This window comes from Atractosteus spatula, chromosome 15 (genome assembly GCF_055471065.1).
Source record: "Atractosteus spatula isolate fAtrSpa1 chromosome 15, fAtrSpa1.hap1, whole genome shotgun sequence".
NCBI lineage: Eukaryota > Metazoa > Chordata > Actinopteri > Semionotiformes > Lepisosteidae > Atractosteus > Atractosteus spatula.
The window spans coordinates 4,333,417-4,405,505 of record NC_142720.1 but is presented as its reverse complement, the minus strand read 5'-3'; the positions used below and the strand labels follow the sequence as shown (position 1 = coordinate 4,405,505).

Here is a 72,089-nt window from a genome sequence, read left to right as displayed (position 1 = left end):
CATTGTGATCTGCATGCAGAGTTAACAAGTAAGAAGTATTTGTCGGCAAAACCGTCTTGAAATTGAGAGCAGTATTTCTGTTGGATTAAACTTCCCAAGCCTGCTTTTTTTACAGTGTAACTGGGTCCCTTCACATCACCGGAAGTTTCGTTGCCTTGTCCCGAGTCACAGAACATGGTGCTGCACACGCCTGGAAATTAGATTTCATAATAGATTATATATCTATTTCTATATCTAGAAAAATAGATTATTTTGTGGTGTAAATTGGAGGTTTTACAAGTTAGTGTGTTCAGTACATTTTACTTTTATTGTGGTTTGAAATGCGCTCATCAATGCTGATTTTTTCTAACCCTGAAATATAAAAATGGCATTGCAGTTCCCCTTTAAAGATCAACTCTGTTCTGCTGCAAAATAGGGTAAGTTTCCCAGTCTCTGTCCTGGAGACCTACTGTACAGTACATGCTTTCTGGTTTATGTTTCAGCTGTTCATCATGTTCACAACAGAGATCAGTTCTCAAATTAAGAATTGCAGAGAAAGCAGCAACCCAGAAGTGTAGTATTAGGGATGTTAAACATACCGTATTTAAACAGTACTGTATCTAACTCATAACTGTCATCAATATGAGTTTAAACCTTTTTTTTTTTTGCTTTTTGAACCAAAGTATCTGAAAGAAATGAGGATTTCCAGATGGAACTTTCTCAGGCTGAGTCATTTTTAGAGCTGATTGTTCAAAAGATGACAAGGTGATTAGAAACTAATATTATAGCTAATATAGTGGGGCCAGCAGGGGGCGCTCACCCTGTGGTCCATGATGGGGCACTATACTGTAAAAAGGTGCCGTCCTTCTGATGAGACGTAAAACTGAAGTCCTGACTCTCTGTGGTCATTAAAAAATCCCATGGAGTTTCTTGAAAAGAGTAGGGGTGTAACCCATTATTCCTTACCAATCATGGCCTCCTAATAATTCCCATCTCTGAACTGGCTTCATCACTCTGTTCTCCTCCCCACTGAGAGCTGGTGTGTGGGGAGCGGACTGGCGCACTATGGCTGCTGTCGCATCATCCAGGTGGGGCTGCACACTGGTGGTGGTGGAGGGGAGACCCCATTACCTGTAAAGCGCTTTGAGTGGAGTGTCCAGAAAAGCGCTATATAAGTGTAAGCTATTATTATTAATAATATACGTTATATACAGTGGTTTGCAAAAGGTACTGTAATTACGTTTTTAATCTTTCAGATAGACGGCAGTGAGTGTCTACATGAGTACCAAACAATTTTAAGCAGTTAATTCTAAAGCTCCAGGTTGTGCCACTTAGGTGTTGCACAATAATTAGTTCTGTGGTGTGTTGAGTGTTTTGGAAAGTATTTAAAGGGTTTCTATTAAATGATTGGTCTGCTTACACCTACTGTATATTTAATTAGCCATAATGTTTTTAGGATAAATCATTTAACATTGTGTGTAGTGTTGGTTTGGAAGAGCTGCAAAATCGTATTGTAATACAGCTCTCCAATGTGGAATCCACACATTTGGGTGCAAACTGCTCCATTGCAGGCTGGACCAGTAGTACACTCTGTGGAATATTGATACCATTTCTGCAGCGAGTATGCTGTAATGGGCGACTCCCCTTCAGAACTGACATTTAGTTGCCTTTCTAGATGCTGTAGTGTTGAGTCATTGCTTTTTCAGCTGTAAGTCTGCATTGCTGGATTCTGCATCTTAGCATCTGATTTTCTGAATGGCCTTGGGAAAACAACAAAATGTATTAATTGAAATATTTGTTCTTTTCCTGCAATATGAACACGGAATGTGTTATTTTTATCTCTTGGCTGTTGTCTTTCATCCCTCTGTGCTTCCTTGGCATGACTGCTGACAGTGAAATGCTTCATCTTTCTAATATCTGACCCTATCCTTTAACATGGTCATTTTAGTTGGATTAAGCTGTCCAGTCATTTTTCAGTTTCATTAATTCATGTTCGGATACCCACAGAACAAGTTAAAAGCCCCTTTTCAGCATCAGGGCATCTGCTGGTCTAATTAGTGATTCTTGTTTTTTGCAGTTTGCTTTCTTCCCCAAATGGAACAATGCTGGATATGTGCTCACTACACAGCAGTTTGTGGCATTGTAGTTTTTACAAGCTGGAAGCTCTTGTCGAAATTGTATTAATAAAGTTCGAAAGAATGATGATGATTATTAGTAGCAGTAGTAGTAATAGTATGTACTGATACCGATAGAAAAGGGCAATAAACCTTAAATCTATAGATCTAACATCCTGTGTTAGCTTATTCAAGAGCCTACAGTTAATAAGATTTGGAGCTGATGAAACTGCTATGCTGAAAGTTGTTTTTTGCTTCCTGTAATTGTAACCTTGTGAAATAAGGGTGAATGAATTGCATATCAGCCTCATATATAAGCCATGGGCTAGGAAAACAGTAATGGGTTTGGTGTCACACCTTATGTCTACTGTAGCTATACTAGCCTGGTGTCTCAACATAGTATTGACAAGTAACTCCCTACGGCATCCTTTAATGCATCTGCTTTGATATTAATTATCAGAGAATCACCCTGTTATTGACTGTACTTTTCCTTAAAAATTAATTATTTTGCTTTCTGTGTTAATAAGAACAGGTCGATCCGTGCATTAAAAAACAATTATTACTAAGAAAATAGGGGTCTTGATTAATGGATTTAATTAAATGTGAGCTTGTGAAAAAACATATTTGATGAGGTGATATTATTGTGTCAATCAGTCAGTTAATCATGCTCTGCAGCCACTGAGTCAGCTCAGTGCCACTTAACTATCTGTGCAAATAGATTACCTTCATCTGCGACTTGCTGTGACTACAAAAAACATGTCATAAATCTCTTTTGTTCTCCTGTGTGCTGATACATGTTTTCTTTCGATTGAAAAGTCTTGTCATGACCTAAAGCAAGGATGCATTTATTTGCAATAATATCATTTTATCAGTGATTTTGAAAGCCCACGCCTCTGTGCTATTAATTATAAAACTGTTAAACTGTCAAATAACAATACATAATTCGCAATTTAGAAGATGGAATATAACCAGAACAATTTGTAAAAATAGTAGGTATACTAGCAATAAACTGTTGCTGCATTTACGTACAATAGGGCTTCGTCTGGAGACGTTCAGTGGCTTGCTCAGTGAGTGTACCAATGCGGGTGCGGTGGCTCTGTGGCTCAGGATCTGCGCCTGTGGCTGGAAGGTTGCTGGTTCGTATCCCACAGCCAGCAGAGGAATCCTACTCCGTTGGGCCCCTGAGCAAGGCCCTTCACCCCAACTGCTCCAGGGGCGCTGTATAAATGGCTGAGCCTGCGCTCTGACCCCCAGCTTCTCCCCCTGTCTGTGTGTCTCATGGAGAGCAAGCTGGGGTATGCGAAAAGACAAATTCCCAATGCAAGAAATTGTATACGGCTAATAAAGTGATCTTATCTTATAAGATCTTACCTTATCTTACTGGTCACTGGTCAGTCAGTGGCAGAGTTGGGGCCTGATCAAGTAACCTCTAGGTGATAAAACCTTTTCCTTGCCCGGTGTCCCAGGGGCCCAGCCTGCTGCACCCACTCTGGCAAGGCATCTGCCTTGCTCAGGAGGAGTTTCAGGCACATCACTCACATTACTCCCTCAACAACCAGGGCCTCCAGCATGGGCACCGTCATCACCAGATCGCACACGCCAGTCCACAGCAATGTGGGTCGATTGTCCTTGAGGAAAGCCCCGAGTGTCCTGTGGGCATCACCTACAACAGCAGAGCAGCATGCAGCTGTGTGGGAGACCCTCAGTGCTAAGCATTCACTCTGTGTACGATTGGCACAGAATGGTCGATTGCCATTGTTTCCTTCGTTTATAGACCGTAGACTTTTGTCAGAACATTACGGGAGAATTGTGGCATCAAAGAAACAAGAATCAGTAGGATATTTTTACATACAAGGGATTTCTGAGGTTACTATCAGGGAGGCAGTTTATGTCAGCCAGTATGGGCCTGTGAAAAGAGCCCATTCAAGTTGTTGAACGTTTTGGCAGTATCTTCTATATCCAGAAGCCTGCATGTCGAGCTTTTCTTTCAGATGTACAACCACCCCACCAGAGAAACTCATCAGCGCAGTAAAGCTCTACTCCAGAGCTAGTGCTTTATATACAAACAGATATGTTTCTTTTATTTATTAAAAAAAACAGTACTGTAGTCCACCTCCCTCTAACACACCATAGGACAATCTGAGACTTTACCTGTTGGTTGAGGTGTAGAGGTGTAACGATTAATTAAGGAGCTTTCGCCAAGATAATAACACTTGAATTTGCTCCTGTGAAGCACCTGTCTCCTTCTGCTTATGAGCTCATTTCTGAAGCTTGAGGGATTCTTGTCGACACAGTCTAGCAGGATGGTCGTTGTTTTTGTCCGATTGTTTTTGTCAAGTTTTGCAAACTTCCTCTTTAATTGCTACTCTCTAAGCATTTGGTTTAGACCACTGGTACTTTGTGCTCGTCTTGGCAGCACATATTCTAACATTGCAATGACAGGGAGAAGATTAGCATTGTCCCTGCACAAAAGATGGGGAGCAATCTTGTAGTCAGGGAGGGAAGGGGGAAGAGGCAGGAGGAGCAAGAGAAGGATGACTGTTTTTTGAAAGTGCAGGTACTGTATGTGCGAGATGTTAGTGCTCTACTGAAGTGGTTTTGGACAAGAGTCACAGCACGCTAAAAGGATGAAGTTCTTGGTCCCTAGCAGTCCACTGACATTTTTTGTCCTAGAAAAGGAATTGTGCATTATCAATTCTCCTTATATATCATAGAAGTGGATAATGTTTATTGTAGTTCAGGTGAGTAGCTGCGTCAGCATGTGTAGTCTGCAGAGGAACAGGTAGTAGGTTTATTCCATGCTGAAAAGAGAAGAGAGAAAACACAACGTTTCGGCTGTGAAGCCTTCTTCAGTTGAATCTTTATCTTCTTAATGTTTATTGTGTTTACAGACAGACAGTGACAGCTGTTTATAACCTTCACCTACAGTGGAGGTGGATGGAGGTGCACTAACTTCATTGGAATCATCTTATTTACAATTTTAAGAATTACATCGTCTGCAAACTTCATGAATATTTGAGGGATTTACCTGCTGTCTGGGACAAAATGCTCTCATTTGCACCTGCTTCAAGTGCACAGAATGTTCTCAGTCTAAGGGGGCATCAATTAACATATGCAAGGTCTATGTATGCTCATATACATGTTCTGTATATAATAGCTATCATTTTTTTTTCATCAGAAACCTAACAACGTGCTTTTGTTCTGCATACCTCCCCATTCAGATGGTACAGTATACCTTCTTAATTGTATACACAGAGACAGACTAGGGGACGTCTGTGTGTGATGGAGCTGTTTTCTTGCAGTAATAGCCAGTTTCAAGTACCTCAAGATTTTTATTTGCAGACATGACAGCTGGATTAATAACAAATCTTTGAAGCACTTAAGATAGAAGTTGATTAATAGGTGTTAGAGGCTCAGTTTAGAATAAGTGTAGAAGAGGTTTGGTTTTACAATTGTAAAGTATGGCAAATTGCAAAGTATTACAATTGCTTTGGATGTATGCAAACCTATATAATCTGTGTGGAAAAAAAGTAAGTGCAAATAACATGGTATGGAGCTGATATACTGCATAATGGAGCTAGCTCTGAGAAATATTCAGGGCATTATGCTTGCAGTAGGAAGAGATATGTGCACATGATATGATAAACAACATTGCTTATACTGTACAAAAGGGTGAGGTGAATCTGTTTTTATTAATTTATTTGGGATGATGACATACTGTTTCCAGAAATCTACAGAAGCTATTTGCATTTCTTTGCTATTTTATGTACTGTTTCTAGCAAGAACAAAGGCTTTTGTCTTTGTGTTTTGCATCAATGTGCATGTTTTCCATTCGCTGGGTACTAGAAACTGTTGCTACTTAAGTGTCCTTATGGATCTCATCCATTTGAAGTTTTGCATAATTTGCAGGCTGGTTTGTGTGGTGTTTCAGAGGACAGTTTTAGTAGTATACTGGAAAACTACACTAGCTGTGAGTGTCAAGTCAGGCATGAAGTGTTGAAGTAAATTTAATAAATGTATCATTTCAGAAATGAAATGATGTCCATGCAGGTAAGGAGCTGTGTTTATTATTTATTTGATATTGTTCTAAAACGAGACATGACCTTTGAAAAGCGATCAAAGAGGAAATCATCACTTGACCAGGGAATCAGTTTGCTGTTTTTGGAGAGACACTTCTTGGATAAGGCATTTAGTGCGAGACTCTGTGGAAACGGTTACTCGGTATTTCAGAATGTTTATCTTGGGCAAAATCACCACCTCAGTGTCCTCCAGCTTGTTTTCTTGTTGAGACTGTAAGCTGCACTGCAGTGGGAAGAAAGCCAAGTTCTGAAAACTTATCTCTTCATTGTCTTTCTTTCTAACCAAATACAAACGCTCTAAAAAGAATATCACATTTGTAGGTAGGGTATTTGAAATGTGTTGTATTTTAAGCATTTAAATGTAACTTTAGTGCATGCTTTCTCATTAAAATAAAAGAACTGTACATTCCTACTTCATCAAGTACACTTTGCATCGTTGCAGTCTGACTCCACGAATATTCTTCTCTACTACAGTAAGCAGATACATATACAATATTTAGCATTCTGCAAACATTAATTCTAAGATTCCTGAAGTCTAAAATTAATAATTGGCACAAGCAAGTGGTATTTAGAGACCTGGTGTCAATGTATGATGTTTGCACACGTCAAGACTTTAGCAATTCAAAAGTGTACAGTCTTTGTACACTGACCACACTGACCTGTAGTGTTGCTTTTCTGGTTCTCAGTGAGTGTCTGGAAAAAATACCATGAGTCTCATTCAGCTGTGTTAATTATATAAAGGATTAATCTAAATACTAATACACAGATAGGCCAGTGCATAATGCAGCGTTCTTGCACTCCAATGGCTGTTGAACATTGAAAGTATTTAATGATAGTACTGTACAGTACTGTATGTGTCTCTAGTTCATACAGAAGGAAAAGAAACAAGAAACCAAACCAGAAACTTAAGGAAGCAACAAGACTTTCATTCAAGTTCCTAATAACATTTATGCATCATGCTGTTGCAATGGTATTTGTATTAATCTTTTCTATTTTATTTGAATGTTTTGAAAATATTTTTCCTTCAAAAGCAAATGAGGAAGACCAGAAGCTCTCTGTATCGCGTGCTTTTATTTCTTGTGAGTTAACAGCAACTCTGTACACATCTCTGCCTGAAAAACAACCTACCGTCACCCCTGTACTGTGCTTTTTTATTGTTAATGTAAATATGTGCATTTTAAGTCTAAAGCAAGCACTACCCATTAATAGATTTAAGTCCACAGACACAATTAGGCTGGTTCTAAAGTTGTGATAAGTTAAGCGGTAGTAAGGAATTTGTGCAAAGTTTATGAAGGTGTATTTTATTTTTTCTCACTTCCTGTTTGATGTCGTATTAAGATGCAGAGCATTTACTGTCAGTTCCAGAAACATGGCTAACCAACCATTACAGGTGGACAAGACGCTTGTGTAGAATGAGACTAATAGAACCGTGCCTGGTTTGGGAACATCTGCGCTGTTGAAAGAGAGCCTGCCCCTGCCATTCCTGAAAGAGAATTCTCTTCTCTTTTGATTGTATTGCGTCTTTATCTTATATGTGCAAAGGAAACAGATGAATGAAAAGACGTAAACGTCAGACAGTTTCCTAATCAGTTCCTCAAAAGCAACGACTTTGCTGTAAAGACGTTCTGGACACTCAGATACAGTAGGCTACATGAAGTCTGTGCTGTGTGAAAAGAAGAAGAAGGTTAGTGATTAATTCAGGAGGATGTGTGTGGAGGTTTGGAGAGGTAAGGTGAGCTTCATATTGCAAATTCATCCGGCGGTTTTGAAAACAGTAGCAATTCCAGCATGATTTATCCTGCAGATGAAGACATTCCCTGATGGATATTCCTGCGCTGGGCTGTGTGATCTGTTATTGGGAGACCAGAGCAGATGTGATTTGTATAGAACACTTAGTTCCAGATCACTGTCTTGAACTTGAACTTTATTGGCATATGTAACCGGTACTGGTACAATGGAATTCTTACTTACAGAAAGTCTCTCGATTGTAAAACAAGTGTAAAAAAACAAAACAAAGTGCAAACAGTGCATCAAGACAATATACAAACAAACTGTAGACAATGTGCAAGTAAACATGTAGACAGTTTGAATGTAAACAATACAGACGTGTAAACAATGACTGGAGATGTGCAATAGATAAGAAATCATAAAGAGGTAGATGGTGATGGTGTAGGTGAGGTCCGAGGGGGATGGCTAAATGTGTTCGCCAATCTCACTGCTTGTGGGTAGAAGCTATTGAAGAATCTAGTGGTAAGTGTCCGTATGCTCTTATATCTCTTGCCTGAGGGCAGTGGGGTGAAGAGCTCATGCCCGGGGTGGTGACTGTCCTCTGTGATGGCCAGAATTCTACCACGGCAGCGGTCCTCATAGAGCTGTTTAATCTCGGTGAGACCACGGCCGATGATCTTCTGGGCCATATTGATCATTCTCTGCAGTGCCTTTCTTTCTCGCAAAGAGGTGTTGCCGTACCACACGGTGATCCCGTTGGTGAGGACGCTCTCGATGGTGCAGCGGTAGAAGTTCACCAACACATGTATTGGCATCCCCCATCGCTTGAGGCACCTCAAGAAATAAAGGCGCTACTGAGCCTTCTTCATGATAGAGTCAGTGTTCACAGTCCAGGTTAGATCTTTAGAGATGTGAATTCCCAAAAACCTAAAGCTGGTGACCGTTTCCACTTCCGTTCCATCAATACTGAGTGGGCTGTGAGTGTGTGGCCTTTGTCTCCGAAAATCCACTATTAGCTCTTTTGTTTTCTTTACGTTCAAGTCCAGGTTATTGCTATGACACCACCTAAGCAGCTGTACGACTTCATCCCTGTAAGTGGACTCGTCATCATCACTGATCAGTCCTATTATAGTGGTGTCATCTGCAAACTTAATGATGCGGTTGTTGCTGTGTCTTGCTGTGCAGTCGTGAGTGAACAGGGAGTACAACCTTGGACTCAGACAGCAGCCTTGTGGGGTTCCAGTGCTCAGGGTGAGTGGTGTTGATGTTTTATTGCCTATCCGCACCACCTGTGGTCTCTCAATAAGAAAGTCCAGCAGCCAGTTGCAGACAGAGTTGCACAGACCTAATCCCCTGAGCTTTGTCACCAGTTGACTGGGTATGATGGAATTGAATGCTGAACTGTAGTCCATAAACAGCATTCTCACATACGAGTTCTTAGTGTCCAGGTGTTCCAAGGCTTTATGCAGAGCCAGGGAGACAGCATCATCCACTGATCTGTTGTTCTGGTAGGCGAACTGCAAGGGGTCCAGGGACTCTGTGATGGAGGAGTTGATGTGTGACAACACCAGCTTCTCCAGGCATTTCATCACCACAGATGTTAATGCTACTGGGTGGTAATCATTCAGGCATGTCACTTTTGCCTTTTTGGGGAGTGGAACAATAGTGTTTTTTTTAAAGCAGGTGGGTACCATGGACTGTGACAGGGAGGAGTTAAAGATGTCCGTAAACACTGTGGTCAGCTGGGCTGCACATGTCCTCAGGACGCGAGGTGGTATCCCATCAGGCCCTGCAGCCTTACGGATTTGCACCCTGCTCAGAGTCTTCTGCACGTCCTGCTCCGAGAGTTTCAGAACAAACTCGGCCTGCACACTTGGGGTCTTCTCAGCAGTGCCCGTGTTCAGAGCATCAAAGCGGGCATAGAAGTGGTTCAGCTCGTCAGGCAGAGATGCGTTGTTCGTGTCAATCTCCTGGCTGCAGCCTCTCGTCACTGATACTACTCAACCTGTAGTTCTCCAGGCAGATGAATGTGTTTGGATATTAATGTGTAATATTCATATAAATGATTAAATACGAATGTTTATAAACCATGTACAGTTATAGAAATACAGTATGACGTTGTGTTTATGGGTTAAAAGACATGATATTTTTAATATAGTGTTACTTAAGAGCTTCACACGTCCTTACAGCTCATTCTTACCATGAAGACGAACGTTAAACCCGAACTGCTTATTCAGAAGGGGAGAATTTTGTTAATCGTGACATGAGCAGGCTGCTCTCTACTTAAGAGTGAGCAAGATATTTACTTCTGCGGTGGTAGTTATTTCATCTGAATGATCTTCTACTGCCTGCTAGTCTTCATACATCTGAAAACATTTTTTCCATTTTTTTAGTCCTTTACGTGGGATTTTCACAGGGTTGTAGCTAACAATAAAATGTTAACATTATTCGCTTCAGTCCAGATAGAAGACTGCTTTTTTCTTATTGCACAAAATTATACTCTTCCTTGTTTTGTCCAGCAAATTTATGCGATCTGTGATTTTCTCAACAAGCTTTATTATACTCTTTCCGTATGCAGGAACTGTGTGGAGGCTTACACATAAACAGCAGCTGTTACACGTTTATACTGTATATGCATAATAACCACCATGAAACAAGAAACATAACCTACATTCTTACTTGTTCCAAACAATACTAAGGGTATTAAAGGAGGTAAGGCCTACTAATGTGAACATTAAATTAAAAGTGGACTATTTTCAGTAGAACTCTGAAGTGAAGAATTATGCTAATATATTCATTGGTATCCATTGTTCAGGGGCAATTATAATTCATTCTCAAGTTTTTTATCTGTGTTCTCTCCCCCGTTGTCTTCTGGTCTTCTGATCTGTATTGACAAAATGTATCATCAATTGCATTGTTAAGCACCTTGGGGTGAAAGGCGCTATAAACAAATAAATTGAATTGAATTAATGAAAAGGAGTATACATTTCTGTCATTTCTCCAAACGATGTACAGCAGTCCCTGCTGGTTCTTCAAAAGATTCCCTCACACTGCAAACAAATTCTGAATCAGAACAGGAGTGCAGGTGTTTATTTTTGAGGGCTGTACATTGATGTGCTGCTTGCTCATAGCTCTCGTGTCCTAGATTTGATTCTGATCTGGTGACCATTCTGTGTGGAGCCTGCATGTTCTCTCTGTGTTCAGGTGGGTGGGGCTGAGACTTTGCGTCCTGTGGGTTAGGCTCCAGAAGGATGGGACCATCTGTAGAATGAGGCTACACTGAATGATGGATGGCTGTGCATCTTTTAATTTGTCTGTTCTTTTCTACTTTCTGTTTTTACAGGTTAGAAGCCCCAAAGGAGTTGAAATGAGGAAAAGGCAGCATCCGCACAGCGAAGGCCCTCCTCAGGCACCTGACCAGCAGAGACCTCGCACCTGCTGTCTGTGCTGGTGTGGTTGCTGCAGATGCCCCTGGTATGTCATCCCATTCACTTTCCTGCAGGCCTTAGTCAGACTGAACTGGGGTTCTTGGACTGAGGACAGTTTATGCCATATGGTGTGGAAGCAGAAACAGATAATGTAAAAACCCAGCAGCAACACAAACATCACAGCTAGCCAGCACGACTTACAGATCCTTGATTATTCATGCTGAGTAATTTGCTAAACAAGCAAAAGCAAAAAAAAAAGTCATCTTTATTTTAATGTCATGTTATTTGAATCAGTGTTTTAAACAAGTTGTGCATTTTTAAGTGCATGTTATTATTCGGACTGGGGGGGTATGCTTGTGATTACCTGGCACACTTAAATCCACTGGGGTAGATTGGGGCTTTTGGACAAGGTTGAATGAACACCAAAGAGTAAGTGTACCCAGAGACTGAGACTCCTTGGATCCACTAACATCACGCTATCCTGATAGGTGCCTTCTTTACTGCGTCAGCAGCTCAACAGCACCAGGTCTGCCTGGCTGTTCTATGAACACAGGACAGCCCTGTCTTATTGCTAGGCAAGGTCATTGCATCAGATATGGACAAGATTCTGACTTGCCCAAAGACCAAGGAGCATCCAGAAGCCTTACAACTTTGTGGCACAAATCCTTGCAGAAACTGTGAGTGTCTCTGGTGGGTGCTATGACCCTTTCATCCCTGGGCACACCTAGCAGGAACACCTGCAGGACTAGTATGCAACAGCTCAAGACATGTGGTGGCGCTCTGATCCTGGATGCTGCTGTCTTGGGTGTCCTGTAGGTTCTGTGCTCTGAGCCTCTGCATGTGTGTGAGCGTTGTCCCACTTGTGGGTTGTGCACACTACCAGCTGGGGATGCATGCCAGAAACGAATCTGTCCTTCTCAGGATAATATGTTTGGGTTGGGAGCTCAAAAGCAAAACAATTGCGTGAACTTTTAGCACATTTTATTGCCACTGTGCAAATGTCCTTGGAATCAAAAGGTGTAGATAAAGAGTCTGAGGAAAAGGTGTGATTTTGGTCGTGCTCTCCAGAATCAGTTGGACTTTTTGGCCCTGCAGTCTTGTGGTCCACAAGAAGTTTCTTCAGATTCTGTGAGGATTGAGCTTACTCTTACTATGGCCTGCAGGTGGAAACTCCTGTCTAGGGACAGGAAAACACATTTTCGGTGTCCAAGAGCTGCCTTACACTTTCACATTTGCTCAGATGCCTTGGAAGTGAAAACTGATGTTGGTGCACTCAGCCTACGTGACACATCTTTCCCAAGGAGACACAAAGACTCTTTGCCTTTTCAGACCTTTTGGTCTGACATGCAGGACTGTCTCTGGCCCTGGCAGAAACAACTGCCTTCTTGGCTGAGCCTCTGGGGAGCTGATTGGCACCTTCACCAGGATGTGGGACAAAGTAATTCATCGTCCATTTGGAGACAGATGAAAATGTCATGTCCAACATCTGGCTTTTGGAGGTCAGAATCCTACAGCGACAGTGTCCTCGGACTCTTTTATCTACACCTTTTGATTCCAGAGAAGTTTGCACAGTGGCAATAAAATGTGTTAAAAATTCACACAATTGTTTTGGTTTTGAGCTCCCAGCACAAAACATATTCTTGCAACAAATACATTTGTTGAATGAAACAAAAGTATTTAATTTGTCAATCTTACCATTGTTTTCTGTTGCCCCTCTTTGAAAACAACTGTTTTTTGATGGGTTATTAGGTTGGTACTAACTACCATACAGGCTAGATTGGCCAAGTGGCCTCTCTTGTTCGTAATGTTCTTAGTACTGTAGAAAACCACTGTTTGCTTCCTATTGCATTTCGATTCTTCTGGAAAATGCAGAATGTTCCATTCATATGTTTACTTGACAATAATGTATCGTAAATATTGGGCAAGATGGTGTCATATTGGTTGGCACTGCAGCCACATTGCTTGAATCCCTGGTTTTGTTTGCAGACCAGAGCTTCTTCTGTATGGAGTCTGCATCCTCATGGGTTTCTTTCCACTTGTCAGAGATACTCTGGCTCGGCTGATTGCTGTCTCCAAGTTCAAGTTCTCCCTGTGTGTGCCTGTGTGGCCTGTGGTGGGCAGGTGTCCCACTGGGAGTGTGGTCCTTTGTACTCCGTGCTCCGTGATAGAGCCCGGCTCTCATGTCCTTCACCAGGAGTGAGCGTTTGTCTGGTAATAGACAGATTACAAAATCTATGGTAAATGCAAAAAACAAACACCCAGACCTGTATTACATCCATCCATTTTTTAACCACTTCTTCCAGTTCAGGCTAGCAGGGGAGCTGGAGCCTATCCCGACAAGCAGACTGTGAATTTCTAATAAAATGAATTAAACAGCACAAATTAACAGTAGTATTCAATAACATACTGTAACAGCCAATAACACAATACTGGGCGGCGAGTATTGTGCTTTTAGTCTGTGTCTAGAATATGAGAATATTTTGTGTTTTGTATTCTTTTTTCATTCATTTATTTATTCCTCAGCATTTTGATTCTGCTCACAATGTCACCTCATGAAAATGTTTAAAGACAAATGCAAATCACCGAGAGAACCCTTGCTGGCATTTGCATGTGGCTGTCTACATGGTCTGATAAACTCTTTGATCCATTTGCATTAAGCAAAGGAAGTTGTACTGTATGATGCTTTTGGGAAAAGAAATTCCCATTAAGAAGGAGAGATGTTGAGAGGAAGCCTGTTGCTGTGAAATAGTGTCAGCCCTCTCTGCCCTGTTTTCAAGAACGTTTGGTAAAGGTTTGTAGGTTTGCTCTGTAAGTCAATCCAACTGGTTAAATAATCCACATACAGGATCCTCTCCCACGGCCTCTGAATTGATCAAAATGTATTTTGCAGTATAATTGCGGCAAAGTGTAGGTAGTGTCAGTGTTGTACAAGAAGCCACGATGAAGGGAGAGTTCCAGGTAAATGAGGTGTTTAAACTGTAATCTACATTTACATAAAACAACTTCACATTTTTACAGAAATATTTATTTGATCCACACAACCTTTTGCTGCTTTCAGCAGTCACCACAATAAAACTCCTGATCTGTATCAATGATTTAGTGTCTGATCTACAGTAGCTCACAAACTACAGCTGATAGATTTGGTGCTCTGTGGTGTAGAATAGGGGGAGAGGCACACAGAAAAATCGACAAGGGAATTCCAGCACTTTCCTCTCAACGGGATGTTATCCACGCAGGAAGCAGGAACATACGATACTCTTATTGCAGGGTGATTCTGAGCTACAGGAAGTTCCACACAAAAGGGATAATGGTATTCTTACACTTATATAGTGGTTTTCTGGACAGTCCACTCAAAGCTTTTTACAGGTAATGGGCATCCTCTCCACCACCACCAGTGTGCAGCCCCACCTGGATGATGCGACGGCAGCCATAGTGCGCCAGTGCACTCACCACACATCATCAGGGGATTATTAGGAGGCCGTGATTGGTAAAGGCCAGGGGGAAATACGGCCAGGATGCCGGGGTTACACCCTTTTCGAGGAACATCCTGGGATTTTTAATGACCACAGAAGGTCAGGACCTCGGTTTTACATCCCATTTGAAGGATGGTGCTTTCTTACAGTGTAGTGTCCCCATCACTATACTGGGGCATTAGGACCCACACAGACTGCAGGGTGAGCGCCCCCTACTGGGCCCACTAAACCACTTCCAGCAGCAACCTCAGCTTTCCCAGGAGTCTCCCATCCAGGTACTGACCAGGCTCATGCCTGCTGGGCTTCAGAGGGCTGCCAGCTGTGAGTTGCAGGATGATAAAGGCGTTTATGTAGATTCTTCTATGTCCTCATCAGGACAATGTGGGGAAGCAATAAAAAAGTAAAAAAGAATGGCCTGGTGTTGAATAAAGCATGTGGTGTTTAAATCCAAGGAAGTTGTGTTTTAAAAATTGCTCACACAAAGGCCTCACTTGTGTTTGAAATTGTGTTTGGATTTGGTCACCACAGCACAAAAAGGACACCAGGGATAGCCTTGGAAAGAGTTCAGAGAAGAGCAATAGGAGTGACTCCCGGGGACAAGGAAGTGGATACAGTTGACAAAAATGACATTAAGTAATTTAAACTAGTCTGCTATGTTATTTGCCTTCGTATTTTCCTTCTCCTGAACGCAATTTGTAAAAGCAGAACCAGTTTTGTAACAGTGCAATCTTGTCACACTTCGTTGAGTCCATCTCTTGTTTCGCTGGGATTGAATATGTTTACTGAGCCTTTCTTAGTATAGTAACTAGGTCATTTTGCACTGCAACAAGTCAATCTTTTTGGGTGCAGTAATGTGCAATTGTTCTTCTGGTCTGTGACTACATTCAAAAACCTATTTCACTTGAACCCATAGATTTTGAATGGTTTTTATTTTAAGAAAAACGCAAAGTTTTAATGATTACAGGTTGAAAATTATTTTTTAAAAGAAGAAAACAAAAATTTAGAAATCCTTAAAGAAAAGCATGATTTGCATAAAAATTGTGATGCAGGAATTATTGAGTGGAAAGATGCTGGAAAGATGTAGTTGGGAAGAAATGTAAGCTGTAAAATTACATGACAAAACTTAACTGAAATATGCTCGATGAGAACTGAGATCACAGCTTGGATGAATTGAGATGGCCGTGAGAAGTTGTGCTGTTTGGAACTCATCGGTGTGACCATGTCTTGACATCTGGCCTGTCTCATATAGTCTCATTTATGTGTAAAATGTGTAAAAGACACATAGCTGTACAGGGTTTACAGTAGGTGTGTGTGCCATGTGACCCTTGCTGGGAAATCTTCTAAAGTGCTCAACAGGCTTCAGAACTTGCTCCTCAAGCACCTACTGTAACTCCTGTCCTGTGCACATTGCACTAGCTCCCAGTGGAGGGTAAAACATACTGAATCTTTAGTGATTAGTGCATGTTGTCTATTTAGAGCACTTTTCAGCAGGTGTGGCAAGCAGATTCATGATTGGCTGTGCCCACTTACTTAGAACACTTGGTTCTGTTGCTAGGTCTGATAAACAGGCGTAATATCAACAGAGGCACATTTGTGGGACTTTACCTTGCATTTCCGATATTGTAACTAACATTAGAGACCCTGAAGGCAAGTGTTTTTCATTGATGCCTTTACAATATTTCCTTGTCTTTGTACTTTTCGACTGGATATACAGTACGTGCCCCTAGCTGCTGTTACTTGTCTCCCTGTGGTCAGCATCAGAAAGGCAAAGGAAACAACAGTTTTCCCTGCTGTGTTGGCCACTGTAGTGGTCAGTGCTGGGGCCCCGTTCCTGTCTGCAGCCCATGCAGTCTGATTGTTCTTGTCAAATTTCTCAAGCGCGGGCATCGGTTGTTAATTAAATTTCAATGTCAGACCTGTGGAGGAGGGATAAAGTGGGACAAGGAAGGTTTAATTCAGCTGTCGATGATTCACAGACTGAGAAATCCTGCAGGTGGTGCCCTTTAAGACCAGGACTGGGGACAGTTAACTCATTGCCTCTGTTGTCTTGTCATGGGTTATTGAAACATACCGGATACAATATTTTGTGAAAGACAACGAAGGGCGGTACTGCAACTTTTAAGGTCCAAGGGAAGCTCTTAATGTTTTGGGGGGGATTTTGTTCTTGGATTTGTCAGGAATGAAGACCTGATGGAAGGGCGCGAGAGGCAGATCTGTACGAAAATGGAAAGTATTGAAACTGCGGAAGAACAGTAAGTAAAATGTTTCTGATGGTCCTTATTATTGATTTATTCATTTTATGTTAAGCAGCTTACATTTGTCCCTGGTTATACAGCTGTATTCCTGTTTCTTTGTGTATTCTACTGCTCAAAGTGGCCCATGGGTTTGTTATTTTCTGCAGGCCTGACAGGTGTGGGCATTTCTCAGCAAGGCGATTCCAGGAGCAGGGCTGTAACGTGCTGCGCTCAAGTTTTCCAAATAAGAGATTATATACTGTATATAAACTGATTTTCTATCATTTTGCACAGGCTAACTAATGTTTGATCTCTGCTTTAGCATACTGTGCATTTCTACATACAGTATAACAAATCCCACATTTCTTTAACACACTGGACAGTCAAGGGCCAATGTTTAGCCTGCTCCTCAATTTCTTGCTTTTAATTTCCAATTACCCGGCACATTCTCACTCACGTCCCGCTATTTCTCAAGGGCTAATTAACCAGATTGATCACTGACAAACCTCCACCAGATCACCAGCCTAAGAGACACAAAGACCAGCTCTGTGTTCCCTTTCTCTGTGTCAGACTGGAATGCGACCTGGTAGAGTTTGTGGCACTTTGCTCTCTTTGACAATGACATGCACCCATTGGTCCTGGTGCAGTTACAGAAGTGTCATGATTGTAGTCCTTCCCCCTTAAGGGCGCTCCGGCTCTTTCACTTTTGAGTTGATTTTGTGCACCTGCCCCCAGTTCCAGCCTCCTCCCAGCCCACCTTAAAAGCCAGACGCCCACTCTGTTCTGGGCTCTGCATTGGTTCCCGTACCAAGCGAGTCCGGGATCTGAGCGTCTGGTCCCGTTCCCCCTTTTTCCCCCCGACCCTCCACCGGATCCCACTCAGGTATTTAATCCTGTTTGTCCTCGTCTCGGATGGACCGCCCGGCTTTGGACCTTTTGCCTCCTTCTTGGATTTCCCTTTGGACCCTGTTTTGGATTGTTTGCCCCGGACTCACCCCCCCCGAATACCTGCGCACCTTGGACACGCCCCCAGTTTACATTCCCGACTCCTGCATGCTTTTTTCCCCGTGTTTTTCTCACTTATCCCTGGATTGTGTCATCTGCATAGGGTCCAGAAAGAACGCTTTCGTGACAAGAAGTGTGTGGCGAACTCTGAGTGGTCAGATCCAGCTGCCTCTGAGCTAAAGAGCCCATCATGAACTTCAATTCCCCTTAAGGATCCTCCAGTGAAGTGCATGAAGCCTGCTTGATCTTTACAGAGCTTTGACTACTCTGACAGGACCCGCTACTACTAAACAGGCTACATGAGCATAAAGGCCCCCTTTCGTTAGCAACAACTCCCAGCTTAGCTCATAGCTTTTTGCCTACAATAGATTTTGAAAGAATGATTTATGCTCTTCCTAGTTGTTGAGGCTACCCGCTAATTTGGGGCCACGATTGTGGTTCCTGCTTATGCTGGTTTCTTTTCATGACTTTGAGATTCATCGTTTTTGGAATGGATAGTGTTACTCTGTCACAAGCAAGTGATACATCTGAAATAAAAAACCTGAGATTCTTTTTTCTAATAAAAAAAAGATCATCTTGCCTTTAGCATTATAATCGGTGTGTCAGTGAGCAATTTTATTTTCTTTGGCAATTGCAAAGTTTCTCTGTGCTGTATTAGCCAATTAGAGCATAAGGTTGTTTGGATTGTTTATTCTAAAATAAAAAAGTCACGTGAGACAGCTGTTCACACACACAAAGGTTTTTAGAGTGTTTTACTCATGCAAATCTAATTTAGGAATGCCCCATAGGTTTAAGAGAAGCTTTTAGGTCCTGTGAGAACTACAGTGTGCTATCTCCAGCATGTTAAAGACTACATTGAGACAATATTAAAATGCCTACCTTGCTGTTCAGCCTGTTACTTGCATAATAAGGTGTCTCAGATGTTTGAAACACCTTGACTCGATGCCAGTGGGGCATATCATCAGTTTAGCTTCCAGATCCTTTTACTGTATCTCGCAGTGTACTGATGCCATCGGAGGCAAACTGACTCTTCCCAGTTGTATTGCACTTGATCTCACCCCAAGGTGTCGTGTGTAACCGTCTAGAAGACTTGTGAGGGTCTGAGTAGACAGCTCCCTTTCTACTCTGCGTGTCTTTTATAGGACTTGGGTGTCCACAGGGTCCACAGGTGCAGCCTGTGAGAATGCTGTGTTTGGACTGTCTCATCACTCTTGGCTGCCCTGTTAGAGTAATTTAGCAGTTTACTCTCCTATGCCTACAGAATATTATCACCCTCTAGTTATTTATGTACTGTACAATAGGCCCTTCCCCCCCTTGTGGTACTGCAGTGCCTTTTTTGCTGTGACACAGATAGTAAAGCCACACCTTGGAACAGACTGCAGAGCGCATCTCCCTGACCTGATAACAACGACAGCCGGCACATGGGATTGAGGGTGCAGTTAACTATGCAAATTATACCAACCAAAGGAAAGTTCAGTATTACAGCTATAACTAAAAGACTGCCTTTATTTTAGAATGACTAGCAGTTAGACCTTTAAAAATATCTACTTTAAAAAAATTTTAGAAGGGTTAAAACCTATAAGTCATTATGTGTGGCTGATGTCTGTGACTGTATGCATGTAGCAAAAAGTCTCACCAGATTTTCTCAGCTCCGGACATATTAATAAAGAGCATGTGCTAGATTGCAGGAATGGCCTTCGGATATGGAATGCTTGTGGATATTTAAAACAACATAATATTTAACTGGATCTTAAAGGTAGGTTTTCAACAATAAGAAAGGTTAGCCCATCTACTTTACCTCAGTTGGTTTCTAGCAGCAAAGAATGTAATGTGTCACATTCAACATAGTGTTTCGGTGTTGTGTATGTAGTACAGCTGCCCAGTGTGGCTCAAACTTTGAAAGCAGTTGAAGATTAAATACACCTGCCCAGTAAAAAAAGAGAGAGGAAGCAAAGCTGATACATAAATAACTTCAGATCTTTGTTCGAGTGATTTTCAAACACATAACAGAAGACTTCTCTGCTGTGCTTTGTAAATTATGCTTTTATGCTCAGAGGTGTGAAGCCCATTGACAGAAATTAAAAGCTAGAAGAAAAATTAAAAAATCTCCCAGAAGACATACAGTAAGAAAGTTATGTTTGTTTTTCGTGTCTGTTTTCAGATTAGAGCCCACCCTGGAGGAGATCTTGTCTTGGTCTCGTAGCTTTGAGAGAATGATGTATTCCCCATCAGGAAGGAATCTCTTCAGACAGTTTCTGCGTTCTGAGTACAGTGAAGAGAACTTATTGTTCTGGCTTGCTTGTGAAGACCTGAAACACGAAAAGAACACGAAAGCAGTAGATGAAAAGGCCAGGATAATTTATGAAGACTATGTCTCAATTCTTTCCCCTAAAGAGGTAAGATCTAAAGTAGCCTAAGACTTTGTTTCTCAGCAGCCAACCATAAAGTTGCCCACTCTATAGTGGGTGGCCTTTTGATCCATCTTCACTGATGCTTATACACAGGAAAGGTGGTTATAGATACCTGTACCAAACCAGCCTTCAGTAGAGGAATGAGTGAAATAACTGAATATGGAAGACTTTCATAACATACCTCTTACGGATCCAAGAAAGTCATTAAATTTACCATCATTGTCATGCATCTCAAATAGATTTCGGATCAAACATACCTGTATAGTACAGGGACAAGTACTGTGCAGTACTCTCTGTAATAATTAAGTGATTGGGCTGCTACTTTTAGATTAGTGACCAGAACCTACTGTATGTTTAACAGATAGGTGGTGACTTTTCTAATAAGTGAGGGGAATTACAGTAAATTCTGTCAGACTCTTACATGGTGTCTGCACTAGCTTGTGTGATGCTTCCACATTTTTCTTGCGTATCACTCTAGAGTGGCACATTAGAAATAGGAGGCTGCCATGTCAGTGACAGCCATCACATATAGCATCTGTGAAATGTCATAGCGGGGTGGGTTTGTAATTTGTAAACCACAGGTTACAGTTTTGGAACAGTAACCAAATGTTTTGGGAGTAAAAATCCCAAACAAACATGATATACTTATGGATCAAGTAAAGCTTTATTCCATGCTGAAAAGAGAAGAAAAGAAACACAATGTTTAGGCTGTGGAGCCTTCTTCAGGTGACTACTGATTTAATTATCTTTAGTCTTTTCTCAAAGCACGCTTTGCTTTCACTCTGCTAGAACCAGTTATGAGCTGAATCTCCTTTTTCTACTGAGGGGAAGAAGAGAAACATGCTTTTCTGTAAGCCTGGGAGACCTGGGGCTCTGTCACACTAGCAAGGTCATTTCCATTCCTGAAAAAGACAGCTCTGCCAGGTGTTGAGTTGAGAAGAAATCCATCATGGTAGCATAATACATGATGAATTCCAGAAACCGGATCTATATGAGAGAAAACCAGGAATGACCGGGAATGTAAGAGAAGAACAATCTTTGATAAGGCTTGACTTTATGGCTATTCCAAATATTAAAATATCAACTCTCTTGCTGAGATTTGAATGTGCTGTTTATGATAAGAGATGTGGCCATCCAGGTGCAATTGCAGTATTGTAAATATAGCCATTTTTAACCACTTTCTTCTATAAGAGATCATTATGAAAATCCTCTGAAGGCTTAGGGTGATCTGAATGACAGCTGACTGTAATCTAATGAGCAGAAGGCTGAATAAGACAGCATTGTGATGTGTGCTTTCCAGCTGATGTTATTTTGGTAAAAGTAAAGGCAGATGAATCTGCACGTAGTACATTGGACTTGTGTTGTAAGCAAGTGACCTTCATTAACCTACGTTGTCTGTATTTTCACAAGCAACCATTTAAATTTGATGATTCCGGAGACAGACGTTGCTACAAGAAATCTGCCTCTGTACAATTCACCTTTAAAGAGTGGGATACATTGAGGTCAACTGTAGTAGCAAGTCAAGCAGGTCAGATTTGAAAGTAATAATACTTAAACTTATATGGGGCATTTTCTGGACACTCTACTCAAAGCGCTTTATAGGTAATGGGGACTCTCCTCCACCACCACCAGTGTGCAGCCCCACCTGGATGACGCGACGGCAGCCATAGTGCGCCAAAACGCTCCCCACACACCAGCTCTCAGTGGGGAGGAGAGCAGATTGATGAAGCCAGTTCAGAGTTTGGGATTATTGGGAGGCCATGACTGGTAAAGTCCAATGGGAAATTTGGCCAGGACACCAGAGTAACACCCCTACTCTTTTCGAGAAACACCCTGGGGTTTTTAATGACCACAGAGAGTCAGGACCTCGGTTTTACATCTCATCCAAAGGACGGCACCTTTTTTTTTTACATTAGAGTATCCCTGTGACTGTACTGGAGCAATCGGACCCACACAGACAACAGGGTGAGCGCCCCCTACTGGTCCCACTAACACCTCTTCACTAACACATTACCTTTCCCAGGAGGTCTCCCATCCAGGTACTGGCCAGGCTCACACCTGCTGAGCTTCAGTGGGCTGTTGCAGGGTGATACACTGTAGCTTCTGGCTAAAGTGAAGTTGATCTTTTGTTTTTAGGTCAGCCTTGATTCCAGAGTTCGAGAAGGGATCAACAGGAACCTATTGGAGCCTAACAGCGACATGTACAATGAGGCCCAGCTTCAGATTTACACTCTGATGCACAGAGACTCTTTCCCAAGGTTTCTCAACTCCGCGTTTTACAAATCTCTCGTTGAGAGTGCAAGAGGCTCCTCTGCAGAAATCTGACTCTTCAGAAGTGGCACCGAGGGTTTGCTATTAACTTTTAAAGAAATGCAAAGCAATTAAAAAACACCCCCCCTTAGCTCAGCTCCTGGTGAACTGCAGCATAAAGAAACTCCTCAGGCAACTGTGAAACAAAACAAACACCAGAATGTGTACCCTTAGTCATTGTACTGTACTTTCAAAGCCTTTTCGCACTCACGCTTCACAACTGTGAACGCAGACAAAACATTTTTTATTTGGATTTTTTCACTGTTTTTAACAAGGTCTTAATGCTTGACTGTAATAAAAAAACTGTGTGTTCCTAAATCCAGTTTGCATGTAACAAGAATATGGAATTTTGAACTGAGTGCCATCGGGTCCAGAGCATTGTGGAGAATGTCTCCTGTCTGACCTGCTCTGCTACGCGGGCCCTGTGAGTTAAGGGAATTTACTTACGTTGTTCTAGGAGGTACAGTACGCTGCAGACGCTATCCTCATTGGGAACCTGTCTAAGCAATTTCCTTCTTTAGGATAATCAAATAGGGAAACGAAAGGGCTGAATTTATTCAAGCGTCTGGGCATATCCCATCATACCTTCAACAGCAAAGAGAACCACATAGCTCAAATGTCACAAAGGGGCATTTTTGTGAAACAAAAATAAAAACACAAGCACAGCTATGTGAAGGGATATTATAATTGTATTTGTTAGACTAATATTAAGCATTATGAGTCATGTTGTGACTTTTTTGAAGCTTTAGGGAGTATTAACAACTGTTTCTGGTTTTATGTAAGATTTTTACGCATTTAACAAAGATACTTTGTTTCGACCCCAGGTTTGAAACAGTTACCCGTCCAGGGATGTAGTAATGTTTTATAGTACTGGCTAAGAGAATTAAGAAGTAATCGGCTTCCAGTGGTGTTTTGATTTGTGGGTTGACAGTGCCCGGTTCTGGGTTCTGTTGCAGAACCACTATAAGCCTTGAGGTTCTGGACCGGTCGCAGGTGAAGCAAGCTTTGTTTAGCTTTTACTCACAAAAAGGCCTCGGTTCTCCTGTTGTCCAAAAACAAGGATTGAATTCTTCGAAACCCGAAAAGGGAGCAATGCGTGAAATGGTTTGTCAAGGAGCCACAACCTAACCCTCAGAAAGGCTTGATCTGATTCGTAGCTATGTAGCAAAGCAGCATGCATCAATTTTACACAAGATGTTTACATACTGTGCACGGTTCAAATTACGCAAAGAGATTGAAATTTTTAACATTTGTTTTTACATGATAATACCATGAAAATAGGTTTTAACATGATTTATGAGTTTATTCTTTCTCAGCTGCAACTTCTGTCTGCTGCCTCCTACAGAGTGATAAAACTAATGCTGTTTCAGATAGGAGTAACTCTCTATTTAAAAAAAAAAGGTTTGCACCACTGTGTTTTGTTCGGCATGACTGATGAGTTGCTCAACCCATTAAAACTAGTGCTGTTTGAAAAAAAAAAATCTTATCTTGATAATCCACAGAAGGATACAAAATGGGCGCCGTGCTCTTCCTTTCCCCTTTGCACTGCGGTGACCAGGCGTGGCGCGTAGCTGCCAGGATTTCACTGCAGGAAGTAAATTAGCTTCACGGCTGGGCAGAGCACATGGGGGAAGAGACGGGTGAGGGCCGGTTTCACAGTGCTGTGAATACTGCTTGTTCCAGAAAATAGCCACTCCGTTTTATATCCCAAACTGCTGAGAATAACGGAAAAATAATGGGATTGATGGTTTTAATACAACTCTCATCGTGAAACTCTTTGTCTTCTAATTCTGTAAAATATTTTACCTACACGTGGAAAGATTTCTCTGCAGTACCATTTTGCCACATTGAAGACGGTCTCTAAACATGAGACTGCTTAGCCTTCAGTCTTTTGAAATGCATGCTAGATGGTTACTGGATAATAGTAGTATTATAATATTTAATACTACCACCTAGTGGTATATCTAATATATTTCATGTCAGCTATTTTATGACAAATTTGAAATGAATTGTTTTAATTACTGTTTACTTAATCACCAGACTGCGGCTGAATACCTAAAATCCTTTAATTCACCTTGGACTGAGGACTTGAGACTAATTGAGGAATTACAACCCATTGGCTACAGGATGCTCAAAAACTACACCCAGTCGGACAAAATGGCATTAGAAGTCAATTGCTCGTTAAGAAATGCACTCGGCTACAAATGCGATAAGGAAGAATCTTGAAACTGATGGAGGTGAAGGGAGAGGGAGGACTGTTTGTAAAGTGCTGCACCTTTTTTTTTGTGTCTGTGCAGAAAAGAAGTCCGCCACTGCAGGGTTTTATAGTACTGAGCGTTTTGTACTGCTGGTGCATCACTGCTTTTATAGTGGCAAGGTGATGGGAGATGACTTGATTTTGGATTTACCTTTGTTCTTTGTACTCGTCTTTTCAAGAACAATCCGGAAAAGAAACTAGTCAAAACAAAGAAAAACGCCAAGGGGTAGTCAGATGTTGCCCAGCATCAAGTTTGTAGGAATACTGCCATGTAACCAGATATTGAAAATCGCCAGAGCAGGTTGTTGATGTAGTAGTTTCATATAGATCTAATGTATTATATTTATTTTAAAAACACTAGCCTTATTCGTGGTGTTTCTTCTTGGAAAGTCTCGTTAGGATTTGCCACTACCTCTCATAACAGTTATTTTGTTTCACGTTTAGTTGTTGATGTGCAATTGATATTTAGAGATTTACTTGAAGCCTAACACTGTAAGCGTAATGTGCATAGGAAAAAAAAAAACGTATTAAGAGTTCACAAAAAGTAGCTGGATTATTTTTGTTTAATTGTTTTCAGCTGAAATAGATTTTAAATATATAAAGAATTCAGGAAATAACTGTATAAGGGCTAATCTTATTTTGCCTATGCAAATATTTCACTGTTGTAACGAAACGCTGAAGAGGTCTGAAAGCTGTGTGGAAAAAAACAAGGTTTACATTGTTTTTTTTGCTGATACTCTTCTATCATATTCAGCAAAGTTTCTTATTTTTATTTATAAAATAAATATATAGTAAATACCTTCATGGTGGTAAAAGGATATTTATAAAGATTAACTTTTAATAAATTAATGTCTTGTCTGAATTGTTGCTGTGTTATGACATTCCTCTTGCTAGGAAAGCTGATTCACATTTAACGTAAAACACGTCTTTAGAGAAACCAATGAGTAATGTTTACTGGCTCCTTAGTTCATGGTTGGCTTTCATGTTTCTTTCTTCAGGACCATGAAAATTTATTTAAAACAAGGAGATGATGAATATTGTTGTTTTAGAATACAGGCAAGAAAACTTGATGAATTATGATCAATGTTCAGTGATGCATGTTTCTTTTCTCGAAAAAGTGGTGCACTTGTTGTCTTTCAAAAGGATAGTTTCTTAAGGGCTATGTGGGGTGCGTTACCAGAATTTACAATTGTAAAAACAGAAACATCTACCTCTGTTTTTTGCCTTTGTATTCAATTAAGTGCTCTGAAACAGCTTGGTGGCTATAGCAGAATGTGTCTGTGCATAGCTGCTTTTTTTCTGGAGTATTTAATGATACAAACATATCCATGGCTGAGGTCACATTTGATACAGAACAGTAACAACTGCTGAGAACAGTCACATTTTGGCTTAGACTTCAGTACTCTGTAGTGTGAAACTGGATATAAAGCATACCTTTTGCCAAGTTAATTATCTTATAATAATTTGCGAATTGCTTTTGTTTTTCATAGTATTACAAAAGGAAGATTCTATTGCCACAAGGAATGAGATGCAGAATTTAAACAAAACAGCTCATCTGTCTCCTGTAGGTTTTCTTAAGGAACTATTAAAATGGCAAAAGTTTTCACATACATTTCAGGCCACTCAAAAGCACACGTAACAAGCTGAATTTCCTTTTTGGGTTGCTGGTTGAATTTGGTGTATTTGCAAAGCTGGGTAAGACTGGCTTGGTATTGCCTGAGGCCCGACTTCAATGGCAAAGGTACAGCTTTTTGCTCTCCATAAACCCCCATCGTTATTCTATTAAGACATTGTCAAGTGCAGAACTCTGAAGAGGTGGTTGTTAATGCAACTGTCAATTAACCAGCAGATTCTGTCCGAAAAGCATCATTACAAGAAGCCTCAGTGCCTGGACATGACCTCTGTCATGCAAATATGGGAACAACTTGATAGTCATCTGCATGTAACACACCCCATCGTGATGTTTATGAAGGAATACTGATCTGTTCAAGCAAAATGTAATGTGTGTAGTCTGCATGTAACTAAACAGATAAGTAGAGATTATGGAAAAACGTCCAGTGAAATGTGATGTATTTATTGCACATTGAGGTGACTCTTAGTTGTATTTGACTTTGAATTGAAAAGCTAATGAAAATGAAAGTCTTTCGCATGAACCTGCTCTCCTTGGTCCTGCAATTTCATGATACTCTGTGAAGATGTGTTAAGCGATGCTGTTTCTTAGCTGGAAACAGTGACAGGACCTATGGTCACTTGCTGCTGCGAGCCCACTTCTGGGAGCTCTGCTAGTTTGTCCCTGGTTAGAAGCCCAGGATACAGGGTACCCTTTCCAGTTTCGGTTCCATGATGCTTTTCCCTCTCTGACCCAGGTACGTGTTGCCCCTTGCCCAAGCTGCAGTACAGGGCTCTAGAGATGTTCAGCAGGCAGAGCCCTTTGCTCAGATTGCAAGTGTGTTGCTTTGAATCTGGAGCTATGGCATCCCTTGTGTGTGTGACTGGAGGTTCTTTAACAGTGGTGAGCTCAGTTTGCATGGCACTTCTGTACATAACCACTAGGGCACACTTCTGTTGGCAGACACAGCTTTTGACTTCATTGTGTCACAATGGGAGCAGGCAGCTTTTGGCCTTTGACCTGTTGGCACTTTATTTGCTCCCACCAGCCCTGCCTACTCTTAAATGTGTTTCATGTTGACAAAAACAAACCGATCACAGGGACTAAGTTCAATAAACCTCTTCACAATCTGCAAACCTAGGGAGACTGCACTCTAATGCTGACAAATTCATTATTGATTGCAAACACATTACTCTGATTGTTGCCTAAATATGAAGCCTTAATAGTCCTCTCAGTATATCTATTTTCATTGCTATTTCTGAGGTTTTGCCAAGTGGAACAGTCAGATACTGTATGTATGTGCATCTATGTAACATCTAATCTTAGTTTACAGTGTTGATGGGCATAGTGCAGAACAGCTACAGTATGTGCAGATTTAGAGGTAGGAAGAGACAACAAAAATAACAGCATGAAAACTGGCAACAGATTATAAATATCAGAACCTTTTCTTCTTTTTAAAAACAACATTAATGATAATTACTGAGCTCTTATAGTCCTCTGGGCATGCTGTAAACATATAGTTAGTCCTACAATGTTAACCGAGAGTTAGAAAAATATACTGTGACCTTAGTGATACCAGGTAATTAAAGGTAGTTAAAGGCACTTGATTTTACATTCAAGCTTATGTGATTGACTACACATTTTAGTGCAATGTGGATATTTTTTCCTTTTTCCAATGAATGCTTAGACTAACTCCTTATACTTCAGAATTGTAAGAAGGTTTGCAAACAAGAGGAGGTACTCCTCTTGAAGAGCCACTCTGTCCTTTTAGTAGTTAGTAGCAAATTGATCCAAGTATCTTGTCCAGTCTTAAAAGCACGTCCTTTTGGTTTCCTTTAATGTTTCACAAACAATGGTGTAACTTCAAGCACAAAATACTAAGCTGATATTTTTGAAGCACATGGTCCCTCAGAAAATAAAAGTAAAAAACAAAGTAAAGTAAAAACAAAACTTTAGACAGAGCATCTAAATAAGAGGTGGCCTTCGGCTTATCATTTTCCTTTTTTCAGATTTGCAGATTTGATCAAATTTGCTTCAGATTTGATCCGGGCTTCTATCAGAACATCCTTTTCACACAGTCTTGAGTTTCTCAAGTCATGGCACCCTTTTTAAATATTGTCATCAGCTGGAACAGAAATAAATGAGAAATTCACAAAATTGTGTTCTTGATTTTACTGTAGCTGCCAGTGCAAAAATTGTATTTTTTGTGAAAGTCTTTACATCAAAATTTGAAAAGGATGGATATTTTTAAAGGATGCAATATAGAACTGTCCATCCAAACTGACATTTTATATTCAGCATGCATTTGCTAAATAAAATAATGATTCAGTTATTTATCATAAACGATACTGTATGAGTATGTATTAAAGTACTGCAATCTGCAGACAATAATTTTACAACTCCCTTAGAGAAGTGATTCTTTCTTTACTTTTCACTAAATTGGGGTTACTTTGTTGGCAGAATAATCCGTAGTGTTGTGATGTCAGTGGGACAACTTTTCCAAGGGATTTTTTAAATTGTCTGAATGACTTTAGTCCTCTTTATATTAATGAAATTATATTCTGATGAGCCAATTCAGAACCTATGAAAGAAATCATTTGTTGCATGAAACTGGGAGACTGTTTGCTGAATAGCACAATTATTAATCTGGTATTTCAATTACTTGGATATGATATCAAACCAATGCGATTTTTGACGACTGTAAATATATTAAATACATTAAATAACAAGGTGCTTTGGTCTTCTTCTTTTTAATTGCAGGAGCACTCTTAGCATGTCATAATCGTAGTTTACAGAGCATAGTTTCTGTGACACAGTAAGATACTGTACACAGCATGAACCTCCATCAGCAGGATGAGAAACAAAAGCAGGAGAAAGGAGTGTACATAGAGACATGGCAATGTTAAGCAAACCAGCATTTTGGAAAGTTGGGTATCTTGATAAAACTGCTTCTGGTTAGATGCTCTTAAATGAAAAGACATCTGGGAAGAGATTTAATGTCCTGTTGCTCCTCAAAATATATATCTGTGGGCAGAGATTAAATCCCCTCACCAGACTAAAAATTCCAGACGTGTGACTTGTTAACAGCTCTGTACGTGCCAGAGCCTGCTTGCCCCTTACTGATAGGAAGCAGCGAATCAAGAGTTGGGGCTGGACTTTGTGAATGTGGTTTGCAGTTCTCAGGTCTCTGGTGTCATTCAGTGTTTTGTGCATTTGGGTATTTAACAGAGAGACGTGGATCGTACATAACATCTGAGCCGAGATCACTTGGATGGTTGTATATTTCCACAGTGCCACTGTGGTATTAATACCACAGCAAGGAGCTGTCACTGCTGAGATGAAGACAACACTTGAACTACCTCTCAATTTTTACAGGAACTCAAAGGATCAGTCTTTAGCAAATCTGAGCCAAGATGCTAGTGTTTTTTCATTCACACTGTATCCTGGCATAGAGCCCTTTTGGTGTATGTGACTAATATGCTTTCGGATGTAACTAGTCTGACAGCGCTCAGTGATCATACTCAAATTTTTTAAGCATGATATCTTTTGTCTGGGGGGGGTCTACCTACAACCAAAAAAACTCCAATTATAACAGGTTGGTAATTCTCTTAAAGCCCACTTGGTTGCATTCATTTGCAGAAAATATCACAGTTAAATCACATTGAGCCAAATGCTTACAGTATGTACATCTTCACTCCATACAAAACAGTAGTGCTCTGTGTTTTGCCACACATCATGCATCATACAGTGGTCATCTTTCATAACAAAATTAAATGGACAAAAGACGTTACTGATCAATAAGTCTAAAAAGACCTTCTACAAAGAAGCGTATGCTTTCCTGTTTTTTTGAGGAATGAAAAAACAACAGCTTGAAACTCTACTGAGTTTATCATTTTAAGCTAATGCTCAATTACTTAGTTGATAGTTTCCTTTGTTCTATCCTCTGTTCTTTTTGAAACTGGTCCCCGATTTGTTACCAGGTTAATACCAGGAATAGTTTTTATCACAGGACTTTAAATTCCAATAAATTCATTACTGAAATCATCCTTAATTGCTTAATTGACCCAGTGGCTGAAGATTATTGAGGATGATTATTATTGATTATTGAGGATAAGCTGGAGCAAAGACTTGCAGTGGGATGGAATGGAAATGTCAACGCTGACACCCCCAATTCCAAGAGCTTGGCAAGCTGCTGTTCGACTGGCAAGGGGAAAGTGAAAACGCTGGACGGGACAGTGGTTCCAAACCCTGGTCCAGGAGGAACACTGTCTGGAAATCTCTGCTAAGACTTCATTGGTCCATTTGCTTTTTAGACTTCTGTTGAAATTGTTTCTTCAGTCAGTCCTACGTATCAAACATACCCAGCTTCAAGGGTAGTATCTAACAACTTTAGCACATGTAGTTCAAGCAGGGAGCTGCGTCAGCATGCATAGGGTGCAAAGAAACAGTAAAAGTTTATTCTGTGCTGAAAAGAGAAGAAAAGAAACACAACCTTTCGGCTGTGGAGCCTTCTTCACACCAGACACCCAGAGAAGGTTCCACAGCTGAAACGTTGTTTCTTTTCTTCTCTTTACAGCATGGAATAAACTTTTACTGTTTCTTTGCAACTTTAGCGCACACGTTACACAGGCTCTCCTCAATTTACTTGCTATTTCTGATATACACTTCATAATAGTTAATCAACTGGCAAAGAACAGACACTTTGGTGGGAAAGACAATAAGTGTTTTTTTTTTCTGCTGCAGAGTCAAATTAGTTCCTGCTCATTGCGGGCAGCACACATGAATGAAACTCAGAAACGGGCTCACTTGACTTTTAAAGAGCTGAAAGCTAATTAAGAGATAATATTTGGCCTGTGATTAAGAACAAGAGGATTGTTCCTCCAGGACCAGGTTTGGGAATTGCTGGATTAAAAGCAGGAGAAGAAAAGTTGATTTTTTTTTGGATACCAAGTCATTCAAGGAGAATGGTTTCAACAGAGATGCATGTTAACTGAAAAAAGCTCTCTGCCTGAGAATCGGCACAGACTTGTCACTGTACTTTATTTTCCTAAGTGTTCACTCACCTTTTTTTTATTTTTTATGTGTTGCAAGTGAGCTCCCAGGAAACATGGCCAATCAACATATGACAAATCATAAAGCTGTGTGCAAACATAATTTAATAGTTAACATCCATATTTCAAGCACCAGAAATCCTCAAACAATCCTGGGGTGGATTTAATGTTGAAGGCTAAAGAAGACATGTCATACAGTGAATCACTCTTTGGTCAGAGGTTAGCTGACCGTTACTGTAAAGCAATTGTCTCCATGCCTGCTCCTGGAAAGCCCCAATCTGTATAGTCCTGTAGGTCATCCTCACCATCCTGTCTTTTTAAGATTATGAACATTTTAAAAGTCACTGATAACTAAGCAAGTAATTTGTTCGCTTAAAGTAACTCTGGTCCTTATGACTTATTCTGAAAGCTGTATCAAATGATGTCTAAGACATTTACAACATGTATATATATATACTGTATATAAACACATTAGCTGTTTAATTGATGACAGTTCAGCTGTTTTGAAACTCCAGGTTCAGGCATAGAGACCCATGACATCAGTGGTCAAACATCATGCCAATCAGACAATCCCAATCCCTGGACATGCAGAGGACTTTTAACAGCCAGTTTTAACAGCCAGACCCCAGCTTTATTTCAAAATCTTACTGGAATTATCTTTTTTTTAATTCTATTGCAGTACTCGCCAGATGTACAGCAATTTGTCAATGCCATGTCAGTTGTGTACTAGATAGTATATTACATTCCATGTCATTTTTCTAGTTTTGTGGGGTATCGTTTTCACGAACATTTATTGTGTTGCTTGGTTAAAGGTTCCCAGCTTCTGCTCCAACAATATGATCTTCTTGCAGAACATGCTGAGGTTTGGAGCAGGTGTCAACATCTCTGAGAGGGGTGATGCTCTGGCACTTCTTGGAAAACTGGGGCAGATTCTTCTGCGCTCTTCTCCTCTCTTTCCGAAGAAGTGGCATTCTCCGTGGGGCCAGCTGGGCCTTGTGGTTGACCAGAGTTTGTGGCTTCTAGGCTTTCACAGGCTTCCGATGTCCACTAAAGGAAAAAAAAAAATGAGTTATTGATGCATAATAAATATTAGTTGTCTTTGCAATACATTTGATGCAGAGATACTGTTTGGGTCTCCTTAACAGCTGCTTACTGATGTTGTTTTACAAATAAGAGCCCTTTTGCTAGTCAGTAGCTAATTGACCAAGGTTTAGAAATGCAAGAAGTCACAGCGCAAGGTCTTAAAAACACCAAAGAAGATATACAGGAAGGGTATCCTAAATGTTCTGAATCGAAACAGTTTTTCTGGACGTCATGTACTGTAGACTTGAGTAGAGCTCTGGTCACCCTCTTTTATCAAGAATGAGGCTTTAGAAGTGACCGCTGGTATTAGAACTGTACAAAATATTTCCACACATGGCACAATGTTATTCCTGCCTTTCAGTTATTTCTGGAATGTCACAAAGGAGTGTCCGTTATTTCAAATGCACCCAGGCCAGGTCAGGAATAAACCCAGGTCAGGTCAGGTCCGGGATCTCATGTAGCTGTTTCTTGAAGACAGACAGAGTATTGGCTAGGTTATGTTTTTGATACCTTGAATTAACACTCTGCACTGATCTAAATTAAAGGTCTTCTGCCAGGTGCTTACCCAGTCTTGAATTTCATCCGTCTTTTTTAATTTCTTGTGCCACCTCTTCAGCTTTTAACACTTTCTTTCAAAATCATATGCTGCATCTGTGACAAATGTACACAAAGGCCTGGATTCCACCCACCTGAAATTTTCAATCGACACGTTTCCAGATGGTAAAAGCAAAGGGCTGCCAGCAAACAAGCCGCCATCGAGATTTGCTTGTAATTTGCAAGTAGTGGGTGGGTTGAAGCTGAGCCAGAGGCTGTTTCGCTTTATTCGTCTGGTCGTGAAAGACAAACCAGCGAACACAAGTGGAAACGCTGTGGAAGTGCATGTGAAACATGAGCAGGACAGACTTCTTTACACAGAGGGTTGTGGGAAACTGGAACAAGCTTCGTCCAGCTGCTTTCAGGGAAGGACTGATGATATCTATGGATTACTGATTAACTACCAAGCGGATAGTCTAAACAGGCCAAAGAGTCGCATCTGGTTAAAGACTGTCTCATTCTTTCCATTGTGTTTGTTATTTATTACATAATAAACTGGACATGCCTCAAAATTTGACAAGGTGATATATGTCCCAAACCCACATGACCTGAAATGACTGAACTAAAAAGGTTGCTGCCGCATTATTAATAGAAAGGAGTAGACAACAAAGGACCACATTAAAACCACTTATTCGTAATATAGTGTGCCTGCCATAATTGACATGCACAGTTGTAACCACTTAAAGAAAATCCTAAATACAAGGTTTGAGCCATTTTAGGTCTCAAGCCAAGGAGATGTGGTCTGTTAATGAGCCGGTAGCTCTGCCTCCAACAGAAAATTACAGTCTGTTCCCCCAATATCAGGGCACAGCCAACGCTCCAGTGTGCGAGAACCCATTGCAACAAAAACGCTCTGTGATTATTAACCCTAAACCAAAACATTAAACATGGTAAACACCAACTTACCACTGCTGTGCATTCATAGTAGTTGCAATAATTAGAAAAATGGAGATGATCTAAATAAAATTATAACCGTGACATAGAACTAACTTCTCTTGCACTTGTTGTGGTATGATCGCCCCCTTCGGTGTCCCTCTCTGCTGCTACCTGCGTGGCCCTGCTGGCGGATCTGCCGGACGGCCCGGCGGCGATGTTGACGCTGCTGGAAGACTGCGTGTCCGAGGTGTTCCCGCCCTCCGCTCCCGACAGCCCGGAGATGACCAGGCCGCTGGAGAAGCTGCGCTTGCCGAACAGCAGGCTGAGCGTGGAGCTGGAGGAGGAGCCCTGGCCGGGCCTGAGCTGGGCCGCGGCCGGCAGCTGGGAGCTGAGCGGGCCGGCCACGGAGAAGCGGAGCGCCTGGGAGAAGACGGAGGCAATGGAGGTGCTGTTGGACAGCCTCTGGACCACGCCGTGGGCAGAGGTGGACACCTGCTGGCTCTCCAGGATGGGCCCGGACTGGCTGGTGACGGGGGGCCTCGGGTTCTGTGGCTGGACAGAGCGGCTCCTGTACTCTCTTCTGGCTAAGAAGTAGAAACAGTGAGGCGTGTTGACAGACCGGCCCATTAACAGACTACTTGCCTTGAAAACCAATATGACTCAAACACTGTATTCATGTTTCCCTTTAAGTGGTCAAAATTGCGTGTTATTGCATGCAGGCTAAATTAATAATAATAATAATAATAATAATGTTGCTTTATTAACCCTATACAATTTCTTGCATTAGGAATTCGTCTTTTCACATACCCCAGCTTGCTCTCCATGAGACACACAGACACACAGACAGGGAGAGAAGCTGGGGGTCAGAGTGCAGGGTCAGCCATTGTACAGCACCCCTGGAGCAGTTGGGGTGAAGGGCCTTGCTCAGGGGCCCAATGGAGTAGGATTCCTCTGCCGGCTGCGGGATTTGAACCGGCAACCTTCCAGTCACAGGCACAGATCCTGAGCCACAGAGCCACCGCTCCGCCGATTACTAATTACTAATACAGGTAAGTGCTTATTAATGTGGTCTTCATTGTCTACACATTTTAATTAAGAACGAGGCAACAACAGTGTTTTTAAGTCAGTTATTTCAGGTCCTTTGATTGTAACACCCAGCAATGGCGAGCCACGCCTGCCCTATTTGCGGTTCGAAATCAACAGTGAAAAGTCAAGTCAATGGGTGCTGCAATGGGGTGCAAGTACCTGCTCCATGCTGCCTGCCTCTGGTTGCCTGCACAGTCCTGGTCCTGCCCACACTCAGGCTCTGAGAGGTGATGGAGCTGGGGTGGTTACTGAGAGAGGAGCCTCCACCCCCACAGTCCCCGTCCTCCATGGTCCCCCTGCTGTGGCAGCTCGTGACGGTGTCCTTCCTCACTCTGCAGGACACGCAGGACAAGAGGAACCCGCTATCGCACAGCTGGAGACAGATGGGCCATGAGCTAGCAGATTTGTTTCTTTGTTAACCGAGCTTTCCATCCCTAGAACGTCTTTTAATTTGGAAAAAAAAAACCCACCATGCACACTTCAAGCCCCAAGTACTATTTTCCACTGCAAAGGGAGCAAAAGCTGAAAGTGTAGTTTTCCTCCTTATATTCTCCCGCACACCAGAAATGGCAGTTTTCACGAAATCTCTAGCCTAGCAAGTCACAGGAAAAAAAATGTTTGAAAACTGAAGGTCTGGGAAGATCTTGCTGAGATTGTAGATAATAACCTTCCAGAATAAAGGCATGCCTGTATTGTGAGTAGTGGTCATCAGGGGTCCACTGAAAAACAGCGGGATCAAGCAGGAGAAAGAGAGAGGGGAAGGAGGCAGCACTAGCTGAGTGACGAGAATCAGCAACAGAGGGCTGCCCATGAAGAGAGAATGAGGGAGAGATCACTGCTTTTCACACCTGCTGTACTCACCTTAACCATTTGGAGAAGAGCCAGGATTTTAAATTCACCAAACTGATGGGCGCACCCCAGATGCCCTGGAGCTGCTTGTGGGGTCCCATGTAGGACGTAGTCAGAGGCGACACGTACATGGGGTAGCCCAGAGGCTGGTCACAGGAGGAGTTGATCATGTTCCTCAGAGCTTGCTTGGAGTTCTGGATGCTCCCTCTCTCTGGGTTCCGATTGCGGAGGAACACCAGCTCCTGCTGCTGCCCTGCCCAGAGACCTCGGACACACTCCCTGTTGATCTGGAAGAGAAAACAGGTCAGGGAAGGCAAAGCTCATGTCAGGTTTTAATCACAAGAAATGGAAAGAAAGCTCATGTGGACTTTGGATTTGATGAGCTGCGCCACGCTCGGCAACAGAAATACAGAGAACTGGGTTGTTAGTTTCCTACATGTTGTATAATCGGTGCCAAAGAACATGCCAGGATAGACAAAGATGTTGCGTGCTGTGTGCCCTGAAGTGTGACAGCAGTCATGCGAACTTTGCGTTTGTTAGCAATCACTGAGGAGGGACATCATCACATTCTGTTTTATGTTCAAGAGCTGTATATTTTTCGGCCAAATAAATTAAGATTCACATTACTTCTAATGACACTGTGAACAAAAAAAACCTGTTTCCCATTCCCTTTTCTTTAGTTTGTCTGACACATAGCGACCCTGTATAGTAGAAATAAAACGTTTGAGGGACATTCTCTGAATGATTAAGCTGTTGCTTTTTATCCGATCATCTCAGTTGAGACAGTCATGTTGATCAAAGGTCCAGGTCATCAGACAAGTGGTACCAATTGTGAACTCAGGCTAAGCCAACTCTGTTCAATGAGGAGTGTGTATTCTCTCCAAGTGAATTCTAAGAGTCAGCCCTCTGAGAACATACACAGAGTGAGAGAAATGTGAGGATGAAAAGACATCACTCGTGTAGGAAGAAGGAGGAAACTTAAGAAGGAAGAATAAACTCAGAGGAGAGAGGAAGACCATATTAGAGGTGAAGTATTTGGACTGTGAGAGAGATTGCTTAAAAGACCAGATTCTATCCAGGAAATCTGAGCATTGGAAGAGTACCAGACTCTATGTCTTAAGAAAGAGATTTGCTGTCATATTTTTGTGCAAATACTGAATGCCTACTTTTGTAGTATCTACAAGCTAAAAGAAATGTAGTGTGCAGGGTTTTAAAAAGAGAAGTAGCTTCCAACTGTTCTGTTTAGTATCCATTCTACTGAGAGAATTAGTCCTGGACAGTGATACTTTGTTTGACAGGATGCATGTGCTGTTTTAAGGTGTTTTGTGTCTCGAATTCACCAGGAATTCTGTGTCTAAATCTGTTGAAGACAGGATTATTGAAACTCTTAAATCTGTGAATATCTATACAAGACTGTGAGGGTCCTGTTGTTGTAAATAAATATTGATTCTACGTTTGCCACCTTATTGAAATATTGCCACCTAAGCCTGCCATTTTTTTACCAAGCTGCACAGGAGAAGTGAAGAAAACATATTCCATGATATGCTTAGTATTCCCCGACTACAGAGGGTGCACTTAATAATTTTTCTAGTTTGCATAGCAAGCTATTGTCAGGACCCAATATTTGAGGACTGATGGGCACTACTTATTTTATAATTATTCATACTCCCTTATTTGCAGCATCATCAACAATAATATTAATGTTCATTAGTTCTTTTGCATTATTAGGCAAATGTTATTTTAAGAATATTTGCATACGAATGCACGTTACACCTTACTGTGAAATGGGTGCACTACAGGCGCAGCCCTGAGCCTCACCTTGATGACTTGGAAGCTGAGGTGACGCTTGTAGAGCATGATGATCTTGTATTCGTCAGCGCCTTCGTCCATCATGTGCCTGAGAGTCAGGAGGGTGTCCCTGCTGGACAGCACGGCCTTCCGCCAAGCTGGGTCTCCCTCGTGACAGATGACCAGGGTCTCCTCGTAGTTACTAATGGCCTCGTACAGGACCGCAGGGTCCTCTGTCTCCTCCAAGCAAGTGAAGTGGTCCTGCATAAAAAGAGGAAAAATGAGAGCTGTGCCTTTCAGTACGTCTTCCAGAATCCCTGCTGTTCATGTTCCAGGAACACTGCCTTCGAATGTCATCATTTAGCGATCCCCCTCCACTGTCAAAAGCTGTCCAGACATTTGATGCAGTCAGAAAATCTGTGTTGCTGTTCATCATGTTGGAGAAAGTAATCTGTCTTCATGTATCTTAAGTGCAAAGTGCCTGTTGCCTGCTGTGACACACCTCTTTAACTTGCAGTGTGAGGCACGGTCAATACTTGTAATTAAAGTCTTAAAAACATTTTAAAAAGAGGCCAGGACAAAATCTGTAAAGCCACGGTCACCGAATGTGATGCCATGTGGGGGAGTGGACGTATGCTTCCTGAACAAGCATGCAAAAGAAGACATTTTTCATATTTTGAACATCACCAACAAATTCTACTCAAAGAGTTGACAGGTTGAGAAACCCCTGATGTCTTGAGAAGTGTTTTAAGAGTGGGGGTGCAGCTCTTACCTGGTGGAGCTTTAAGCTCATGCGTATCGCTGGAGCCACAACCTTCTGAAGGAGGTCCATGTCCGTGAACACCCATTCATCCTTAGCTGCTATGCGGAAATCTCCTTTAAACAATGCGTTGAAGCCATACAGGAAAGACTCCAAGCTGCCAAAGAGACGGGCATGAAACCTCACCAGCACCATTCACCACACTGGTCAGTGGGCTGCTTCATTTTTTTTTTATACTGGTTGTCTGCTTACAAACAGTGAATGCTGGTAACACATAACCAGTGCCTAGTTCTGATTTATTTCTATGTGCCCTTTGTTACACCTTACATAGAGGCTAAATATAACGTCATAACCTTCAGAATCCCTTATAACCAGCCTATAAGAAAGTTTTATGATGGCATTGTTAGGCTACATAAGGCTATGTTGAAATAAAATTTGTATTTGATGTGTTTTAAGTGCCATTAAAACTTGCTGCGTAAATTACATCGTGTTTGCCTAACCTCAACAAAACAGCACAATATACTGTACTATAAACACACATGGACAAATGAGCAATTGAAATGAATGAAGATTTTCAAGCCTTTCTGAGCAGCTCGTTGCTCCTGAGACAGCAGCTTGGACACTGTCCCAAGATGGAGGGGACACTGACCTGTTGGACATGTTGTGGGAGGCACTCCCTAAAGATCTTCTTCCAAGGACCGAGAGAGCAAAGCACAGGGTGACTAAGGGGGAGTCCTCTTCGCTGTCGACAGGCTGTGGAGTTCGAGCACACAACAGGATTTACCTGCTGGCCTTGTCAAGTGCCAGCCGAATTCCAGCGTTCGTTACAGGAATACAAATACGTGTCAAAAATTCAGTGTCAATGTGATTTATTTTCATGGTTAAGACAAGCAATAACTCTTACTCCTACCAAAACTTTCATTCATTTTTGGCTGATTAATTGCATCAGATACGTAGGAGAATTCAGAAGGGATAAGTTACATTAAATAGGTGGGGTTTTATTGTTTTTTTCTGCAGTGTTTCAGACTGATCCCTTCCACTTATTTCTTAGTATCAACTCTGGTGTTACTCAAAACACAAACGCAAATCCATTGCCCTTGTAATAAGCAATGTGATTTGTAATGTTGTTACAGTGTTGTTACAAATTAGACCTGTAATGGTTTTAATGGGAACTACTGTACATCATGACATGTCACCAGAATACCCACCCACCACCCCCCCCGCGTCCCTGTGCTGCAGGAGGTGAGCAGCTCTGCACTGCTGTACTACCACTCACCTCCTCCAGCTTGCTGCTGCAGTACTGAATCCACTCCAGGTACACGTTGCAGAAACTGGCCCTGGTCACTCCTTGGAGGCAGAGGACGTAGTCCTCGTCAATCTTGACACTGAACACGGCGGGGTCTCTCTCAATGTGGTGCCACTTGGTGTACACCTGGAGTGCCTCCTGCACTGAAGGCTCTTTGATCCACTTCTGAAGCTTAGGGGAGTGGAGCAGGTAGTATATGATGCTCTGCAGACGAAACACCAATGAAAGAGAGATCAGGATGGCTGTTACTGAATGAATCCTTTACTTCTCCCCCAGTCAGCAATTCACATATCGGCGAAGAAAAGTCCATTACTGGCACAAAAGAAGGTTTGAGAATACTGTAAACTCTCAATGATGATCTTCTTCAAGCATCATTTACTTGTTCCAATGCATTTTACACTATTCAGTCTTGCTTTTTCTAACATCTTACATTACACCAGTAAATGCTTATATGGTTTGTGAGGAGCCCCCTCACAAGCTGCATTATGATAGGCTTCCTGGTAATTTGAGGGGCTTGCCCTGCTCTAAACTGGGGATCTGCCCTGTTAGAACATCAGAAATGCAAATTCAGACTTCAGCCTTTCTACAACAGCAGTGCAGGATGTAGTTTTTAAAAAGGTCTTGAAATGCATTCAGACTCTCTTTACCTTGAGATAGTAGGTGATGAGCAATTTCCTCAGGTCGTACACCTGCAGCATGGTGGCGGCGTTGTTCTCACTGACGCTGTAGCCCTCCAGCAGGTACTTGGTGGAGGTGACCTCCCAGGCCAGCCAGCGCAGGTTGAAGGCGGCGTTGCAGGACAGGATGTGAGGCAGGTGTCCCGGCTCACAGCAGCAGCAAGCGTCGTCGTCTTCCACGCCTTCTGTGATGGCCTCCACTTCCCGCTGCTGGCAGTACGTGCCTTGGGGAGAGAAACTTCGCATCAAGAAAGGCTTGTGGGCTCACGGTATACACCCTCTCAGGGAAACAACTCACAAGGAGCAGAGTATGAAAGAGGCTGGCTGCTTTGTAAGAAACACAGTACCATGCACACCAGGAGGAGAGTGAACAGAAGAAAGACAGACCACAGTCTCGTGGTCCACTTGTCAGCATCCAGTTTTAGTCATTTAGATACATTTTAGAGTCCAATAGATGTTTATTGTGACTCTTATTATTGTTAGTTGTAGTGATCTAGCTTGATCTCAGAACTGAGGATGGGATAGATCATAAGAAAACCTGGAATCTCCTGTAAGCAGTATTGGTGGGCCACTAGGTAGCAGTCTTCCCTCCGGATAACAATTTCCAAAGCAGTACAGTGACCAGGGACTTCACTTGGATGACGCGAGGTCCTTAGTAGGTCATTGAACACTGGCCTACCTAAGGGTTCATCTTTAATTCATTTGGTGAAGCTATTTCTTACTTCTGTGCCTGATCTGTTCTATAGTGGGGCTGCTGTTTCAGAATGGTTGCCAGCTAGCCTCACCCAAGTGGGGGCTGCACTTTTGTGATGGATGTAGGTAGAAAGTGGGATCCATTCTATATATTAAGCATTTTGGGATCTTTCGGAATAATGACCATTTTTAGTACTAATATACTCACTGGCCAAAATATTAGGAACCCCAACTCAATAGGTTGCAGTGCACTATTAGCTTGTGGAACCTGAGGCAGACTACCATCAGCAGTACCCCTTCCAGACCAGAACAATCAGATCCTGACTGTCATTGCCCTGATCAAATATGTAGTTAAATCCCCCATGCTGTTACTCTCATCTGAAGGAGGAGTGAGATGGGACTGGGGTGCAATACTTCCCATATTCTTTTCAAGCTGTTCTTGCTATTCACCGGAACCCGGGAAGGAGTGGGTGTTCCTAATATTTTGGCGGAAAGGTGTGAGTATAAATCTAATACACAGCATCTACTTTAACAACACGTGTCCCACCTCTGAACTCCAGGCCTCGTAGCTGGAAAGTAACCAGGCCGTTCCCAATCTCGATCAGGTGCACAAAGGCGTTCAAATAATCTGAGGCCAGCATGAAACAGTCCCCTTGGCTGTAGTCCCCCCAGCGGCCCAGGAGCAGATCCCCACACAGCGAGCGCTGCAGGGATCGCGTCAGGTACTCGTAGAATATCGAGTTGAGGTTGTTATCATCGCTTCCTGAATAAGACAGAAACGCCTTTGGTAAAGTTCCTTTCTTTAACAGACAACAGAGTGGAGATCTTGCAAGGGATATTTATTAGGGCAGAAGTGAAAAGAAGGGAGAAAGAATGGAGATAATAGAAGATTTTGGTCACAGGCTTGTCCATATCTTTAGGATTTCATCTGGTATTGTTATTAGCTTTCTAAATATATACAAACTGCTCTTGATTAAGCCTGCACCTGAATCACAGGGAGATCCCTAGCTGCAGGTTTTTACTCAGAGGGCCTTAGAAAGCATTTCTTGCACAAGCACTCATGGGAAAGGTGTAGAGATACATACTGCACCCACTGTGAGGAATAGAAATGGAAGAACAGGGTGAAATGAAGAACTAAACATGAAGAAACAAATAAAGTCAGAGCTGTCGTGTAGCTCTTCAATGAAACACGTGGCATCAGGAATTGATTATGTTTACATGGGGATCTGCATCAGTGTGCTTCCGCTACAGTGGAAAAGTAGGGCTTGATTCCACACTGAAAAGCAGAAATAAGAAACACAACATTTTGGCTGTTGAGCCTTTTGCAGGTGTTGAACCTGTTTAATACCTGAGCCTTATTATTAACTAATATATATTTTAAAAAGCATTGTGTTTTTTCTCTTTCTCTCTTGGAATTAACTTGGATTCTCTTGCAAACTGTGAGAGTTTGTGTATCTTTGTGAAGGCACGGCAAACACTGCTTTAACACTGGCACACTACCGGAGTGACTGAACTCGATATTCAGCCAATGTCCTGACCGAGAGAGATCCTCTTTTTTACCTGCGTCTTTCTCAATCTGGGACATCAGTCTGCTGTTTGAGTTGTCTATCCGTTTGGTGCTGCACAGAAGAGGAGAGAAAAAACCCAGCTGGAAATGAAAATACATTTGTTAAACAGACTGTATATCACCATCACAGACCAGTTTAGGTGGGAGAGGAGGAGAGTCAGGAGGATGTGGATTCTTGGACAGCACTTATAGCTAATCCATGCTGCTGTGTTTAAAGGTTTAGCCCAAAATAACGCCCAACAGGCAACATGACCCCAAAAGGCTTTCTCGGAAGTCCAATCAAACAAAAGAAAGCAATCCTTACTTGTAGTTTCTTTCCCAAAACTTGACCGGCCGGGGATAGGAAAGGACGAAGATGGCACTGCCGAGGAAAGGACTGAGTGGGATGTAGAACAGTGAGGTCACCAAGGTCTGGAGCAGGAGCATGGCTGAGTCTGCGCTTCTCAGTGAAGGAAAAGGGACTTCAGCACAGCGGGACAGAGCAGAACAAAACCGCTTCCGTCCCACTTGGATAAGGAGCCAGGAGACTCCCTGCTGACACATAAAGCTGCTAGATTCTTTTTTACAGGTTGGTAAGAGAGGTGTCATAGTTCTGCAAAATATTCAGACAACAAAACAATCTCCAGACGCCGGCGGGAGGTTTCTCTGTCGGGAGTGGTTGTTTCTGTAAAGACACAATGGTTCCCGGCGTGGGGAAGACTGGAGGCAGGCGGGGGAGAAAGGATACGTGGCACAGCGAAGGGCTGAGCGACAGCGTGAAATGCACTTCCCCAGGAGATCTGCCACGGCGCCACGTACACCAGGACAAAGTGCAGCTTGTAGAGGAGGTCCCGGAGCTGCAGCAATGAGGACAGAGAGGTCAGTCGGCACTGCAAGGGAACTCCTAAATCCCACACCCAAAGCACTGCCTTCTGGTAGACAGAACCGTTTCCGCTTCAGACTGCTGAAAACAGGACCAATTAGTACATTCTATTAGTTTCTAATGGAAATACAACTAACAGGAGGTAATCTATAACTCTGGACTGGGACACATGGAATATGGGCTGGACATCATCGCTGGGGCATCACCAGCTACCTGAATCACGCAGGTTAAACCAATATCAAGTCTGGTTCTGCCCTCTCTGGAGATTCCACAGAAGTGACACAGGAGGCCATAATTAGTCAAGACCTTGGTTTAACATCTCATCTATATTTTGCCATATGGAGGTACCGATTTAGTATTTGGCCAGAGAAAAGAGCTTTTACCTTCTGGTCAACCAACACTATTTACAGCATCATCCTGGTTCTCCTTAGAATGCAGACACGGTCCTTGCATAGCTTCTGAGGTCTAAATCTTAATATTTGTTATTTGAGCTATTCATTCTTTTGTCAAATGTGTGCCTGAAATATTTAAATATCTTCTTCTAGTTACAGGTTGGTCCATATTCCTGCATTTTTTGGAATTCATGGGTCTGTCAATGATAAGAAACCATCTGGGTCCTGAGGCAGCAAAACAGCCTCAAATCATGATAGTCCCACTACCACGCTTGATGGTCAGAATGAGGTTCTTCTGTTGGAACATTCTCACTGCGGCCAAGTTTCAACTTTTCACTCATATGTCCAGAGATCTTTCTTTCGGTAGACTTGTGGATCATCCAGGTGCTCTTTCATCAACCTGGGACAGCAATGTTCTTTTTAGAGCACAATGGTTCCTTCCTGGCTATCCTACCATGAAATTCATTCCATTCAGTCTTGTGATGGTTGATGCATGAACACTGACATCAATCGCAGAAAGGTAGGTCTGCAGATCATTATATGTTACTCTGTTGCTCTTTGTGAATTCCTGGATGTTTTTCCGTGTTATTCTTGGGGCAGCCTTGACAAGATGACTGATCTGGGTAGAGTCACCATGGTCTTGAATGTAGAGAATCTATCTGACAGTCTCCAGACTGATGGGCATCAGCTGCTCCTTTTGTGATTCCTTCTGAAATCTCTTTTGATCATGGCATGATATGCATCCACATAAGCTCAAGGTTTATGACCACTATATAGATACAGGGCAGCTCAAACTCAGTTTTTTCCCCAATTACTTAACCTCCTGATTCGAATTACCCCTTTTACCGTTTTGTAAACTAGGGGTTCACTTATTATTTCACATACCCAGGTTTTTAATTATTCATTTTTATTTACTACATACAACATTGGATCTCAAAAAATAAATCAGTAAATGTAAACTCTTTTGCCTGTTTACGAAAAGACAATGTATGTCTCAAGCATATTCTCAGGGTTACACTGTTAATTAAGTACAGGTCCTCTTATGGTCACAGACATGGAGCTGTTACCATTAACAAGGAAGTCCTTCTCAAATGCAGAAACCACCAGCCCACACAGCGGGCTCCCATCGGCAGTGACCTCTGTGAGGTCCCCCTCACTCACCTTGTGGAACACAATGGACATGAGGAAGAAGTCCAGGAGGAATGTCTCAGACGCCCAGCTGTAATCGTACTTGAAGAACAGTAAGGTGAATATCAGCGTCACGCACTGGAAACTGGGATGGCAAAAGGAGGAGCGCAGCAGCTTCATCCCAGCAACTGTCATCAACAAGACATCACAGCTGGAGCAAAACACAGAAACCTAAGAGACTCGGGGGGAAGTGGCATGTCTGAGGGCTTGCTGAGCAGATGCAGAGGCAGGCAGGGTTAAAAGGGTTCGGCAGGATCCTTCACCTGGCAGTGACCAGGCTGGTTCGAGTGGTTCAGAAATCCCAGAGCTACCTGCAGTCTGGATTCCCAAAATAACTACAGGTCTGGTCCATTTCCAGTGTTTCTGGGACATCATGTTCAGTGGTCGTCTAATATGAACTAGTGGTGATACATTGGTGCATGTGAACAACTAACACAATACAATTCAGGACATTTCCTGAATCCCTTCATGAAAAGACATTAAGGACAGGAGAGTTTATTTATTACTACAAGTTCCTGTAGGAACACAAGCATCAGATAGTACAACAAATAAAAATATATGTTTATTCTTATATATTATTAATATTATATTAGAGACAAGAGGAGGCTATCAACTACAGAATTTTGTCCATCATGTGTAGCAGATTCAATGTAATGGATCAAGCATATTACTGTTTCTAAAATATATCTGAAAGCTGGTATGACTGGCATTGAAATAAATATTTGCTAGTACTAATATTTGCAGCTTTACAGTTCTCCTTGAACTAGGACACAGTCCATGGATTACAGCATGTTTGTTCAACAACAGACCTAGTGATATTATAACATACAGCCTTCCAATTGCCTTTCTATTCCAAGTAATATTTTAAAAAGACCAGCTTTGAAAGAAGTTGGCTTTCCAAAATTTCAAACACTGAATATAGGGACACATTTTTGTAAAACACCGTCCACACCTGATGAAAATCAAAGACACAATCACATCACAGTCTAATATAGTCTAATGATATTTTTATCAGACCAATGTGCTTATTGATACATAAAATATGTGAAAGGCCTTTAAGTCAGTAGCGTTAAGGCCTGTTATGTAAAGTTGATCACAATTCTGTGAATAAGAATAGAGAATAAAAAAACAACTTATTAAAACTCTTGAATATGTGACAATTATTATATAACACTGCGGTTTTGTTTTAGATTTGTGCATATGGTCTTCAGTACCTTGGAGTGGCCTAAAAAGTTCTAACCTGGACCTAAACCAGAGTATTCTCTGATATTGAAAAATATCATTTAAAAATTGTATAGCCCAATTTTTACAATGGTTGGGAACAAATACATTTGAAAATATAATGAAATATATATATATATTTACATTCTAATATATTGTAGATTAACTTTGACATATATTTTACACATAGAAATGTCACTTTTTGCCTGTAATGCTTCTAAATGCAAATGATTCTTTTTAATTATTTTTTATGATTGTTTCCAACCAAGTTGGTTATATCTTGTAATATAGGATTATATTAATTCTATTGTATATTCTTCTTCCTGGGACTGAAGAGTTCCCCCAGATGCCCTCCTGACAGCAGGATTGCCTGTCCTTGGAGCAGAGGAAAGCGCTACTCACTGTGTGCCCAGCTTCTTTCTGTGGCTGAGGCAGAAGCCGTCGTTGATCAGGGCGCTGAGGATGATGGCTGGGTAAATGAGAAACTTCTCACAGCAGACCAGACACACATGCAGCCTTTCAAACCACATTAAGTGGGCGTCCTCTGAAACATGGAAAGAAACTGCGAGTTGTGGGGCTGGATCATGTCAGACCCATACAGGGAAGCAGTGCTTAGCAGTCTAACTGTCTCAAACTGACTTCTACTGTCTCGCTTTCAGGAAAGGCAACAGGACTGGAAACAATAACGCTTTGATTTCACAGCATGTAGAGAGAGACAGAGACGTGGAAGCGACAGACCACCAGCCACCTTCTACGGTTCGATTTTGGAGAAGAACGCTTGCACCGCTGCACGAACAGCAAAGTGCCGTTTAGTTTTGTTGAGGGAACTGGATTCCTTCAAAAGCTTGAAACAGTCTTTCCAGGCTCCCACGTGCATCCTAAGTTCCTTACCTTCAATGAAAAGCATCAGCCCGGACCATTCTTTTAAACGCCCAAGCGAGTGAAAGAAAAACTGATGAATGACGTGCAAGCGAAGCTTGAACAGAACGGGCACCCCTGGAGAACTGGTGTTTCCTGACCCTGTCACCCTGCTCTTTAAAAGCCGACCGATTCTGCCCTGTCTCGGCTCACACTGACCTCTTGGTTCGTACTGCGTGTACTCTTTACTTTTGAGAATGGGATGCGAGACCCAGAGCCAGGGGTGGTGCTTTCTCAGCTGAGGAATCAGGTAGTGGGTGACAACGCCAACAGTCCCAGCTAACGTGTACAACACAATGGCGACAAAGGGCTGCAAAAGACAAGGACACAGAACTGACACCGGGGGAAGAGTAGCTCATGCACACAAAACGCACTCCCCTGTCATTCTGAAAGTATCATTTTTTTCCCCATTTACCCAGGTTCAGATACTACCTGGAGATAATCCATTTTGGAGTTCACCGTCACAAAATTCTAAAATTGATGATGATCGTCATTTATGTCGGCAGCTGGTTACGTTTCTGATCAGACTGTTTTTCCCCCCAATAACATGAACTTCGGTATCTAATAATTCAGAGGGAAGAGCAGTGAAAGAGAGGGATGCTGCTTACCTTTAGGGACAGAAACACAGTGCTGGCACTCAGTGCAAACGTTAAAACAGACGCTGCAGTGCACACAACCAGGTCGGAGTGGAGAATTTCCCTCTGCGCAGAATGAACACAGGGAGAAGGGTTAATGTTCACTTGCATGTAGAGGTGATTCACTTTATCCTCTCCTGTTTGGATAAAACAGTGAACAAAGTGCCTTGACTGCAGCATTGCACAGCCAAACAGCGATAAACCACCTTTAGATTATAGTTCCATTACCACTGAATTCCTCAGCTTCTCCGGAAGAGGATCTGCATTTTCCACTGAGTTGTCATCATCACAGCCTTTTAAATCAGGCAGCAGTTTAGACTGGATCAGAGACCTGCAAATACAACTGTTTCAGACCTGTATTCGATCCCGGAGCAGGACATCTGACAAAGAGCAAAGCACAGTTGCTTGACATGTGATTGTGAAATTGTGAATTGACTACAGGAGCTCAACACCACTGAGTTTGCTTGGTTAATATCAATTTTAACTGTTTTTAATATAGTTACTATTTTTAATATAGTATTGTGTGCAAATCCCAAACTTTCTTTGCTACAGGTATATTTTTGTTGCTAAAAGGTGGGTAGAAACCTCTTGCCCAGTGCAGAGTTTTTACCCTTTTCTTTCTATTTTCATTAAATCTGATCTGCTTTGCTATTATACCTCCACTGAAATGAGAAAGAAACTTACATGTTGCTATTGTAACAGTGCACAAGACTAGATCGAAAGCATGGGAGATTTCGGTACTGCAGTAAGGTTTGCGTTTGAAAGACTTTGGTTTCTGTTATTCTGATTTTTTACCTGAAACTATATCAAAAGTGACAGATAATTAAAGAAATACCCAAGTGATTAATTAAGGTTAAGACATTATCAGTGTGAAATCTGTAGTTGCAATAATGTAAGACATTAGAAATTATACAAATATTACTACAGTAGATTTAACATGATCTTTTCACAAATATGTGCAATTCCGTGAGAACTTCTTTAACAAGGAGATTTTTAGAGCAGGACTGGATGAGGTTTGTGCTAGTTTCATGCCGACCCCAGTCCAGTGTAAGGCTCAGTCTGCAGGATCCTTACAGCAGTACTGAAGGGTCACTGCTCTGGCGACTGAGGTGGTAAGAAAACACAACGAGCAGACCACAGAAGGCAGAGAACAGGGCTGGGATGTGCTGTTCATCCCATGGGTCCTGAAATCAAGACAATAAAACAAGAAATAAAAATAGTCATGGTGCTTTCATAAAGTTTAAAGAAAGGAAATTCAGCCTTCAGTCATCCCTCTTACTGAGTTGGTAGTGTTTTCTTAAAATTAGTACAATTTACAGCATACCCAGAACTGACTTTGCTTCTACTGTGGCAGTCTTCAAATTTGTATGCTGCATACATGTCTTAGAAGCCAGCACTGGATGGTAAACAGTTATGCACAAAGGCACAGAATTTATTTTTGTGCAGGAACCAATAAAGCTAATTGCCAGCCTTTTCCAGTACAATTATGTATTGGCCTCGTTTACAATATTCATTGGGAGGAGACTAATAACTCAAACCTACTGTACCTTCAGAGCTCCAAAGCAAAAGCCATAAAGTGTAGCCAATGCAATCAGGCTGCGAAATAAGCTGTACAGTGCAGAGGTCATCCCTGTGACAGCTGCAAGGAACAAGAACATCACACAAATCTAATGTTTCACTTAATTCTACAAACCCTCGGGTTCTATAAGTAGCCTGCTGAGGCGGAATTCAGTTCAGTTTCAAGGTAGATAACTGCTTGATTTGTCTGCGATGAGGCCACAGTTCTGAGTCCCTGGTAAAACCCATGTCCAAGCACTTAAACACATACTCACAGCTGTTACACAAATAAGAATCAGTTCTTTATACAACCATGGATATCTGCTTTAATGCACATTCATTTAATTCCACCCTCAGTCAGACTTATCTCATCTTCAGGCTGCACAACCAACACATACAGTAATTAACAAGTAATTCAGCCAGCCAACAGCCAAAAGTAATTTTCTCTGTCTAAGCCTGTTGAGCACTAGTTTGGGGTCACATATCATTTTAAAGCATATCCTAATGAACTGGAAAATTCCACTGTTCTTCACCGTGTGTTGCTGGAATGCTGTTGCTGGAGTGTTTTCAGCAAATAAAAACAGACTTACCAGTTCCGCCAAAGAAATGCATGTCGATTTGTTCCAGCAGGTAAATCAGGAAGGTGTTGATTTGGGGGAGGAGGCCCACAAGAAATATGATTGGAAAGCAGTGTACAAACCCTGCAGGGCAAAGGAGGAAACAAGTCAAAATGAGCTTCTAAACTACTGTCATATGTTCCTCCTGCAATACTTGTTTCTAGTTTCTCACATTTTTGTCAGAAGTATAATTTATGATTGCAACATTTAAGTGATAACGATAATCAAAGACAGGAATAGTTATACACTGTAAGAAACAGGAAAGTCAGCATTTTATTAAGCCGACATGGAATCTAAGTCACACTTATTTGTACACTAGAAAAAGAGAGATGATGGTTCTTGAGACTCGGGCCCTGAAGAATTTTGTTTAATTTGAGAGATGTTATCAGGTGTGAAAAGCTGGGATAGTTGTGGAAACATGGAACAAAGTTACCTTTCAAAGTTTCAAGGAAAATTGAGTAACTCCAGCTACATCAGCATTAGCTACAGCTAATCAGCGTGATGTCCAATGTTAAATGTTCTGCTTGTCTGACCCTGTAGCTTGAGAATTTTGCCAGTTTTAACAAATCACAGGGCTGTACGATCAGGGCCTGGTGTCTTCTGGCTTTTGTTCATCCTGAACAGTCAATTAAACAATTAACCTAATTATTGTCTTAATTAAACATGTGTAGGGTTGTTTTTCATTAGTTTTACAGTTTATTTCTCAAAACCATCACCTCACTCCTTCAAGGGTGGTGAGAGCTCTGATTTCAAGTGTTTTTGCACAGTATGACCTTTCACAGGTCTCTACAGAACTACACAACAGCAGTGTGTACCTATTAAAACATCTCGTATGAATTGCAGGACATCTGGAGAAATTATTCTGATTCCATAGACTGTAGACACAGGGAGGTCCTGTTTCTTCAGAACAATCTCCAGCAACCAAATAAGGCCACAGAAAATACAAAAATAGGCAGCTCTGCTGTAGGCAACAATCTGATTGTGTCCCTAGAAAAGGGAAAGAAAAGACGTGTTCATTGTTTTGCAGGTCAAGTAAAGTGTTTCTATAAGTTATCATTCTAGAGCTGGTTATAAAACCTTGAGTACTCACAATTCTTTAAGTTCTACTTCGGCAAAGGATCAAATGCGTTTCATTTTCCTTTGGAAATACAAACATGTCATCTTGGAACTGCAGCACATGACTGATTGGATATCAGCTTTACTTACGTGTGTTGGTGAGGCAGCATCTGGCTGGACACTCTGAAACAACATTGATAAAGGGAGTGAAGCTCATGACAGAAAAGAGCCATCTCCTAGGTGTTAAATCTGCCCAGCATATAGTACTGATCTCTAGACATTTCTGCTGCCTTTCAGCTCACTGCAACATTATCTGTTTATCTGATTATCTGTTTTTTCCTACTGCAGGAACTTCTGGACACCCCAGCCTACTCCCATGCTTCAGCTTTAGAGCTTTCTGCTGTGTGGGAATTGGGATGTTCATTCAGAAATACCCATCACACATCCAGACATTTTCACTGAAATACTCAAGATCCTCAGGGTCTTCTTACCACTTGTGACCTTAATCACTTAGTCACATTCAGTTACAGTAGGTGAATAACCAAGCAAATGATTTTACCTAACTGAATCCACTGCTTTTCTTAGTATGGAGCACAGAGGTCATTTTACATAAAGCCTGTAAACCAGAAACCAGTAAAACAATGGGTTGAGTGAAAGTGGACAGAGCCTTGCATACCTTCAGTAAGGAGTACTGACAGCTAGCGATGACCAAGCAGAACTGGAACACCCATATATCTTTAAAGAAGCCGTGGCTCAGCAGTACAAATCCAAGGTAGGAAACCAGGAATGCCAGAAGCACAGCCACCATGTTCTCCACCGCATCCTGGTTCCTGTGAGCAAACCAGACAATATCACCTTCATGGCAAGAGTCTTTGTCCTTGGCCCGAATGTGTCCTTATCAAATGCGTTTTGTTCTAACTTGTTCAGCTGCTTACATCAAAGTCTGGAAAACTACTGTTAGTGATGTAATCTCACCTGGAAAGTCTTACAAGTATCTTTTGCTCAGGAACTGAGAGCCAAGGGTTGTGGGAACCTGGAACAAGCTGTTATTAAAGCTGATAACCTGGCTTCCTTCATAACATGGCCAGATGAGAACCTCAGAGCATTTATCTGCTAGCAACAACCTGATCTAGATGGACCAGTTGGCCTCCTCTCATCTGCTACCATTCTTATGCTCTTAAAAGACACGATGCCTCTTTTAGTACTCACCAATAGATTGTTTTGAACCAGTGTGTTGATATATTAGGACTTATTAAAGCCACTTTATTAATATTCCATGATGTTGTTTTAATGTAGTATAGCAGTATTTAAAAAAACCCCAACTACGTTCACTTACAAAAACAAGAAATAAAAAAGAGTTGTGCATTTAACAGAGTCAGTCCACCCAACTCAGGACCAAAGCAAACAAAGGTAGAATTATGTCACAAAAATAAAGATGGTAACGATTCATGTGGAGGTATAGAAAAAAATCAGTGAAACGGTTTCGAAGAACTGTGAACCAGAGAAAGAGGAAAAGTGGTTGGTTACCTGTCCAGCAGTGCCAGTAACGTCAGCCGGTCATACAAGATATTAATCCATTTTCCAGGAAAAATCCAGATCTTGTAGTACTGCTTACGAGCAGGATTTTCCTGTGTACAGGTCTCTGAGGTTTCTTCAACGGAGTCCTCTTCCTTAATGCAATATACATCACGGGCTCTTGAATGTATTTATCAATGGTATGTCTTCTTTACAGTATTACAGCCATCACAACAGCCAATGACCTATGACTCAAATAACTTCATATACTTAACTCAAAATTCACTGGAAAATTATCGTCTGCATTATAATTGAAATACATAATAATCTAAATATAATTAATTTTCCTGTCTCTTTCACAGTCTCTAGAGATTTCTGTTTTTACCCCTCTCCTTGTTAGATTGTTGGCTCACAATTTACCTTTATGGCAACGCACGAGCGTTATGAATTTAATTAGGGTTTCCTTTCACTAATTTGCCTTGATTTAACCATACCATCCTGTCCTTTTACCATGTTTACCAACATCACAAGTTACCACAATAAATATTACGGAAGAAACGCCATCCCCGGTTGAACTTTTCAAAACCTGAAAGCCACACAAAATCCCATCCCCTAGTCCACTCCAACACTCTCTGCTTCAGAGGAGGACAGCTCCCACTGGAGTGGGAAGAGACAGTTTAGAGATGTTATTGTAGCCATCTGTCTCCGTTTTCTTCCATGATCTGTATAACACTGCACCAATGAAGAGTTCACTGTTGTTTCTAACAGCAAAACACTGAAATACCATGGGGGCTCTGCACACAAAATAAATCACAATATAGCAGTGGGAAAGTAAGGAACAAAAACAGCAAATTCGCTGGAACACTTGAAGAACTCTCTAAAATTAGAAACAGTGCAACCAAATTAGAAAGGAACTATTCCTTCATTAGAATTTCCCAGTCAGCTATCATTTTCCAGATCGAATGCTGTAAAACACTGGTACAGACACTGTTCCATGATTACATTTAGTTTGTGAAGATGACCCGAAGATGCCATTCTTACCATTATTACTTATTAAAAATCAATGTTGTGTGCTATATTGAAGCCAGCAATTAAAGTAGACAATACACTTGAACAGCTTTGCAGGGCTTGAAGCCAAAGTATAAATTGATTTTTCCATTGATGTACAGTACTTCTCAAAACTACAGAGGCTTGCACCCGGCTGTACTCCGCACGCACCTGAAAGATCTCTGGGCGTGTCCTCCTGGGCCTCAGTCTATGCGCGGGCACGACACGCCTCTGGAAAGGGCATTCTGGGAGGCCCGCAGCGGGCCCATCCAGGCACTCCGAGTTGGATGAGGTGGACAGGAGCTCGCTGGGCAGCCGCAGGACAGGATAGAAAACAGTTTACAGGCTCTTGCTCATGTGGATTGATATGCCATTGTCTGTGGTACTGCCCTGTGCTCCATTCCTTCCTGTCCCCAAACCCCCCCCCCCCGCCACTGACTTCAGACTTCAGACTCCTGCTCGTACCGCGCTTGCGGGAACACAGCCTGCTCCTGGCTCACGCCTGCTCTGCCCTACAGCTGCCCAGCAACTCCTAAAAGTTGCTGGGCAGCTGTGCTAAAACTGTGCTAAAAGCCCCTTCCGCAGTACAAACTACCCATCATCCCGTATCTCTGCCCTGCCTTCAGAAGCCTTGTTGTACTGCCTGCATTCAGAGCGGCTCCTGTATATAACCTCTGTTCAAAACAGGCAAACAGGCAGAGATGCCAAAAGCAGATACCTGTACATTTCTTTCAAGGCTGTGCTAACGTTATAAATTTTGAAATTTAGATTTTAGTGAAAATTCATGATTTAGGACATGGCAAAACATGATATCAATAGGCTCTGCCTCAACCAAACCATCCTATGTGCCTGGAAGAGATTAAAATTGCAGTACCCATTTGTGACAGCTGTTATTGACTCAATACATATAGGTTTGTTAAAATAATTGGCATAAATTCCTGGTCAGCATCTCATCCCCCCTTTTCATCTTCAAGTTGAACAGAGTGTTTTGCAGTGAAATTTATATTCGGTCAACTGGAAATGCTGGGGTTGGTGAACTGTTTTTTTTGTTGTTGTTGCTCAGGTATCATTTTATGTATACAGTATGTGTGATCAGTCTTCCTTCTGTCAAGGTATAATCTGACTGGAGAAATGTGTGAAGTCACTGCACTAGATTAGCATTAAATGCAGAAGTTGAGCAGTTTGCGACTGCACATTTGAAACAGTGGCCATGATATAGCCATGACAGCCGTGATAAAGAAATCTGTTAAATTACCAGATATTCCCTGTAATCAGCTCTGCTCCTAGTGGCAGATTCAGTGCTCTTTCAGCATAGAGTTTACAGGGCCTCTCCCCTAAAATGAAAAATAAAAACAAATGAAAGTCAACAAAAAAAGCACAGGCCTGTCATGTAAACATATCTTATAAAGTACATACCTGTATATTTTTCTCAATAAACCTGAGCTAATTTTCCAAAGTTTTCCTAGAGGAAAAATCATTCCCATAGTTAAATCATTGTCACTGTTGTATTTTTAAAACTTTACATTAAATTTATACAGTAATAAGTATACCTAACAATAATGTCATAGCTTTTCAGTCAGTGTACAAAAAGGCAAACTCTTGTGATTATAAAGAACTTTGAACTTGTAATCTGGGGTTCTAGTCTGGTTGGGTCTCATTTTTCAACAATATTTGAGTGTTTTTACTTTCATACAAAAACCCAATTTCAACCGCCAGTTGGTTCCTTGTGTCGCGGCTCTCTATTTTCATACCACGCAAGCTGAAGGAGGAAGGACAGACCTGCTCCTCCGGCATGTTCTCCATCAGGCCAGCAGGAGAGATGGCACAGACTGGGGAAACAGTGTGGCTGTCACTGCCTTCTGTCACAGGATAGAATAATCCTACCCTCATCCTGGGCAAAGCTGCTAGCTAGCAATATGATGCAATGCGCCGGAGCAAACACAGAAATCCTTTACAGGCTGGACCACTTTGGGACCCATGAATGCTTCCTGGGATGTGAGTTCAATGCCACCTCAGTACTCACTGTGAACTGTGTGGAAGGTATAAGCTTCTTCTTTGGAGGTAGCTTCTGGTCTGCATATAATTTGCAACATGGAGCTTTCTGACTGAGAGGTCTGGGAAGGCAGAGAGTCATAATTGGGGTCTCCCTCCTTGTCCTGCTGAGGGCTAAACATGAAGAAAACAGAAACTTTACAAGCTTTTACATAAATCCCAAACTGATTCTTATTAAAAGCCCAAGATGCTACAATGACAAAATTACTGGACAGCTCAGAAGAGACTGTAAGCAGTCAAATACTGTTTTACATTTTGTGCTTATTATTGTACTTTCATTAAAGCTGTACTGTAGCAGAGCGAGAAGGAACATCACCCTGGTCATTTACTAATGCAGATCTCTTGATGTAACCATGATGATATAGTTCTGATATCTAACTTCAGGGTATCTGTTTGATCCTCATGGTGGGGAGTGCAGTGTAAACATTGGTCTATGGAAAAGTTAACTGTACTTATGATTATTTTAGATGCTTTTTTACACAGTGCCTGTGGACAAAGGAGGAGTTACCTCTCTGGAGAGACAGCAAGCATCTGGTTCTCAGGAACTGTGTGGTGTGCGACTGCTGTCTGCAAGCTGCTAGGTGGGTTGGTGTGTTCTTGGGGACCTTCTGTCTCAGTCTCCTCGTCGTGCTTCATTGCTGTTACAGTGTCTGCTAAAAGAGACAGCAGATGTCCCTCATATTGGGCAATAAAGACTAGGGATACTCCCAATACAAAATTTCTCCTGCCTTTTGTAGAAACGCTTGACTGCCCATTGCAGCAGGGGCAATAGCGAACACCTCAGGCTTTCTTCTTTATGCAGAACCACAATTCTGTGGTAATTTCTTGCTGGAAGCCACTTGGTTTTAAGGAAATAGTTAATCCCTAAAGACTTTAATTTTGTATTACAACAAGTAGTTTCGTTGCTTAATGAGTGCGTAGAGATGGACAAATAATGTCGATAATAAGCAACACTTGACAATGACTCGATGAGACCTGACTGGCAAAAGTGACGAATTGGCTACCATTCTGTAACACTTCATATCGGCTGCCCATGTAGAGCTGACATTAAAGGTGGCTAAATGACAATCGTGGTTTCTTCTCATCCAAACTTACATGGTTTATAATGGACTACGTTGTTCTAATTGTATTTAAAGCTAGCAGAGGCTTAAGAAAAATGATGTCAGTCATACAGTATGCATAGTGTAACTTGTGAATTTGTCCGAGACTTCTGCACAGAAATTTATCTCAGTTTTCGCATTAGTTTTTATATTCCATGCAATCTGGAAGGCAAAGTTTAAATGACCTATACACATGCAAATGTACCAGTCTCAAGAGCAGCACTGTGAGCTGCATTCCTAGCGTGAGAAAGCAGTCTGCTTGTAAGAGCTCTCTAAACATAACTTTCACTCTAGCCTTCTCTGGTGTCTCCCAGATGCGCTCATACAATTACTTTGACAAAAGCAGCAAAGTTGGTACTCAGATAAGCTACAGGAGCTAGGGGAAGAATGCTGTATTAAGGTGTCTGAGAAAGAAGTATGAAAAGAATAAAAAGGAAGCTATTCATTTTCTTAAAACGGGTACCGTATGTGTGTAATGGGTATGTGAAAACTTTACTCAGAATGTTCCATCCCATAACACACTACACTATATGCTCAAATGTAAGAAGGAAAGAAGTGTAACTGAAAATAAATTTAAACACCTTTCATTACAGGTGGCCTGAAGGCCCTCCATGTGGAGATTTCAAATCTGACCAAAGAGGGAGGGAGAATTACACACAGACACACAGAGTGAGATGTGCCACAAATGACACAAATATGAACCTGTAGATGAAACATAACGCTACTGAAACGCCACCTGAAAGAACCCTCAGTGACGAAAATGAAAATGTGTCGTTGTAATCTACTGCTATGCCTCTATGTTCTGGAGAGGTATTATAAGCGCCACTTGATAAACAGAGAATGCCCAAGTGTTCAGTAATAGCAACAGTGTTTCTGGTGAGTCATCTGTGGGAAACGAAATCTGGAATTCAAACAGTTTTCATTAAAACAAGTTCTGTTACGACAATCAAATTAAAAATAACCTTCATATCCAAACAGCAGGTTTTCCTAAGCAGGGAGCCTTAGAGCTGGTCACTGCAGCATGAGAAGACAGGTGAGGAACCGCACCAGAACTGACCTTCATCTGTCGCCCTTTCTCCCTGCTCGGCCACGGCTTCCACCTGATTTCCAGCGCTGCTCCTCGTGCTGTTGATGGACTCCAACAAAGAGACAAACTCCACGAAGTTGGACTCGTTGGGAATCTGGCCCTCCTTGGCTTCCAAGTCAGACTTGGAGGACGTCAGAGTCCGCAGTTTGTCCTGGGCTTTATCTGTGCTGAGGACAGCGTCTCTGCCGCTGTCCATGCTGAGGCCCCTGTTATGAGTCTTCGGCCCACTGGACTGTTTACCGTTTCCTCTCTCGTACCCGGACGGAATCTGCAGGAAACCATCAGCTTCTGTTTTGGGCTCTTGCCCGTCGAGGAAGTTCTCCTCTTGGTGGGAGCACACTTGCGATTCGATGCCAGAGGAGCTGTTCTCGTTGGTCACGTTCACCCGCGGACTGAGAAGCCCATTCTCGTGCTCGTTGGACTCGCTGTCCCTGCAGTCCTGAGCGGCAGAGTCAGTGCTCACCTGCTCCTTTGATAAATTCGCCTCCGGCGTGGGCAGCTGCAGGCTTGCGTTCGCGCTGGGCGAAGACCCGCCATCTTCGGGCTGGTCGAAAGTGATGACGGGGATGTTCACCGCACCGGGGCCAGCAGCTTCACGCCGTAGCTCCGAGGGGGCTGGGGTGAGCTGGAGCTGGGCGGACTGCCGAATGCTGAGCTTCACGGTCTCCTCCAGGTCGGCCGCCGTCTGGGCGTCACAGCTCAAAGTGATGACGATCTTGACCGTGTCGCTGTCGTCGATCTGGACGGAGGGATTGGAGTTGTCGACGAGGACAACCGCAATTTCGTCAGAGCAGTAAGTCTCCCCATGGTGGCTGCCTGTTGGGGGCGCACACTGCTCCGGGCTGATCTCTAGAGAGTTGTTGTTGGCATCCTGCTCACATTTCTGTTTCAGCATTTCTTCACCAACCTCTTCCAGATTTCCCTTTGGAGATGGGATTGTTCCTCCCTGAGAGAGATTCCGGTCGCATTCCTTTGACACAGTGTGGGGAGCAGCAGCAGGGGTATTCGAGCCTTTACAAACACCTTCAGAGACAAGCTTCTCCTCTGTTATTGAGGCCTGCTGTGCAGTTGCCCTTTCTTTCTCAACACGTGGTGTCTCTGTCATTCCTGTACAATAAAACACGACAAATGAAGATACTAAATCTACTCTATTTCCAAGTCAGAGAAAGAAACGGCCGTTTTCAGTCTTAACTTAACGTTAGTATTCACAGCACTGAAAAACCTGACACGTGCACAAGATAATTTCTGTAGTAAATAATGTACAATTCAGGTGACTCATCGGTGAAATAACACAAGTATTAGAAAGTATTTAGAAAGAATGTGGGTTTTTTAATCCACTTGCAAACTTGTGTGATAAAACACATGGTTACTGCATTTCCAGTTTGTAAAACATGCATGTGTCTGTTATTTAAACTGGGGAAATTCTCTCCACTAAAACCAAAGACTAAAACCAGGTAAATTTGCAATTTGCTGTTGGAATAGCTTGATCAGAAATTTTTTTCACATGAATTTAAAAAGGCATTTGATAACTTTTATTCATTTTTTTAAATAGTGCAAGATACCATATATAAGCATGCTTAACTTCTCAAACATTTACAGGCATGCAGCAACAAGAGAGTTTGCATTCTGTGGTGAGTCTGAGGAATGATGATCAATACTACACAATAAATGTTCCACGTCAATGGATTCCTGAGTAATGAGGGGGCCATTTTCATGCTGACTAAGCAGACTTGCGCTTTCTGCTTGCTGGCAGTTCAATCAAACATCTTCTGGAATTTCCTCAAGAAACCCATTAAAGGAATCTGATTGAAGTGAGAGCTACACGTGCAGAGATAAGCATTTCTACAGTTTTGAAGCATTAGCAAAAGAGCTTGTCATCAATTAAGCTCATATTAGATGAACGTCAGTATACGCTGCGCCCATATAGAAAAGCACATTGAATCATGAAATTGCATTGAACAGTGTCAGTGTTTCTAGACAGGACTAGTGCTCCAGTCTGCCTTGCTGATTCCCACATATATTTAATGCTAGAGTGCATGTAAAAAGACATCTGAGTGAAGAGACTTTTTCAACATGATAGATTTCAGAGAATATATCGAAATTGAGGATCGATTACCAGATGATAGCTTGTAATGTCTTCCTTCCTAACACACATGCACACACACAATTTGGGCAGTAGGATTAACACCTTAACGCTACAGTCTATAGTCTTAACATCCTGTCAGATCATAGAAGCTCAGCAAGGCTGGGTCTGGTCAGCACTGGGATGGAAGACCTCCAAGGAAAATTGGATTGCTGGTGTAAATGGTGCTGGTGGTCCAGTAGGTGATGTTCTTGCTTTGGGTTGAGACTTTCCAAGCCAAAACCACAGAACGGTGATAGGAGGCACTTGCTACAGGAGGTGTCATTCTTCGGATACGACATGAGTTCCTGCCTACTTGGTCCATTGGAACTGTTTGTAAGAGTGGACCAATTACCCCGAGAAACTTGGTTAAATTCTGCTTGGGTTGGTAAAGTGCCCTTGATTCGGCTGCTCAGCTGGTGAAGCAGTTTCCAAGTGCTCCATCTGATCTAGTGTTTCGGGCGGCTGCTGGTACAGGCTGCCCGTCACGTGTCACCCAGGTGGGGCTGCATTTCCTTGGAGGGTCCTCTCATACACGTAAACCTCACTGCGAGCCTTGGAGATAAAAATTGCAATACAAATAAAAGGGAACTATCATCATTATTATGTTATAAGGAATCAATATGCAAATACCTTCACTGCTCCTGGCAGCTTCGGGCTCTGGGTGTTCCTGCATGAGCAAATAACATTGAATTAAACATTTTTTTCAATCAACAAGTATGACACTAAGCTCCAGTCCTTCTTTAAATTAAAGGTTTTACATGTTTCTGCAGGAAAGCCTAATAAAATTGTCTCATATTAGAATTTTATTAAACAAGTATATTAGCATTTTTACCAGTGATGTGTTGAACAGCTACAGCCATAGATATACAGTAAAAACTTATGACTGTAATAAACCATACCTCTAACTATTAGTAGTCATATATTAGTTATAATTATAATGAATAAATGAAAACGTATGCGGATAGAGTGAATAACTGAAAGTGGAACCGCTTCAGGTGCAGAGAGAGAGGGGGAGCAGAAAAAAAAAGAAAGAAAGGGGAGAAGACAAATGAATAAGACTGTGAGAAGGGAGTGAAAAAAACTCCAAAATACTGGAATGGGAGATCTCCAAAGAAATCCTGTAAATGGTGCTCATACCAATTCCAATCAGCTGCCCACTGTGGTGACCAGGGTCACTACACTGTAGGAGATGCCTTCCTTCAGATGAAAAGCTAAACCAAGGTGCACACTTCTAGGCCATCAAAGAGTCTATGAGACTCTTCAGAAGAGTGGGGCCCTGCATAGCTTCTGCCTGGGGCTAGCACAACCAGACCTCCTTTAATTCAGCTGGAGCAGCACTTTCTCATTGCTCGCCCTGATCTGCTGTGCAGGGGGTGTGGGTACAGAAGGCTGTCACGTGTCCCTCAATGGGGGCTGCACTTCAGTGGTAGGCGAAGTGGGTTCCCTTCAATGTGCAACATTCTCTGGGATTCGTAAGGGTGAAAAGTGCTGTATGAATAGGAAAAATAATCCCTACAAGGAATGCAATAAATGAAATTGCTGATGACCAAAATGGCCTTTGGGTGATCTCGAAATGTCCAGTCCTGTCATGTATGTGTTGGATACGTATTTGCAAGTGCCACAGTACCTTCTGCTGAAGGATGGCAGCTGTGGACAGTTAAGGAGACTGTGGACATGAAGGCTGTGGGGATCAGGTGCTCAGCAGTGTGAGATGATGGTGACTGTGGACAGTTAAGGACACTGTGGACATGAAAGCTGTGGGGATCAGGTGCTCAGCAGTGTGAGACGATGGTGGCTGTGGACAGTTAAGGACACTGTGGACACGGAGGCTGTGGGGATCAGGTGCTCAGCAGTGTGAGATGATGGTGACTGTGGACAGTTAAGGACACTGTGGACATGAAGGCTGTGGGGATCAGGTGCTCAGCAGTGTGAGATAATGGTGGCTGTGGACAGTTAAGGAGACTGTGGACTAGAAGGCTGTGGGGATCAGGTGCTCAGCAGTGTGAGACGATGGTGGCTGTGGACAGTTAAGGAGACTGTGGACTAGAAGGCTGTGGGGATCAGGTGCTCAGCAGTGTGAGATGATGGTGGCTGTGGACAGTTAAGGACACTGTGGACACGGAGGCTGTGGGGATCAGGTGCTCAGCAGTGTGAGATGATGGTGGCTGTGGACAGTTAAGGACACTGTGGACACGGAGGCTGTGGGGATCAGGTGCTCAGCAGTGTGAGATGATGGTGGCTGTGGACAGTTAAGGAGACTGTGGACACGGAGGCTGTGGGGATCAGGTGCTCAGCAGTGTGAGATGATGGTGACTGTGGACAGTTAAGGACACTGTGGACATGAAGGCTGTGGGGATCAGGTGCTCAGCAGTGTGAGATAATGGTGGCTGTGGACAGTTAAGGAGACTGTGGACATGAAGGCTGTGGGGATCAGGTGCTCAGCAGTGTGAGACGATGGTGGCTGTGGACAGTTAAGGAGACTGTGGACACGAAGGCTGTGGGGATCAGGTGCTCAGCAGTGTGAGATGATGGTGACTGTGGACAGTTAAGGACACTGTGGACTAGAAGGCTGTGGGGATCAGGTGCTCAGCAGTGTGAGATGATGGTGGCTGTGGACAGTTAAGGAGACTGTGGACACGAAGACTGTGGGGATCAGGTCCTCAGCAGTGTGAGACGATGGTGGCTGTGGACAGTTAAGGAGACTGTGGACTGGAAGGCTGTGGGGATCAGGTGCTCAGCAGTGTGAGACGATGGTGGCTGTGGACAGTTAAGGACACTGTGGACACGGAGGCTGTGGGGATCAGGTGCTCAGCAGTGTGAGATGATGGTGACTGTGGACAGTTAAGGACACTGTGGACACGGAGGCTGTGGGGATCAGGTGCTCAGCAGTGTGAGATGATGGTGACTGTGGACAGTTAAGGACACTGTGGACATGAAGGCTGTGGGGATCAGGTGCTCAGCAGTGTGAGATGATGGTGACTGTGGACAGTTAAGGAGACTGTGGACACGGAGGCTGTGTGTTACATCACACACAGCGCCCGTTTGTATTTACAACACTGCTGCTCTTATGTTTTGGGGTTACTGCGTTATGGCACTTACTGTAGGTGCCTTGGTGGATTTTTGCCATTTTCTGGCAGCTCCGGGACATGCACAATAAAAAACAGACGTCCATGAAACCTGTCTGTCTCAGTCCCTGGTTTCCCGCGGTATAACATTGGAATACAAACGGACACTGTGTGTGACATAACACTGTGGAGACCAGTTGGTCAGTGGATGGAGATGATGAGGGCTGTGGACAGTTAAGGACACTGGACAAGAAGGCTGTGGAGACCAGATGCTCAGCAGAGTGAGATGATTAGTGGGTTTGGGAAACAAAAGATCCATGTGCAGGTGTTGGTTTTCTTCATCCATATAAGTCTGGACATAACTTCTACTTGATGCTTTGAAAATTGGACACCAGTGCAGCTCCCCCTTAACCTCTAATGGAAAGAAATCATTATATAAAAGCAATGTTTAGTTTCTCTAAACTTTACACTGCGAAACAAAGGCAACCTTCCATGTGTGTTACAAGGATGCTCCCATGAGAGTTGAGTACGCTGTAGAAAGGAACAGATTTTTATGGCAAATCAGAAGCAAAGAAAAGTGAACAACTCACCACAACAGTGACACCTGAAGCTGTTTCTCTCCGTTTCAGAGTGACGTGGGCTACAGGACCCTGATGTCTGTTCCTGTTTAGTTCCGACATGGCAATAACATCAGGTACAGTACTGCTCTTCCTGTCATATAAATAAATGTCTATCAAAATGAATGTTAAATCTTCTGATTATAAATTACATGACAGTGAAAGACCTGTTTTATTAGCCAACCCTAAAGCAAGATCTGTGGGGTAGAGTTTAGTTTGTCTCATCAGGAAGGCTTTGTCTAATGGAATATATATGTGCTAAAAAACACTTTACAGGAGGTACACATGGGCATTTTACAAAGAAAAGAGTTACAGAGAATCTGAAAATTCCATCTCCCATTTTACACCACAAGAGTGCAAATCTTGCTCACTATAAGGGATGACACCTCTCTTGGGGTCTTTCACTTATGCTTTAACGTAGTGTTTTCTTTAAATCAGGCCTGTAGATGACTAGTTAGTTCAGGTGGGTAGCTGCGTCAGCATGCGTAGGCTGCAAAGGAACAAGTAATAGTAATAGGTTTATTTCATGCTGAAAAAAAGCATGGAATAAACCTATTACTTGTTCCTCTGTAGATGACTATTCAGCAGATAAAAGACAACTTCCAAAAAACAGTGACTGACAGTAAGTAATTTAAAGATTTGGTTAAGTGCATAAACTGACAACAGCATAATAATGTAATTAACAATAAACATTCAGCAAACATCAAACAATCTCTTTACTCGTTAGTCTAATTATTATCTCTCAGAGCAAGGTAAAAATTCCATCTGGGTCAAGGGGTTTTTCAGGAGCCTGATGTCCACCCTGTCCTTCATTGACCCTCATTCTGCTGCACTAGAAGTCAGGGTACAAGACCCCAGCTGTGGGGACCAGTAACTCCAACCTCTCACAATAAACACTACTGTGTATACAGTAGATATGAAATGTAAAAGTAAAAGAGTGTCATGGTATTTTACCTCATACTGCTGGAAAGACACACATCAGAACCATTGCTCTTCTGTTCTCCTGCTTTCCTGACATCTGAGAGAGTGCTCAGGGCCACAATTTCATCATTATCAAACATCAGGTGGAGCCGATAATTGACCAACTTAATCAGGATGAAAAGCACCGTCACCAAACTGCAGTAAATACTCAGTGTCACACTGGTCGGAGGCAGAGCCTGAAACACACACACCATGGAAAAAAAGGTACGATATTCAAAAAGCTTCTTTCAGAGCAGTGAACTGGCCAAATTAGTAGCCTGGGCTTGGAGGTAATACAACTGTGTCAAAACTGCAAGTACAAAACCAAACAGGATCAGGATACAGTCCTGTCTGCATGTTTAGCCTTATGTTATGTTAGGCAACATTGACAGTGACCTGTTTCTGGACTGAACAGAAAACTGCTACATCTGTTCTTTTTCTTTTTCCCTGTTTACAACCGTTTTTGTGCAATATATGCCAGGGACTTGTGCAATACATTAATATTTATATTGTGCAGTACAACTTTTGTGTACTGTTCTGTTCTGGTTTGTTCTTTGTGTGTTCTGGACTGTGAGTAATTCTTCTTAGTGCACTTCTCACTGTACTGATTTTATTGTATGTATTGTATTATTATTTTTGTATCATTCGTTACACTGTGGCTGTGCTGTCTGTGTTAAGCTGCTGTTGCACTGCAATTTCCCTCACGCGATCAATAAAGTATCTATCTATGTGCATGTGAAGATGGTTATAAGGCTGTTTAAATCGCAGCAAATATACTGTAAACATCAAATTGCAATTCTATGTGGAATAATATGCAGCAAAGCTCTGCAGAACTAAATTTAAGAATTTTCATTCCGGATGTGGAATCCGTAGTATGTTTTCTGTTTTAGTACTGTAATTTTGGAATTATAAGAGGGCTTTATTGCCAACCACAGGATAGACACAACACTCAACAGATACTCAGGACCACCCAGGAAACTCCATTTCATCCAACAATTATACATAATTATACTACTGTTGTATTATTATACAAGGCTGAAGTGAAATTCTTGAATCAGAAGGCATTGTACATTTTGTACAGGATATTCCTGACTCACAGTTAGAAATAAATTGTCAGACTGCTCTACCACTTATGGAAAACTCATAAATGAACATATGAATAAACACAGCAAATAAATACTATACTGAAGTTTCCAAATTAAGTTTAAACCATTTTTAAAATATTTTCAAAAGTACAGACTAAGGCAACAGAATAATTGTTTTCATATCACAGTTTAGATAACTATGATCTGGGAGAGTCCTTTTTATACATAATTAATGAGCAGGCACATTTATCCTAAATAATTAATTTATTCTGCAAGGTATAATTGGAAGTATTTAAGACATAACCACAAGTTTCTGTGCCTATCCACAACAAGTGGATATTTCATTGGGATATGCTAAAAATCTCTAAGAGCTTAACCACTTTCACTTTCCTTTGAAAGGATATGCAGTCTGGCTGCTACAGTTCTCTGGCAAAGAGACTTTTTTTATTTTAAAACTTATTTGATTGACAAAGGCTAGAACAAATGAATCTGATATTTTTAGAGATTGTTTTAGAAGTGTAAATTTGCATGGTGTCTTTGTTTTCCTCTAGGGACTTCTTGATAACAAGAATCCTCCTGCATTTTTCAGTGGTACTGTAGAACCCTTTTTAGACAATCAACAATCAGACTTTCCTATGGAGGAGGGGGCTGTTAGACTGGTCCAGTTAATCCAGTAACCAGCTAGTATAGCTCATTAACAGCTGACTTAGAACAGAAACCTGCAGACACACCAACCCTCCCGAACCAGGATTATACAGTGCCTTGCGAAAGTATTCGGCCCCCTTGAACTTTTCAACCTTTTGCCACATTTCAGGCTTCAAACATAAAGATATAAATTTTTTATTTTATGTGAAGAATCACCAACAAGTGGGATACAATTGTGAAGTGGAACGAAATCTATTGGATTTTTGAAACTTTTTTAACTAATAAAAAAATGAAAAGTGGGGCGTGCAAAAGTATTCGGCCCCCTTGCATTAATACTTTGTAGAGCCACCTTTTGCTGCGATTACAGCTGCAAGTCGCTTGGGGTATGTCTCTATCAGTTTTGCACATCGAGAGACTGAAATTCTTGCCCATTCTTCCTTGCAAAACAGCTCGAGCTCAGTGAGGTTGGATGGAGAGCGTTTGTGAACAGCAGTTTTCAGCTCTTTCCACAGATTCTCGATTGGATTCAGGTCTGGACTTTGACTTGGCCATTCAAACACCTGGATACGTTTATTTGTGAACCATTCCTTTGTAGATTTTGCTGTATGTTTGGGATCATTGTCTTGTTGGAAGATAAATCTCCGTCCCAGTTTCAGGTCTTTTGCAGACTCCAACAGGTTTTCATCCAGAATGGTCCTGTATTTGGCTGCATCCATCTTCCCCTCAATTTTAACCATCTTCCCTATCCCTGCTGAAGAAAAGCAGGCCCAAACCATGATGCTGCCACCACCATGTTTGACAGTGGGGATGGTGTGTTGAGGGTGATGAGCTGTGTTGCTTTTACGCCAAACATATCGTTTTGCATTGTGGCCAAAAAGTTCGATTTTGGTTTCATCTGACCAGAGCACCTTCTTCCACATGTTTGGGGTGTCTCCCAGGTGGCTTGTGGCAAACTTTAGACGAGACTTTTTATGGATATCTTTGAGAAATGGCTTTCTTCTTGCCACTCTTCCATAAAGGCCAGATTTGTGCAGTGTAAGACTGATTGTTGTCCTATGGACAGACTCTCCCACCTCAGCTGTAGTTCTCTGCAGTTCATCCAGAGTGATCATGGGCCTCTTGGCTGCATCTCTGATCAGTCTTCTCCTTGTCTGAGCTGAAAGTTTAGAGGGACGGCCAGGTCTTGGTAGATTTGCAGTGGTCTGATACTCCTTCCATTTCAAGATGATCGCTTGCACAGTGCTCCTTGGGATGTTTGAAGCTTGGGAAATCTTTTTGTATCCAAATCCGGCTTTAAACTTCTCCACAACAGTATTACGGACCTGCCTGGTGTGTTCCTTGGTCTTCATGATGCTCTCTGCACTTTCAACAGAACCTTGAGACTATCACAGAGCAGGTGCATTTATACAGAGACTTGATTACACACAGGTGGATTCTATTTATCACCATCAGTCATTTAGGACAACATTGGATCATTCAGAGATCCTCGCTGAACTTCAGGAGTGAGTTTGCTGCACTGAAAGTAAAGGGGCCGAATAATTTTGCACGCCCCACTTTTCATTTTTTTATTAGTTAAAAAAGTTTCAAAAATCCAATAGATTTCGTTCCACTTCACAATTGTGTCCCACTTGTTGGTGATTCTTCACATAAAATAAAAAATTTATATCTTTATGTTTGAAGCCTGAAATGTGGCAAAAGGTTGAAAAGTTCAAGGGGGCCGAATACTTTCGCAAGGCACTGTATACCCCTAATCTTCTTGAGGAAAAGCATTAGAGATCCCTAAATCCTAGTTGTAACTATACAAATAAAAGTGCCAGTTTTCCTCTACTAGTGCAGACCAGCAGCAACCTTGAGACAAATCCATGTTGTTAAAACATAATGCTTGAAGCGCAATAAAAAATGTAAAGAAGATTGGGACTTTATGGTGTGATGAATGTGTCATCAGTTTGCTGTCCTATTGATATCTCAGGGGTTGTGGTGTGTCTGGCCACACATCTTTGGGTTAATACTGATTTCACTGAATTGTACCACACCATTCTAGATGGCACATTTTCTTAACCTAAACCAATTATGATTAGAACTCGGAGCTGGGATCTCTAATGTTTAAGACGTATTTTAGGATTCACCCTAGAAAAGAACGTGTGACTACTGCAAGTCAAGCTCTACTTATGACACGGTTCTATGAAGGAAAACTTGAAACTGGGTTTAGTGAACCGGACAGCGCGTGATTCTCTTACGTGGAAACTGGCGACACCAATATCACAGACCCCGTGGAACACCAGAAAAATCTGTCTGAAGATCTTTAACCTTCCTCGGTCATCGTAAACAGGAGAGAGGAGGCCCTCAGGGTAGCTCAAATATCCGCTCCCCGCAGGCACAAGGGTTAGAGCAACTAGAAGCCGCGTGTGATGCTAAATGAAAAGGCGATACGTTAACCCCCAATCGAGGTACACGTTTTGTGAGACGGAAAAAAAAATATGACGTTTGACAAGACGTGCAGGTTTATCTCAATATTATCTTACAAAATAATTTCCTTCGTGTCAAAATGAACACCGGTGTGGCGTGCCTCCTCCACGTTTCAGTGCGATGCCCTAGTAATTCTCCTCTGGAGCGCCTCGGTCTCCTGTCTCACTGTGATGCTGTTGTACTGTCATGCATTCAAAAGCCCACTCCGCCTCGCATGCAGAGAAAAAATGCGGTATTGCTATGAATTTCTTTTCACATCTGACGCCCTTTCAGTGGCATTAAGGGAAGCTTATCCCTGAACCAAAAATGCAAACAGAGCAAATCATAATTAATTTTAAAGAACTGCATGCAAATCCGTTTGAAGTCCTCGCGTTCACGGCTCAGGGACAGAAGCGAGCACACGCGTGGCTTCGTGTTTTTCAAAAGGCTTCAAAGACATATGTGTATAGCCGGGCTATGAAACAGAATTTATTTTTACTCACCAGGTGGAGGGTTAAAGGTAGCATGAGAAGGAATATCCACAGATAGAGGTGACAGGAGTTATTGAATTTGTTCTGGTCTGGGTCATGGTACCACCCCCCTGTCAGGGATGCCCAGACTCCCTGCCGGAGAGTCTGGAGCACCTGAGAGCCCATTCCCTAAGATCCGATAAACATTCAGAGAGATTCCGAAAAACGTCGCTCAGGACGCTGCCATGTTGAAGCTCTTCCTTTCCTTCCCAGCGCCCCGCATCATTCTGATGGCAGGTCTCTCGTCTCTCGGCGCATTTGCTTGCCCAATTCACAGGCAGGACCCCTGCGCAGCCTTGCGGATGCGCCGCTACACCCGCGATCAGATCTCTGGAGCCGCACAACAGCTGCAGTCGGGCTGTGTGGCCGCGGGCTCTGCAGACGAGATTCCCGCAGCGCCAAAGAGCCGCTTCCCACTTCTCAAGCTGCGGGGTTTCATACGTGAACGCGAAACCTCACTCGGCGGCTCCAAAACAGCTTAACGGAAATGGGTTTAAATGGCAGGTGTAAAATTCCGCCCAGGTCCGACCCAATCACAGCGAGGACAATGGTGAAGCAAGAAGACCGTATCCGCCGCAACACGTCATTGATACAAAACGCATGAACGCAGCACTGCTGGGGGAAACAGAAAACCGGGCTCATCATGATGATGTTACTCGTGTCGGTCGGGTTGTGGGCAGAAAACAAAATTTGGGCTTAAAGGGAAAACTCATCTTTCCCTGATTTTTTTCTTTAACAACGGAAATTTGGTATCACGTAAACAAACCGAGACCCCCCCTGAAAGTAAAAATCTGTGATAAATCTCTGTATTTCACTGGAAAATATGTCGTGTTCATATAATCTGAACTATAATCTGTCAGAGCTCACTGGTGTATTTTCTAGTTATGTGAATGTAGGTACTTATATCATTACTAACGTGTAAAACTATAGCTCACATATAAATGCTGTACAACACGATTCACCTTTATCATCATACATTTTCACCCAGCCTCTGGTCCCTCTACGATTGTAATCACAACACATTCATAATGTGCCTTTTATCCCGTGTAACTCTGAAACCCTTTAAAGCCGAGGAGACGGTACCGGAAAAGAAGTGAGAAACTGTCTCAGCGATGGAATTAAGGGGGGTAATTCAGGGGAACAGATTTTACACCCCAAAGTGGATTTTAGTCAGGACACTAGACTTACACCCCCGTTCTTGAGATCTTTAATCACCAAGTGGTCAGGTTCTTTTCCTAGATATTGGTATAATGTCTCATCCAGAGGTGGTCTTCTCCGGCCCACTGATAGGTTAACTGTACCGGCACACTGTCTTAGAAATTCCTGGCCAGACGGGAGGGCGCCACCTACTGACCCTGATTCATGATCTGTTAGTTCTACCCTCCCAGCTTCAGTGGGGGCTCTCTGTTGGACATGCTTCGTGGGTTCCTGTTCAAGATTGCTTTGCATTGCCTGTGGACTTTCCTCCCTGTGTATCCCAACAAAACGTTAATTTATAAAAGCCCAAAAATGTTTGTAACAAGCTAAACTGCAACAGGTTTCCATACGTAATACACAAACACAAATACTGGAAAAGAGGAATTCATTGACAAAGGCGCGTATCATTAAGTGACCTGTCAGTTCCAGACCCCCAGATCTACGTTTCGCTACAGAGTTGAGAGGTCGTTATTTTTCGTTGAGTGCAAATATGTGCATTTCCTCTACGCGCTCACCGTCAAACGCACCGTGAGAACAAAAAAATGAACACCTTTTTGATCATGCCCGCAAAAATAACAACAACAAGAACCGGACGTGTCCGCACGTTGCATGTGTGAGACATTCTGTGTCTTTGCGCTTACATTCCGGCTCACACCCCGGCCGCACGGGCAGATGCCTCTCTCGGGGCAGAGGGCCGGTCGGCTCTGAAGTTTCTGCCCCTCCTGTTGTTTTCCTATGGGGACATGCCCGTCACGTGCGCCGGAGCCGCCAATCCGGGCCCGCGGATTCCCGAGCCCCGGGGGTCAGACGGGCTGGAGTCCGGGAGCGATGGCGGCGGCGCTCGCTGTGTTTTGAGCGGAGTGAGCACGGGTTTTCCGGGACTGCCTTCGCGGGGTGCAAGCGTATGGAGGTGAAGGGAGCGCTCGGGCTGGAAGCCGGAACTAGCCCGCGGGAGGCCGCTTTGGAAAGGGACCTCGGTGGTTCTCCCTTTAAAAAAGTCGTCGCCGTAACTTCCGAAGTGCCAGGCGCACTGAACCAGCGAGAGGGGCTGCGCAGACGGCGAGAGTGAGGGGCTCTGTCGGAGCCGAGAAGAAGTGGGAGACGTTCAAAAGAGAAACGTAAGCGGGGCAAGCATAGGAGACTATGAAGACTAAGCCTCCGAGAGCCGTCCGACTAGAGCCGTGTGAATATCAGGGCACAAGCCTCTTTTGTCTGA

At 42.4% G+C, this 72,089-nt stretch overlaps 2 protein-coding genes and 1 pseudogene across 2 annotated transcripts in view; 2 read left to right on the top strand and 1 right to left on the bottom strand.

The window, feature by feature from the left end:
* rgs17 (regulator of G protein signaling 17) overlaps positions 1 to 28,784 on the top strand; it is a 31,812-nt gene extending 3,028 nt beyond the window's left edge. The window contains exons 2-5 of the mRNA XM_088934101.1: positions 11,244 to 11,374; positions 16,979 to 17,053; positions 20,202 to 20,436; positions 22,588 to 28,784. Coding sequence (XP_088790227.1) covers positions 11,268 to 11,374; positions 16,979 to 17,053; positions 20,202 to 20,436; positions 22,588 to 22,776 — 606 coding nt within the window. The 5' untranslated portion in view covers positions 11,244 to 11,267 and the 3' untranslated portion in view covers positions 22,777 to 28,784. The remainder of the gene's footprint in view (positions 1 to 11,243; positions 11,375 to 16,978; positions 17,054 to 20,201; positions 20,437 to 22,587) is intronic.
* LOC148819871 (U6 spliceosomal RNA) lies at positions 4,494 to 4,569 on the top strand (annotated as a pseudogene).
* A 2,985-nt stretch (positions 28,785 to 31,769) lies between the features above and the next one.
* pcnx2 (pecanex 2) lies at positions 31,770 to 69,802 on the bottom strand. Its single transcript, XM_088934387.1, has 34 exons — positions 69,650 to 69,802; positions 64,966 to 65,168; positions 63,985 to 64,105; positions 60,960 to 60,996; positions 58,175 to 59,311; positions 56,526 to 56,670; positions 55,989 to 56,131; positions 55,221 to 55,299; positions 54,137 to 54,272; positions 52,931 to 53,073; positions 52,080 to 52,233; positions 51,554 to 51,586; positions 51,163 to 51,334; positions 50,321 to 50,431; positions 49,721 to 49,812; positions 49,248 to 49,357; positions 48,402 to 48,504; positions 48,147 to 48,239; positions 47,698 to 47,848; positions 47,023 to 47,164; positions 45,373 to 45,550; positions 43,685 to 43,793; positions 43,262 to 43,391; positions 42,951 to 43,009; positions 41,938 to 42,153; positions 40,668 to 40,921; positions 39,991 to 40,224; positions 39,364 to 39,467; positions 38,727 to 38,871; positions 37,985 to 38,215; positions 36,179 to 36,453; positions 35,477 to 35,649; positions 34,346 to 34,815; positions 31,770 to 32,725 (listed from the first exon to the last, which is right to left on the bottom strand). Exons 1-34 carry the CDS (start codon positions 69,800 to 69,802, stop codon positions 32,555 to 32,557), a joined length of 6,207 nt encoding a protein of 2,068 aa, XP_088790513.1. The 3' UTR covers positions 31,770 to 32,554.
* Between the last annotated feature and the right edge of the window lie 2,287 nt (positions 69,803 to 72,089).

Bases quoted from the DNA above. Each gene is read 5' to 3' on its own strand.
- pcnx2 (XM_088934387.1), bottom strand. From the start codon at position 69,802: ATGGGCTCTCAGGTGCTCCAGACTCTCCGGCAGGGAGTCTGGGCATCC. The intron at 52,234-52,930 runs GTAACCAACCAC...GTTTGCTCACAG, and splicing joins TTACTGGCACTGCTGGACAG to GAACCAGGATGCGGTGGAGA. The intron at 47,849-48,146 runs GTAAGCAGCATC...TGTCTTTTGCAG, and splicing joins CTGTGTTTCTGTCCCTAAAG to CCCTTTGTCGCCATTGTGTT.